Raw genomic sequence first — 72,089 nt, 5'->3', positions numbered from 1 at the left:
CTTGCCTAGTGGCAGAGAAAGGATCTAGGTAAGGGGTAACTCAATCCCCTGTCTGCGGACCAAGCCAAACCACCAGGAAAGTAACTTAGAAATACAGATTCCTCAGCATCCACTTTAAGTGTCCCGGGGCGCCTGGGTAGCTCAGTCGTTAAGTGTCCCATAACACTCTGCAGGTGACTCAGGTGTGGCCAGGTTTGAGAACCGGTGGTCCAGATGACCTTTCAAGGATCGGCCCTAACTCTCTGAGATGTAACAGATTAGGGCAAGAGAGGAAGTTGGCGCAGAAGAACTGGGCACGGGCCGTGGATTTGGGTGATAGCGTACGATCATCAGTGGTTCTCCGTAAGGGTTGCTGTACTAACAACATGTTGTTAAGTGTGTGGTTACCCCCTTAATCTGACACCGGTCCGGAAAGAAGGGGATTATCATCCCTGGCTTACAAAGGAGGAGGCGGCGTCTCAGAGAAGTGAAGCGACTGGCCCAAAGCCACGCCGCCGCTGAGCAGCAGGGATGGGTCTCTCCTTAGAGCACCCCCGGGAGACTTTGCCAGGTTGTAAGCTGGGGCCTCACAGCATGCTTACAGTGCACGCGTTTCTCAGCCCTCAGTGCAGCTGGACGACCTGACGCTAAAATGCAGTGGGACTATATATAAGGTGGGGCACGGGGGATAGCGTGCAGTCCAGCTAAGCACACCGATGGCTCAGGGAGGTAGGGGCTGGGGGGGGTCTGCTCGTGTGGCCGTGGGACAGCAGCGTGCGCAGGCCCGGGTGTGGGGGTGACGGCACCTCTGGTACCCGGTGCGGACTTGACCAGCCACCAGAGTCCACCCTGATATGACACTGATGTCCGTAGGTCCTCCAGCCCTCGAGGCTGAAACCTCTTCCCTGACTCAGCTCTCATGCCCAGAGCCTTCAGGAAAGCCGGTCTTCCGTGTGTCCATCTCAGCCCAGGTGTTTTTGAGAATCCCCAAGGAATGTGTCCATGTTGCCCAGGTCAAGCCTATTTGTCATGTGTCACATTGCTCCACTCTCTCTCAGTCCCCTCTGTCTCCCCCATAGCTCCTACTGCCACACAACATAATCAAGGCCAACCTATAATATCAAGATTTTCTGAAAGCTTAAAGATAGCAGAAGGGAATTACAACATAGAGACAAAAAGCTTAAAGCCCGGAGACGGGGAGTCCGAGCTATCTTTGTTCTTAACCTCTAGCCTGCCCCCTGTTTCAGGGGCCAGCCTACTTTCCCCCAATTAAGTGCTCTGTGAACCTTAGCTAGAACCTAGGTCGTCCGTTCCTTGCAGGGTCCAAGAAGAGATAGAAACATCTCAGGCTGGTCTCCACGTCAACACAGCTCTGCATACAGAGAAGACAACCCATCACCTTATTTTACAAGCCACCTAGCTCCTCTTTGTCTCAAGTATCTCCATTCCAAGTAGACTTTACCTGAACATGACCGAGTGCCCATTTACGTGGTTCCTCCAAAATAAAGCACCATTTCTCTCAAGGATGAATCATAAAGTTGCAATGAGCACATCTCCTTTTCTAGCTATCACGTTTCCAGAATTGCGGGGCACCATCTAGGTTCCAACAACACCCTTATCCCACTTCCACTGCGCAGAGCAGAAGGGGGCCAGGCTCATTCCTTCTGCCCGGCGTACTCCTTCTGGCAGTGGGTAGGATTGCTTTAAATGTTTGTGGGTTGGTAATTTTTGGACTCATTTGCAAGGCAAATGCAGACTATCTAAAATTAAGGTTCAGTGATGTGGGGCCCTAGCGGAGGATTTCTTTTGTTTGTTTTGTTCTAAAACCACAGTCTTGCTCTACAAGATCATTATCACAGCCCTAGCAAGAGGGCTGATTGCTTTTATTCTAAGTCCTTGCTACTCCTCTTCATAAGCCTGGATTGAACCCGTCCTAATAGAAGGGTCTGTCAAGGTAGGGTTGTTGGCTGGTGGCAGCTGAATGCCAGCCTGGACTGGGAAGTTGGCCTGGCCTGGGGGCTGGTCTCTGTGTGAGTGTTATTGGTCACAGTCCCCAGTGGGGAGGCTTTGGGCTAATTCCTCTTCGTGAAGTGTGGCGGTCTAGAGCGTTTGGTCAACTTCAAAGCCCCACGCAACTTCCTCAGCGCTTTAGTTCAGACTCAACCCAAGTCTGATCCAAACGTGGGAAGTGGGGGCAAGAAGGGGGAGTGCAGTGTTCAACTTAGTCTACTCTTGGCAAACCAGATCTTCCCGAGTCTTGGGGGGGAAAGAGCAGCTTAGACAGATGTAAACAGCCTCTGAGGCCCTTTGGACATCAAATAACACTAGCAAAACAACATTTAGATGAGTTAAGTGTAAATCAATCAGAAACATATGGACTACATTTCCCTGAAAATACACAGGGGTTTACAAATTACAGGCACAGGGGTTTGGCAAAAAGCAATTCAGGTTTTTCCAAACCTAAAATGTTTGGAGAAGATTTAAAGAAAGTAGACTGACCCAAAATGCCTTCAACTTTGCCCATCCCTGACACTGATAATATCCCACACCACCACAAGCATTTAAGTGCATGGGTTTTAAGAGCTTTATATGTTGAATAAAGTTAACTACTCACAACAAGCTGAGATTCCTTTCCAGATGAACGCTCAGAGAAAGCTCAAGCTGCCAAGTGTCTGCACTTACAGAAGGGAGAAAACATCTACCTTTTGAGTGGGGCCAAGGAGATATACCTACATGTTTAAACTTGCAACAGAATGAAATAGTCTCAGCTCTGAAGCCTATAATTGCATATGCACCGAGCCCAGGCTGCGCTTTTCCCGGGCCCACGCTTTCTGTCTCTGCGCGACCGGCGCTATGGTTCCCGGTGTGGGGACAATTTGTGGCTACATTCCCGAGAGTCTCTGTGCACAGTGACTCCCCCACATGTGGCAGCGGACCATGACCATTTCTGTCTCAGAGGGAGGTTGTCCCGCTGGAAATAGGGCACCCGACACCCACATGTTTAGGTGTTGAGGCTCCAGAGTGAAGACAAAGGATGTGGCAGAGCTTTTCCTGGGAGGAGGTCAAGGCCCTGCGCTGGCTCAGAGAAAGTGAAAGCAGAAGGGAAAGAGAAGACCCTGGGGAGGGGGGGCGGTCCCTGCTAAGGCCCTACTCTGCATGGAATTGAAGAAGAAAGGTCCCCTGTGCCCTTCCTTCTGCGCTGCAAGAGCCAGCTGGCAGGGACATGCAGGCACCAGTGGGCCCAGGTGGAGAGGCCTGGCACAGCCCCCCAGTTTCCTTAGTCCAGGAGCGGGTGTGGGGCGGCAGCAGAATTGCCCGCAGGCCCTCTTCGGAGGGGGCATGGAGGTCATTAGGGTGCATGACCAAGGGTGGAACAGGCTGGGACAGCCCTGGGAGACTGGACACGGACAGAAGCCCTGGGTCAGGGGCCGCCTCTCTCCACTCCCCACCACCCCGCTCTCCACGCAGCGGGGGACACGCAGCACGTGGACAACCCCCTTTCAAAGTTTCCTCATGGAATCTCAGACCTCTGAGGGCCTGATTAGGGAGGTGGGGTCCACAGATGACCTCTTCCCACCCTCCACCACCCAGAGAAGGCCCAGAAGACCCCCAGAGAACATTCCACAGTGAAGCAGGCCTCACTGAGAAGCAGAGCCTCTCTTGTTCTGTCACTCCTTTGGGGCTGGAACCCTCCTCCTGCCTCCAAAGGCCCTCAGGGCTAAGACCGGGCTGGGGCACAGGGCTGAGGGAGAAAGGAGGCCAGGCGGGGGGCCTCCAGTAGGGAAGACAGTGCCTGGTGTTTCCCCGAACAGGACAGAAGACTGGTTTCCACGCAGAGAAAACACAAATAATAGCAATACAAATCACAGAGTACATAAACCTTTTTCTCCTCACTTAAAAAATTCCTACTCCTATAGTGGGAACCTCTGAGGTGGGGTTTTGATAAATCTGCGTGTTGGTGGTTGACAGTAGGGACAAACTGGCCACTGAACAAGAAAAATGGCTTCCTCTGTCCCTAAGGTTAGAAGCGGGAATGTGTCTTGGGGGCAGAGGCTTTCTTCCTTCTGGGGGTTCCCTTTGGTGACTGAGTCATGCAGAAGTCATTTAAGTGCCTCCTTTCATCCCGACCCTGCTGAAGCTCTCCGGATGCAGTTAATGGAGTCTGTACTAGGGGCTTAGGAGCAGAAGGTCTTCAGGATTTGGAGACAGCCACCCCATAGGAAACTACGTGAGAGAGACAACTTTATAGTAAGTAGGAGGGGAAAAAACCTTTGAACTTGAAAAATAAAACACAAAATTATTAAATGAAGCTTTTAAAAATCTTATATCTAACACAACTTAGGTTATAATTACAAATATGCATTAAGTCTTACTGAACAAAAAATGAATTATTTTTTAAGAAAAAATTCAAAATATTTGTACAATAGCACTAAATCCTTTGCCCCATATTTTACTTTTATAGCCAATCACATGAAGAGACATTTTTACGAAAGCATGCAGGAGCTTTATGAATTTCCCCAAAGGCTTCTCCTGGTTGTTTGATACACACACTTTTCTCTTTGAAGTGGCCCTGGGGTCACTGTCTCTGTCAATGTTTGGTTTTCTCGTGGCTACCTGCCATGCCTCCACCATGCCCCTATTTTTGACAGTTTGCTAGGATTTGAGCAATTCTCCAACTCCATTCTCCTTAACACCATGAAATCTTCCATCTCTTATAAGATTTGAAACTTGACTTTGAAATGGATTTGCGTCGCTGGCACCATCCTGTCTGATGTCTATACCATCCCCCAGTCCTCGGGAGTTGGATCGGGAAGGGACTTCATTGGGTAGCTGGGCGGGAGAGGGGAGAGGGTTCGTGTTCACAAGCAAATATTTTTGTGTTGTCACGATTTCCATTTCCCCATGCAACCTTGTAGCTATGGGGACTCCGGCGATGAATACTTGAAGAACCTCTGTGATTCTGTTTGTGAAAATAGGGGGGAGAAGGAGTACGTGTCCACAGGAAAGCCTGTTTTTTTCTGGGTTTGTTTTAATTCTTCCTTTTTCTCACTCCTTCCCCTTGTGGCCTTCGTGAGGAGGCCATCCAGCAACTCTAGCCTTTAGTCTAGGCCTTAAATTGGCGGTTCAGCATAATTCCTGGAGGTTTGCATGAGGACTCCAGCAGGTCACCAGAGCGGGAGGCTGAACAGTGATGGAAGGGCAACGTTCTCATTAGAACGGGTGTTCATTTGCTTGGGTGTCCACAAAGCCAGAACTAACACTGGTCGATAGTAACAACGTAACTGCTATCTTTATTGGGGTTTGGAGAAGTTCGTTTGCTGCAAATCACAGAGCTGATGAAGGGCAGAGATTCACACTTATATTTCTCTCACCATAGAGGATTTTGGAAATCAGAACTTGGACTTTATCGGGAGACTCCACTCAGGCTAACTGTTGGGGTGAACTAATCTCACCCCTCTTTAATGAGCTCTACTGCTGGGAAAAGCTGAGTTGAACAGACAGCTGAACTTCCAACCAAACAAGCCTTCCTGCTCTTTCTCGTCTGAGTTGACCCTCCCCTCCACACCCAGTGGTCTGGGAGTAGAGCCTGCCCAAGTGCACTAGCCACGGGGGAGGCCTGCATAGAGGGGACAGAAGGGCGCAAAATCCCCTGGGGCTCACTTGAGGCACATCTCAAAGGCAGAACGGTGTTCCAGTGCCCCTCCAAACGAAATCATGTTCCATGTCAGGCCAACTGGCCCCATCCACCTGCTAGGGAGATAAACGGAGAGGTAAAAACGGCTAGTGTGCTAGAACCAGGGTTCTGCCAGGGAGAGGAAGGTGCTCAGGGCAGTGGGGCCTGGAGGCACAGGAACTTTAGGAAAGGGAACAGCCTGGAATTGTTCAGATAGATGTGTGCCATTGGCTTTGAGGGGCTGGCCTGCAAGTGGGCAGTTAACCCAAAGAGAGGACGCATTGTCCTAGAGGAAATTCCAGGTCTTTCCCTGGCTTAGGTGGCACAGAGGAGGGTTCAAAGGCCAGCCCACAGGGTTCCCATCCCGCCTGCCTGTGGCCTCCTGCTCAGAATGGGGCACCACACATATGGGGCTGGTAGCAGTTGAACGTGAGGTCGCATCTGCATCCACGGGAGCACCGGAGATCTTCCCGGGACCTCCGCAGCATGAACTATCCAGCCAAGCTGCAAGCCCACCACCCCCTCTTATTAGCTGGGCTCAGCAGCACAACGCACTGCCAACTTAGTGACCAGAACAGCAGAGATTTTATTCGCTTACGCTTCGTGATGTCAGAAGTCCAAAACGGGTCTCACTAGGCTTAAAATTAAGGTGTTGTCAGAGCTGGGTTCCTTTCTGGAATCTGTTTTCTCACCTTTTTCATCTTCTAGAGGTTGCTCATATTCCTTGGCTCTGGGCCCCCTTCTGTCTTCACCGCCAGCAATGACCAGTTGAGTCCTTTCGCTTCACATGCCCTGTCACTGTTTTTTTCTTCCCCTTCCAACTTCTAAGGGCCGGGAGAGGACACGGGGGTCCACCTGGATACTCCGGGATGTCCTCCCTGTCGCAAGGCCAGCTGACCAGCATACTTGATTCCATCCACATCCTTAGTTCTCCCTTGCTACGTAACGTAACACATTCCCAGCTTCTGGGGATTAGGAAGGGGACATCTCTGGGAGGTCATTGTTCTGACCAGCACACTGCCCTGAACCCGACCGAGCATCGGCTGGTGCGCCGCGCACACACACGACAGACCTAAGTTCTCCCAAAGAGAAAATCTGAACAAGGAGCTGTCTCGTATCTCGTGGCTTCTGCATCTGTTATCTACGGTCCCTCTTCTACGTGAGGCTGGTTTTTACTTTTTCAGACATCAGAGATTCACTGCTTGCTGATTTTTAATCTCATATTAAGTTGGAAATGCTTTAACCCAATTAGGAACAGCGTGCTGCATGTGGATGTGATCTCCAGCCAGTTACTTATTTCCCTCGGGCTTCCGCTGAGCAGAGCGCTTTCATGCCTGCACACTCCCCGAGGCGTGCTCCAGAGGGTCCGGCCTCCACGGCCACATCTGCGCCTCAGCAGAGCTGCTTCCTAGCAGTGCAAGTGTTAACTGCATGATTAAAGATCAGGAGAAGAGAGAAATATTTTATATTTTTAAAACCCCACAGTTATCAATCTTTATTATAAAAAACATATGCGCCTCCCCTCCTGTAGTAGACGTGTTCCTGACCGGGTGTATGTAAATCAAATTCTTTATAAATTGAGTCATATTTTAAATGCACTAGGGGAGCTGGCTTATTTAAAGGCATCCTGCTGTGAATCTTTTTGTCAAGCCAAGAGGCTGTTTGTGATGCTAATTTTCACCCCTTAATTTGTCTGTTTTGTAGGTGCAGATTTTCATAAAATCCCCCAAATTCACAAACCAAAACAAGGCACACCTGTATCCTATATTTCAAGGGTATCTTTTCCGTAAGAGCTCAAAGAGCTGTCAGGTGGATTATCTCATTTATCTTCTCAACATTCTTCCAGAGGAGTTTGGGGCAGTCATTATTATCCTCAAAGGAGGTGTAACTGTCTCCCCAACAGCCACTGCTTGCAGGGGGGCCCATGAAAGGAGAAGGCAGGCTCCGCTGAGAGCTATTGATTTTCCAATTAAGGATGGGCTCTGTCCTGGAAGGAGTGCTTGGGAAGGTTTTCTTTAGACCCCAGAATGTTCTTTTTTGCTACTCTTTGTCACTACCGTCCAGAGAGAGAAACCGAAGAAGAGAAATTAAGGGCTTGCAAGTGTTTTAAATGTTCACCGAATGCCCAGTGTGTACGAGGTGTGGTGTTGGAGTTGGGGGGAGGGCAGGTGTCCAGATGCCAGCGTGGCCCTGACCTAGAGCTGGCCACCTACAATGCAACATTAGGAAACACGGACACCTTGAGCTCACCCCCAGTTTTCTTCTCCCAAGGATTTTAGAGACATGAACTCATTTGATCTTCACAACACTGTCAGGTAAGGTAGGCTTTGGTTTTACTTTTTGTAGCACAGAGAAACTTAGAGATTCGCGATTTTCCAAAAGTCACATGGCAGATAAGTGACAGAGCCAGCACTGAAACCCAAGTCTGTTTCACTCCAAAAGTATGCTCTTCACATGTCCCTGTTACTGAGCACAGACACGCGATGGGCTTTGTGGGTGCAGTGGCGGAAACAATAGATTCTCCCTCTCAGAATCAAAGAAACCATCCCAGAAAATGCTATTTGAACCAGGCCTTGAATGGTTAAGAAGGATTTCCGCAGAGAACTGAGAAAAGAAAAATGGACCAAGGCATGAAAGTGTACATGAGCGGTCTGGTGCGCCCAGGCTATGAGAGGGGGCTACAGAGGTAAACAAGCTTGAAAGGGGAATAAGGGACGTATCATAGAAGGTCTTGAACGCTTTATTAAAGGAGCCGAAACTCCTTCCCACAGTAGTGGGAAGCTGCGGAGACTTTTTCGAGGGAGGAAGCAAATTCACTCTGGGAAACAATTTTGTCACCAGTGTGAAGAAAGAGTTAGAGCCAGAAGATCAAATCTTGATAAAGTTAGATAGTTAATCCTTTTTTCCTCTTATCTAACAAAACAGCTGGATCTTTGAATAAAGAAAGAAGGGCAAGGCAGGTACTGGCCAAAGCCACCACGGGCTTACCTCCCCTCCCTGTGCACCCGGTGGGGCAGACGCAGAGGAGTAGGCCACGGCCTCTACTTCTCTTCCCCCTGGGAGATCTTCACGGGTGCGAAGGACAGGGGTGTGTGGCCAAAATCTGACTCTTGCCCTTGAGGCTGACTCTCTCCTTCAAGGCATCTGTCCTAAGGCACGAAACAAGAAGTGGGGCCTGGTGAGCGCCTCGAGGGGCACAAGAGGCATATATAAGAGTCACAGTAAACTTTCTTCTTCTAAAATGCAAGTTTATTGGATTCATCTAAATGGAGTTCCAAGGTCTTTGAGCTGCAAAACCAAGAAAAAGGAGATGGTGGAAGCTGTGGGGGTGTGGGGCAGCATGTAGCCTCAGGTCTTCTTTGTGGATCCAAACCACCCACCATAGTTTACGAATCTCTAATATCCACCTTTCAGAGCGACCGTGCCGGGCCGTGAAGGAGGAGGAGAATTGGAATATGGTGGATACTTCCCCTCAGTTTCTGGTTTTTGTCCTGCAGCGTAAGTCTTGCATTTATTAAAGAAATCGGGGCTCCTGGAAGAAAGGAAATTTAAGTATAGAAGTGATTATGATCGTATTGCTATTAGCAGTGGTGGGTTTGGCATGAGGCCTGGGCCACCCGGATACCAAAGGCCTAAGTGACTAAATGGGAGGCTCAGTCTGACTCAGATGGGTCTGATCTGTCAGCCAGGATGGTGCTGGGGAACCTCCTGCAGACAGAGGGAATGGTGGGCCTGGGGGGCAGGGAGTTACACAGGGGGCAGGGAAAGAGGCAATAACAGCGGGGGTACCCAGATTCAAGGGGCTCTGGAGAGTTCAGAGCAGGTGCCACCCATGAAATGAAATCTCTGGGGCCGGGAGGCCCTCCTCCTCACTTGCTTCTGTGCCACCCCTCCTTGCTTAAGGATCCTGGACTTCACAAGGCAGAGAGATTATGCCTTTGACGTCAGCCTTTGTACACACTGCAAAATTTCAGCTCTGCCCTCCCGCCCTGGGAAGGTTAGACTGACGAGCATTGGTATCGCCAAACCCTGCTTTGCAGAAAGTCCCTGGGTGTGTAGACGGAGGGAGTGTGTGATCAGAAAGCGGCAGAGGGGAGTGAAGGGATGACTGGGAGGGGGTAGGGCCACTAGGGGACAACCAGGCTTTACTGGGTCCCCAAGTTGGATCTGGGCCAAGTCTGCTCCACGCAGCACCCAGGAGGAGGCTTAGCACCTTCCACCAACCCCAGGTTTGGCAGCCTGGACAATCTCCTGCCATGGTGGCTGTCGTGCAAAGGCAAGGTTTGCATCCGGAGACCCTGCTAGAACGAGAGAGCCCTGGCAGAATTTACCAGCTGCCCCAGCTGCCCCAGAGAATCAAGGACTCAGCCTCAGCCTACACTCCCTCCCAGGCACATTGACCGCAGACCCAAGGCCCTGAATCTGGAAATCTGATTACTCTTCAGACGGTAACGACAACAAACTGACATTTATTGACCTGGGAATGACACACGAAGAAAAAAAGACTAGGAGCAGGGAGTTCCAAACGCCAAGTGGCCTAAGCTGGCCCTTCCCAGCTCCCAGCTGCAGGCCGTCCTGTTGGAGGCCTTTGCTGAGTCCCAAGCAGAGCGCTAGCCCCCAGGGGCTAGTGCCACAGCTCCAAGGTCCCACGTCCCCTGCTGCCAAGCCCTGTGGGGCCATGTGGCAACACTGAGCAGCCGCCTGCCGCAGCTGTCCCAGTCTGTCACACAATGGGTAACAGCCGGAAATTTGCAGTCAGACGTGGATTTGAATCCTGTCTCCACCCCTTCCTAGCTGCCTGATTGTGGGGAAGTATCTGGACCTCTGTGAGCCTCATTTTCCTCATCTGTAAAAGAAGGCTAATAGTAATTCCTCAGAGCGTTAAGCGAGTGAGATGCCGACAAAGCACCTCGTACAGCACGAGCTCGTCGGAAGGGGCTCTCTGTATGGGCAACCGTTCTCCTCTTCCAAAAAGACAGGCTCAGCCTCTCCTCTGCTGATCTCTAGAGCCCGTGGGAGAAAGGCCTTGCCATGCAGGGAGGTTGGTGGGGGGTCAGTTCTGGTTTCCCTGGAGATCCTTTGAGCTAGGGACTAAGCCTCAGCTTGGGCTCTTGCTTCAAGGAGAAGTAAAACGCAGGTGAAATTCACGAGAAGCAGGCGGGCACTTTCGTTTATGCCACGCAGCTGATAGGGTCCACATGCGCCCACAGGCCATGGCTCTCTGCTGGGAAAACACTGCCGGTGAGGCTTGCACCAGGGATTTCCCGGTCCCGGACGGCCTCTACCCACACCTCCACAGATACTGCCAGGCAGGGAGCAAAGAGTCCTCTTGCCATTAAATCCATCACCGCCAAGGGCGCCTGGGTGGCTCAGATGGTTAAGCGTCTGCCTTCGGCTCGGGTCATGATCCCAGGGTCCTGGGATCGAGTCCCACATCGGGCTCCCGGCTCAGCGGGGAGCCTGCTTCTCCCTCTGACCCTCTCCCCTCTCATGCTGTTTCTCTCTCGCTCGCTCTCTAAAAAATAAATAAAATCTTTAAAAAAAAAAAAAATCCATCACCGCCAAGTATCAGGAGTGAACAAGAAGGTTGGGCCCGGAAAGCTCTGGGTGAAACGCGTTTCTTCTGGGTAGCCATTTGGGACCCCTGCTAGCCTGCTGGCCTTGGGGATTCTGGTGGTGATTTGAGGCCTACCCCCACGCCCCCAGCTCCATGTTCATCTCACCCGGAAAGCAGGAACTCTTTAGATGGGGCAGAATTTGTGCCTCATCTACACAGTTTCTTATTGACCTTTTCTCCTCTCCCCCAAGGGGTAGTTCAGAAAGGAATTTACCAAAGTGGAAAACCTAAGAGAGATGATAGTAAGGAGCCCACATGGAACACACAAGGCAGTGCAGCCAGGTGGACCCTGGGTTCGAATCCTAGCTCATGGCTTCTTTGTCACAAGAGGCCTTTGTCATCTCCTCCCTAGACTGGTGCTCTAGCCTCGTGGCTCGTGAACTTGTCTGTGTCAGAACCTCGTGGAGGGCTCGTTAACACACAGCTCGCTGGCTCTCCTCAGAAGGTCTGGGGCCCAAGAAAATTGCCTTTCAACAAGTTCCCAGCTGCTGCTGTTACTATTGATCCAGAGACAGGATTGCACTTTGAGAACCACCACAACACTGCACTTTACGATTAAGTTAATCTGTAAAGAACCCTTTGCTCACAGGGAGACGGGAACACAGCTTCACCATTTGGTGGACTGGGAATCCTGAGGGCTGGATTACTAGCTGTTCAATTTCCTCAACTGTAAATGAGGCTAAGGCCAGCCACCTTTCAGGCGACAGTATGAGGAGATAAATGTGACAGTGCCTTGTAAAGTCTCACACCCTATGTGATTGTAAAGGACACAATATGGGGATTATTCCGAGGGTTAAAGTTTACAGTGCAGAGGGAGGTCTGTTGTGCAGCGCCTAGCACATAGCATGGCTCATTAAATATGAAATAAATGAAAAAAACAGTATCTAAAAATAGCCACTGATTCCATGGCAGAGATTTTGGTCTCTGTCATACATTAAAACAAACAAACAAAAAATGGTAATAAAGTTACAACACATGAAATTCATATTTCAATCGTGGGTGGCAGGGACCTCCTTCTTGGCTTCTGATCCAATTCATTATTCAAATCCTTTTACCATTGAGCACTCCACTGCTTAATGTGGAACCAACTATGGATCTTGATAAGAAGAAAAGCCTGGGCTCTGTTTCCACTTTGCTCTTGGCAGTCCTCAGGCCTCCAGGATAACTTTCTTACAAAATGAATAGTGTTGGCTCCCAGAGAGACCAATCTAATCTCATCTTGTCCTCTCAGAAGATCCGTATCAAACATTACAGACTCTCTGACTGCAGGATGGAGTATCTACTTCCATCTGGATTTGGATCAGTGTTTAAATGATCAAGAAGAGAGCCATTAGCGTGGTAGAAATAGAGAAGCAAAATATAACTGGCCCACTTTTTTTAAACATTGCTCTTGTCGAAGGTTTTATTTGAAAAGCCCCCATATGAGACAAAGACAGAGGGAAACGGCACAAGTGAGAAAGAGCAAGAAGAGAGTTTAAAAGCCCATCGCCTCCTCTAAAAACACCTATGAATGAATCAACATCCTGAATTTTTACTGTTTATGGGCATGACAGTCTGATCAGATAACCATGCTGTGCCAAGAGACCTAATTACAAATCCACTGGAGAATTTAAATTACTTTTAAAGTGGGGGGAAAAAAGTCTCTGGTTACTCTTGGGTGGAATAAAATGTCCCTTATTTCCAGTCAGCCATTTTCAGAAAGGTGCTGCCCACCTCGAATGGCATTACTGGTGAGCTGTTCCTCAGAAAAGGGGTAACTTCAGACAATCAGTTTTGAGAGAAGCTTAAACACATCAGTTTCCAACACACAACACTCTGAAAAATCTCTACAAGGTTTTTACCTCTCAACCCGGCTGTGTTATTAAGGGGGCCCCCAGAATCAGTAAAAGGGATGCAAATTAAATGTTCCTGCCACAAACACTTTATAAATAAATCTCTAGGGAGACTACGTGAAACACCCCGATTTCGGTCAAAATGGTTCACGTTTGGGAGAGAAAAACCAAAGTTCAGAAGCTAGATCACTTAGGGACTGGAGGTCTACCCTTTGCCAGATTTTAACACTCAATTAGATGTAGGCTAAAGCTTTAGTTTGCTACTTTAAGAAGGCACAATCTTGAAAAAAAAAAAAATCAGATTAGGAAAACCTATTCCGCAGCTGACTACCTGAAGAAATTAGGTGTTCAAATGTCAGCGTTCCTTTGGTGTCAGGTTTCTACTAAGAGATTGATTTACACTGGAAGAAGGAAGAAAGAGGGAGGGGGAGAGAGAAAGAACCAAACTGTGATTCTAGAATCCCAGGATAATCACCGTTGGATCTGCCGGACTCCCAGCCTCAGAGGATTGCGGAGTCCCATGCACTGCACGGCCGGGAGGAATTTCTTAGGTTCCTACAGTCATTGTTACAGTCCCAAATACTCGTTGTATGCTGCCTGTTTGCTGGGAGGGCGGGGAGTGTTTGGCAATAAAACCTGAACACAGGGTCAGTTCCTGCACCTGGAGCTCACCGTGTTCCTTTCCCAGCATCACGGATAGGTGGGCAGCTCTAGTAAGTCGGTTGCCCCATGCTTGACTGCAACTCTAAGATGAAAATTGACCCAACTATGCTTTTTCTCTTTCCCTTTAAACTCTCAGTACTAATGATGAGAAACATTTCCAAGCATGACTAATTTTGAGGCTTTGGCTTGAGGACAATCACAGATTAGGCAGAGGCTAAAGTGGACTGACGTGTTGCACCAGACGCCGCAGGGCAGTAGCAAAGTTTTGGGGAGGTTCTTTGCCACACCCTCACCCAGGTCAGGGTGAGCACAAACAGGCACAGGAATCACATATTTGATGGCAAGACAGTGGATTCTGTCTCTGTGATCCTAGTGTTTTGGGCAAACACTAGCCTGCATATAAACTTTCACTTGGAAAGTAGCCATCATTGCATAATTGGGGCAAAGGCAAGAGATGTAACATTTGTACGGATGCAGTGTTTTGCAAACCCAAATATTGCTTCCCACTCTCTTTACTACTGGTCACTTCCCATCTGTCACCAAACGTTGGGGTTTGTGACCCTGAGATGAAACCGCTTTCCGTGACAACTGCAGAAACCTCCTGAGAGGTTTTCGTGTCCCCCACCTTGTAGTCCGGGAGCCCATTCTCTACACTATGCTGCATGAAGCTTTTAAAAACTCAAACGTGACAATCCTCTCCTTACAACCCCCATCACCCACGGGTTAAAATGTACACTGCTTAGCTTTAGGATTCAATACTAAAAAAATCTCCTTGGGGGAAACAGCAGAAAAACAGGAAGGACAGAGCCCTTAGCTTCCTCAGCTCTAATGAAGGGATAAATCCTTGAATGCTTAGAGTAAACCAAATTTGTGGGTTGTGCCCACATGTATATTGGTTCTACGTGGGTTTCAAACAACCAGTTTATAATGAATTCTGAGAACACAACCCAATTATAAGATTGGGACGAGGTGTATTGCTTTATCTGTGTTTCTTACCGTTTTACTGACTTTGGAATTGAAATATTTTAAAAATTACATCTGAATGTTAGCAATGCCTCTCACAGTAAAAGCTTATCATTTTAACCTGTGAACCCAATTAGGCGTCTAGAGAAGTGGGAGGACAGATTCATTTGTCATAAAATTAAGTCTATCATATGGATGAATATGGAGGTTTACATTTTCAAGCAAACTAATGGGTCTAGGCGTTAGTACTTGATTACCTGGGCTAGGTTGCTGCTTCTGCTATTTCAAGGTTAAAACTTAGAGATGAGCTGTTAGGTATATTAAATTAAAAGGTCTGAGATGGGGGGTTAAGAATCTTTAACAATAACAAAATAGGTGGTTAACCAGGAAGGTAAAAAAGAGATTTTTGCTCAATGCTCTGTATTTCTTCTTGGCCTCCTTTCTTCTCAACAAAGAGAGGCCATGCATCTTTTGTCCATCTTTCCTATTCCTCATGCCCAGCACATGTTAATGAAGGAGCGCATATACACCTCCACACAGTATATCCGAATAAATGAATCCTCATCTTTTTCATCTCCACCATCGAAGATAACATGAGCACTTCCTCAGTGCTTACTATGTAACAGGAACTAAGTAGGTACTAAGTAAGTACTAACAGGAACTAAGTAAATACTAAGTAAGTTCACATGCATATTATCTCAATCCTCTCACCGTCCATTTTACAGATGAGGAAACTCAGCCTCAGAGACGACGTTCTGTCCAAGATCAGATAGCTAGTAAGCGGTGGCGCTCCAGAGCCCATTCTCTAACGCCTGTAAAACTGCCCTTTTTTCATGGCCGATCATAGAACTCTCTTTTTTTGTAACTGCGTCTTTCCAAAGTGACTTTCCGTCGTCCAGCTCTGAGAATCTGCAGAAGCAACGTGTGCATGGTGATTTGGTGCAGAGCTGTGGGGTAGAGGAGGGAGGTGCTGAGTCTTACCGGAATACGAGAGATCAAGTGAAGTCTGAGACCTCTTTTCAAGGTGAATAGTAAGGATATCAAGTTTAAAAAAAAAAAAAAAGCGTATGGTAATCGCACCAAGCTGGTCATGTGGTTTTGAATAAACACAGGGCCAAAAGGTGGGAAGAAAGGAATAACTCTTTGGGGTTATCTTCTTGTGAATTCCCATAGTCATCGTTTTCAAACCAAAAAATCATCTATTCAAAGGGATTTCATTCTCTCTCATAAAATGACACAGATAAAAGGCAGCAACAACAAACTCAACATTTTTCTTGTTGTTTCTCCTCACAGGTCTTAAGTGGTAACTATCGAGAAGTCCATTATATCTTATATCTATGCCCTTGGAATATTTTTAAAGTTTGTGTTTATTTTCATGCTACAAGAAATATAGCAAACCACAAAGAGAATAGCCTTTATAAGACTTCTCCTTGTTTGCTCATGCCTGGAGTGGAAAGGGGGAAAACCTGCATACTGAAGTCCATTTTGGTGGTGGTCTGCTTGCACAGTGGTATACCTGTGCCCTATGCTAACAGCTGAGACAGGGTGTAAGGAAGACAAGGCAAGCCGGGGGGGGTTTTCGCCTTCGGAGAAAACCAAGGGACAGTGATCTGGGATGTGCATCTTGGTACTTGTTACTATCGACAGAAGGTTCCGGAAGCTTAACTGCCACTTTAAAAAACAGCTAGCAACAGGGTGCCTGGCTCAGCTGGCAGAGCATGCAACTCCTGACGTTGGGGTCATGAGTTCGAGCCCCACGGTGGGCGTAGAGATTACTTAAAAAAAAAAATAAAGCTCACTGGCTTATTTTATTTAAAAAAATAGGAATGATGAAGAGTACAGTGAGAATGTGAAGGTTCAGGCAACAATCATTGCGTATTGTTTGTTTTTCAGATGTCCTAAAGCCCTGGAAATCTAACATGATCACCTGATTCATAACTCTAAGACAAATGCTCTTTTCCTACAGAGTATAGTTTTGGTTTTTTTTTTCCCTGTTGAAAGAGGGCCAATCATTTTAGTCCAGGTAGCCTGAGCTTTACACATGTACTTCTTGGTAGCACATACCGTTCAAATAGAGTATGTGGACAAAGCCACTTCTGGAATATGCAAGTCCCGTCTCCTTTAGCACAATTAGCACCTCCCACCTCCCACTTTTCTCATAGGAAATCTGTAGACGGAGACAAAGGCAGGTATCAGAACCAACAATTATCTATGTTATAGGCACACAAGGAGGCATTACAATAATAACTTGTCGGTAAAAAGTAAAATTCAGTGGCATTTGAAAATATTTATAAAAAGATCTTCTATAAAGGGACATGACTAGTGCTCTGCAGGGTCAGAAGGGCAAGCCAGCTTCCTAACAATATTCTAACAGAGCGCATAAAAGCTATTAGTTATTAGTCTGCCCCAGGTCGGCACTTTATATCCATGATGTCCAACCTTCACAACACTGTTCTCTCCATTTACTAAAGTCACACTGCTAACTGCAGGCCCTTCTGACTCTCAAATCCATGCTGTGTGGGTACAGACCAAATCTCCTGTTAAGAAAGTTCATCACTGAACTGGTATGTTATTCACCACAATACTATAGAATATAAAAAGAACCAATTATTTGCTCAGAACAGTGAGTCAGTGGCTGGGAAGTGGCGATGTACACAACTGAGAGTTTCTCCGTTAAGGGTGAAAAAAACAATTATTAGAAATGTGTATTCTGGGGACGCCTGGGTGGCTCAGTCGTTAAGCATCTGCCTTCGGCTCAGGTCATGATCCCGGGGTCCTGGGATGGAGCCCTGCGTCGGGCTCCCTGCTCCGCGGGAAGCCTGCTTCTCCCTCTCCCACTGCTTGTGTTCCCTCTCTCGCTGTGTCTCTCTCTGTCAAATAAATAAATAAAATCTTAAAAAAAAAAAATGTGTTTTTTTTTAAGATTTTATTTATTTGAGAGCGAGAATGAGAGAGAGAGAGAGCATGAGAGGGGGAGGGTCAGAGGGAGAAGCAGACTCCCCGCCGAGCAGGGAGCCCGATGCGGGACTCAATCCCGGGACTCCAGGATCATGACCTGAGCCGAAGGCAGTCGCTTAACCAACTGAGCCACCCAGGCGCCCAATGTGTATTCTGTAAAAACATCATGGGCATGTCCGCGCTGCGTAATAAATGTTAATCAGGTTAACCACCCACCCCTCCCAACTTCCTTTACTCTTCTAATTAAGTGTATACCCTAAGTATACCTTGTAAATTTTCTATCTGAAATTTCAACACTAATGATGAAGTATGAAGCAAAAAGTGGCAGGGGCATGTCAGTCGGTCTGCATGTCATAAATAAGCCAGAAAATCATTACAGATCAATGATGATGCATAGGTTTCTGGTGGCAGTGATAGCTGAGACATTCAACACCGAGTCCACTTGGAAAACGTCCATCAGTGTCAAGGCTACGGAAGAAAATATTAAAACAGGACACCAAACCATTTTTCCCCTTCCCACTGAGTGTTTATTTTATAGCTTTTGCATTAGGTAATCAACTGAAACACTTCAACAACAGAAAGCTGGCAGAATGTTAAGGAAAAGAGTGATTATCTCTCCAACAGATGTGACAAATGGTTTCAAGTTGGAAACAGTATTGCATAAATGAATCAACTGAATGGGGGAGGAGGGAGAAGAGAGGGAGAGCCGAGACAGAGGAAGGAGTGAGCATCTTCCAACATGGATTGTGATGGGGCAAAGGCACTGTTTAGCTGTCTGTAGTATTCAGAAAATAAAAGTCAAAATAGACAACCCATGTTTTCTCAAAATTACATTCAACACTGCTTTAGAGATGCTCACATACCTGACTCTCAATAGAAAGCTGGGGAAGCTGTCTAAAAAATCAGATAGACAGCACCAGTGGGTCTAACTCATAGGCTCACCAGTAATGTGTTTTAAAGAGATCATCACCATCAGGGTCCCTCTATCAATAGTACTGCAAAGGTCACAAAGCTGCATGAACTTAAATTACAGGATAAATCTGACTAACTGATCGCCCATTTCAATCTCTAAAATTCCCACTGCAGGAAATCAGAAAGTAAGCTCCACTCCAGAGGAGCTGAATTGGCAGTGCATTTGAAACAGGGATGCTTTTCCCTCAAAAGGCTGCCTGAGCAGCAGTTTAGTTGGCACGGTACAGCAATTCTGCAGAGGGTAAATGGATGCAAAAATTTCACAGCAATTGCCCTGCTTCCTCTCAAAGTAAATAGCACTAATTTATGAAGAGGCAACTTTTCAAATCATAAAGTAGAAGCACCTGGGCCTCTTACAGACAAACTTCATAAAAGTTTACAGTACCGTACAGCATGGTACTTCTCATAATAAAGGCTTCTAGAACCTTAGGTGTGTTTGAGAATGATCAATGGGAAAACCCAGATAGATGGCTTACACAGATGTTCTCTCTGTGGAATTTGAATGTAAATTAAAATACCAGCTATGCACTTGGGAACCAGCCTTTAGTTAAATTCTCTAGTGCTTTTAAGAATTTTTATTTTATTTTATTAGAAAAAGAGAATCATTGTCTACAAACTATTTTCTTTCTAACTATGCAAATACAATGAGCAAATCATCTGCAATATCAAAATACTGTTTGTAAATCACTGATGGCACTAACAATTTTAGGAATTTCCAATAGGACATAATATTAAGAGCAACAGATTTCAAATTATAGGCATTAACTGAATTTTAAGAATAGGAAATAAAATTTAAAGTTTAAAAGTCAGTTAAGTTTAAGTTCTCTGATTTTCAATCATTTAAACCCAATCATCAAGAATTCAGAAGCACCCAATATGTTCAAAGTTGCACAAATGGGTATGGATGATAGAAAAGTAATCCCCATGCAATATTTTAAGTGTTGCTATCAGATATATTTAAGCGGTACTTTACAGATTAAAGCTCCGTAAAATCAAAATATATCCTCCCCATTACATTTTAAAACAGTCACAATAATTTATCGACAGTTGCCATTTCACAGCAATTAGAAAACAGGAGTTGACACAAGTTGAACAAAAAAAGTATTTTCCTCTTTTAGGAAATAAACATATGCATATATATATACACACACACACACACATACACACATAACATCATCTTTTAAAACTCAAAGTGGTTAATTTGCTTTTGTATTATAAAAAAAAATTCCCTATGGTCAAAATACTGAAAAAGCGCAAAGGCTGGAAAAAGAAAACCACATTTGCCACTTTAAAAAAATACATTATTGTCTCAGTGGTTCTATTTTTTTGATTATAAAGTTAGGTATTACGAGGACTCTGCACTCGTCAGACTCCCAGGACTGTACTGGACCAGACGGAATTCAATCTAACCCTTTCTCCGTCTCCAGGAAGGATACTCCCTAACCCATCCTACAAGATGATAGAATACATGCCTCTCTTATGAACTGTTAAACTGGGAAAGAAAACATGCCCACCTGGAAGCAATCTAAGTCATAAAAGTTCATCAATCTGTGGGAGAGACCACCTGATTAAGAAAGCTATTTGGATATAAGTTAGGAGCTTTTGGAAGTATATAAACTCTTTTAGGTCACTAGAATACAGATTTAAAAAATGGTTTCTCCATAAATAACCATCTATTATGGGGGTTGGTAAACTACAACCCATGGTCCCTATCTGGCATGTCACTTGTCTTGGTAATAAAGTATTATTGGAACACAGCCATGCTCACTCATGTCTGTGTTGTCTATAGCGGCTTTTGTGTTCAAATGACAGGGCTGAGTAGTTTTGCCGGAGACTGTAGAGACTGCAAAGCCTAAAAGAGTTACCCTCTGGACCTTTGTAGGAGAAGTTTACTGAACCCATGACACAGGGCACTACGTGCTACTCCAGTTCCCTAAGAGTTAATGCACCTCAAGATTTTAGCGTGTCCTCCAAGAATAACCTGCATACTGGGGGGTTCCTTAACAGATTAAATGTCAAACACCCCACCCTTGAAGTGGTGCTTTCCTTTTGGGCAAGGGAATAATTTGTATAGATTTTCAATAAATATCCGTAAAAGTTAATAAATACACACACAAAAAGGAAGCCAAATAAGGAAAGTATACCTATCAATGTTCTCTTAATGTCTTCTTGTTAAGGGGGGGGAGGAGTACTAAAATGATTCTCTGCCAACTTCCTTCAGCTTTTCTTTAAATTTGTTTGTTTTTTGATAAGTCATGCCCCCTCCTCACCCCCATACAATTAAGAACCTTTAAAGCAGCCTGCCTAAAATGTTTCTTTACCTAGTTTGGTGAGACTTTGTTCAGGAACAGTATTTATTTAAACTAAACATAGTAAAGATTATTCTTTTAGAAAATGTTCCTAAAATTCTTTATCTCTGTTACTCTAAGAGGGGTAAGATGGTTCAGGGAAATTAAACTCTGCAAAATATACCTTAACAACCAGAGGTACAAAATAGCTACCATTTCTGAACGGTAACGTAAAATAAAAACAGACAAATCTCCCAAATTTGAAGAGCACATTTTCCCCTGCCCTGAGTCAGCTAATGAAGTCTTTTTCAAACATGGAACCTCCTGAACTCAAGCAGCTGTTCATGAATCTTTAAGAGTTCACAGGTGTTTCATATTTCCATAGTTGTTCAAACAGGGAAGATAAAACAGAGAAGATACTTATCGAACACAAATTTATATCAAGATTAACCATTTTTTCAAACCAGGTTAGAAGTAGACTTTTCCCTTCTTTGTTAAAAAATGAACGGTACGGAACTGTACGTGATAGATGTTTCCATCACCCCTTATGGTTCTACAGCGCGTTAAGTTTCCAAAGTGCTTTCACGTGCCGTCTCATTTATTCCTCACAACACCCCTGTGAGGTAGGTACAGCAGGTATTAGTCTCCTCATTTCAAGATGAGGAAACTGAGGCAAAGAGAGGTTAAGTGACTTGCCCAAGATCACACGGCTGATAAGTGGCAGAGCCAGGACCAGAAATCAAATTTTCTGACTCCTTGGCCAGTACTCTTTCCACTCTAATTACTGCCCCCAATTATGAATAATGTTCTGTGTATCAAAATTGAAAGGTTACTGAAGTTCATTTCAGTGATGTTTAACAGTAAAGTTAATTGAGAACTACAAGAACAGTAGGTCTGATGATTTTACTTGAGTAATAAAACTGGTGCAAAACCACTTTTACGTAATTACTTACAACCTTTTGGTCCAAATACATAAAATATGCAATATTTACAGCAATTTCCTTTCTTTTTTTGTAAATGCAATGCTTTAAAACACATTATAAAGCACCTTAGTAAAAATAGTCTACAAGTAAAAGTACAGAAGTAGGAAAATCCTACCCATACCACAGCTCACTAATGGAGTTAAAATATGGAATCACCAATATGTCAGTATACCGCTCTACAAATAACCCATGGAGGAACAAATACTAAACTTACTTTTTTGATATTAATGTGTGGAAGCCTTAATTAAAACTCCTGACAATGTCAACATTCTTTGAAGTATCTCCCCAATCTTAGATACTGGGGAGACGGGAATGAGAAATACTGCTTTGACTCTTTTAAAATTGGTTTTTAACACTAATGATCAGTTTTTCTTTTTTAAAGAATATTAAAACGACCTACATAAATGTGGGCAATTCCAACTACAGCAGAAACATTCTTAGCAAATAGGATCAAACATTCCAATGAATTTCATGAGACATGATTCACAAAAACAAAACACACACTGCCAAACAGTTAATAACACTATTCAGTAGAGGTGTATAACCCAAACCTCCAGGTGAGGGCGGAAGTAGCAAATGGATTCATCTTCACTCATGGTTAGCTGGAAAAAAAATGCTTTATCAAAAAGACAGTATCAGAACTTGTGTTTAAAATTGTATTTAGCCTCCAATTAGACCTGCTATGTGTTTATTTTAGGTGATGTGTAGGCTTTTTCCAAGCAGGAGATTATAACTCCCACCAAAATTTAACCAGGAAAAAAGAAAAAAAAAGGAAGAAGAAAAAAAGGCCAAAACTGAAACCTCTTAGGCCACTGAAACTTACCAGCCAGCATCTACCTCCTCGGTGTTACTGTTCCCTAACTTGGCTCAATACACACGGTCTTACACACCAATCAGCAACCTGACTTGTGGGGCCGAGAACGAAGGTGAAGACAGGGTCAAAGTTTTAGTTCAAGAACCTAAGAGTCACACCTTGTACTCAGTTCGATTTAGGGTAAATCTTTTCATAGAAAAAGTTTTGTGCAAGGATGTAGAGGTCTCCGTCTTTTTCCCGTACAGCATGGGCTCTGATGAACTGGAACTGCTCCAGAGCAAATTCATAGAACTCATTCTCCATTTTCCAAATGTCAGACTGCTGCAGTTTTGCAATGGTTTGTTTAGTTGGGAGTTTCTTCTCCGTGGTTTTCCTAAGATGAGATTTCTTTCCTACTTACGAAGGAAAAAAGGAAAAGGTGAGTAATTCTGAGAACACACAAAAGAGCGATACTTCTTTACGTGGAGAAATGGATTAAGTTAATGTGGCACTTTGAAGGACAGTAACAGTGTTTTGCATTAATATCATTCAGGCGAAACTAGTGCCCTAATCATACTAGAACTGTGATTTATTCTTTTATAATGTAAATCCTGAACCTGTTAAAGACTGAATGAGATGTCAAATAAGAAAAGTAAGGATCACCACTCAGTAAAGTGTAGGCTATCGCCTTACATGCTGTTCTAATCTCAAACGCTTGGTGCTCTAACTAGTTTATTTTTTAAATATGATAAAATATCTATTTTCAAACTTAATACTAATTTACCATAACCTACATTCTCTACGTGTGAGAAGCTAGGGTATATGCATACTCTAGAAGAGTCACTATATTGTATTGTATATTGTAATCAGCACGTGCTGATTATCACGGCCAGGACTCAGTCTCACCGTCCCACCCCTTCTCCAAACAGCATTGGGCAGGTCTCAGGTGCAATACGGTCATAATGTTTGGTGTCTGGCATTAGTTAATATTACACATTTCTAACGAAGGCTGGTTCTGCAGATCGTATCTTTCCACTATTCCTACAATGCCTTCTAATTATCATCTAATGCATGTTTATTTGCTCAAAAAATACTCAACGAACACCAGCTGTGTGCCAGGCTCTGTTTTGTACTGAAAATGCTAAGAAGAAACAGGCAATATACCTGCCTTTCTGGAGTTGTATCTTGTGCTTTACTCAAGAAACGTCAAATCACACATATTTTTCAAGTTGCAAACAAACAAAGCTAAGGACAGCTTTAAAAAGAAACCCGTCCTTTATATACCTGTTCGGTAGAGTTCTGTAGCGCCCCTGAAGAACCGGGGCAAAGCCGCTTCCAGCAACATGATAAAATCTTCAAGCTCTTCAGTAACTCCCACCAGAAAGTATTCATTAATTAGGTTATACTTGGCTTGATCCATAGCCCACCTGCTTCCCACATTCCTAAAACCAAAGAAAAGGAATTAAAAACCTGGCTGCGAAATCTGCTAAGTATTTTTGATGCCTCTGACACTATATATTATGGAGAAAATAAACACATGTCCATCCAAAGCCTTAATGCCCTTTTATTAATGTCTTCGGTGGGGGGGGGGGGAGTAAATTACTTGATTTCGAAGGTCCCTCCCAGTTCAACGAATCTATGAAATATACTAAAGCAGTTCAATTAAAATCTCCTCACTAAAGTCCAAAAGAGCAATACCCTTTTATTGCTCTAAGGCGGGCGTTGGCAAACTTTTTCTGTAAAGTGCCAGGGAGCAAGTATCTTTGGCTTTGCAGGCCATATGTTCTTGGTTACAAATACTTAACTTTGATCTTGAAGCATGAAAACAGTCATGGACAATAATAAATGGAGATGGCTGTATTCCAATAAAACTTTATTTATAAAAACAGGTGATGGGCCAAATTTGGCCTCCAGGTTGTAATTTGCCAATCCCCATTCTAAGGATATGATTAAAAATTGAGAAGATGTTCTTCCTTTGTTTCCAGTTCTTCTTATGCTGTTATTATGCTTTGGTATAATCTAGTGAGTAGGACCCTTAAGGTTCACAGTGATCCTGGGGCGCCTGGGTGGCTCAGTCGTTAAACATCTGCCTTCAGCTCAGGTCATGATCCCAGGGTCCTGGGATCAGGTCCCACATCGGGCTCCCTGCTCAGCGGGAAGTCTGCTTCTCCCTCTCCCACTCCCCCTGCTTATGTTGCCTCTCTCGCGGTCTCTCTGTCAAAAAATAAAATCTTTAAAAAAAGAAAAAAAGGTTCACAGTGATCCAAATAACATGTCTCACATAATGAGAAAAAGAATGAAGGCATTCCTTGCACTTCTCATCATGGTTTTAAGGAAGACACTAACTCTGAATGAGTTCCTGTTTCTACTTTACCTATTAAAGCAATTAGAACAAATAAATATGTATAAAAATGTACCATTTTTAAAATTTTTTATTATGTTAATCACCATTCATTACATCATTAGTTTTTGAAAATGTACCATTTTTTTAAAAAACTGAAAACTCCGCACATTCTGAGGAAATAAACTCTTTATTAAAGATAAAATATCTATTTTCCACCCCACATTTATTAGCAGACTAAACTGCAACCATAACCTTGACTTCTCTCAAAGTAAAAAAATCAGTTAACAGTAAAACCAGGTGAATAATTTACCTACTAAGCCTTTTCTTGATCTAAACTGAATGGCTAAAACAATAAGCTTAGGAGAAAATGAGGTTTATGAAATGATCCCTGGCCTCTAATTAAGAGCTTTGCTGGAATATAGCAAAACATGTTAACACCAAAACCAAAAAACTACGGGGCGCCTGGGTGGCTCACTTGGTTAAGCATCTGCCTTCAGCTCAGGTCATGATCTCAGGGTCCTGGGATCGAGTCCCGCATCGCTAACCCTGCTCAGCGGGAAGCCTGCCTCTCCCTCTATCTCTGCCCCCTTCCCTGCTTGTACTCTCGCTCGCACTCTCTCAAATAATAAAATAAAATAAAAAACCAAAAAACGAAAAAAAAAACCCAAATTAAAAACCAGCATCTGAGAAAACATTGCAAGGATATGATGTATGAAGAATCTCTTCAATGCACTTAAAGGTAACTATAAAACTAGGTATTACTTAATTACATGTTATTTTTAGCCTGGTCTTTCACTAATTTCCCTATAGCTAGCCCTTGACTACTATGTTCACACTTGTGAAAAACAGATTATAGAGATAATAAAGAAGATTGTCAACTTGAGCTAACTTTTTGTCCCTACCAGCATTCGGAGCTGTGGCCACAGAAGAATGGGATTTGAAGCCAGAGCTTCTCCGGAGCACAGTCTGAGCCGCCCTCGGCTACACATTCATCAAAGGTCTGGAACAGACACAAAGCAGCACATATGAGTCATAAACGCAGGTCTCACCTACCAAACACCTTAACAGAGAAGTTATTAAATACATGGGCCGCAGCGGGTGGGATGAGCTAGTGAATTAAAGAGATAGGTGGGTTACGAAAACACACTTGAGATATTAGGGAAAGTTAAAGGATTTTTTCCCCATCTTTGTTTAATGCTGATGTGTATAGGTTTTTTTGTTTGTTTTGTTTTCTTAACTGATGAAATATACCCTCCCCCACTCAGATAATAATTTGTCCTTGAAAGTAAGTACTGGTTTATGTTGAATTTGTGTATTTGTACTTTCTAGCCCCCTTACAAAGGAAATAAAAACAAGGCTAAAGATACTTTATGCGAAATAATCATTTGAAAAGAGTATAAAGGAGGACTACACTTAAAAGTCTTCTCTCCTTTTCGCAATAAAACAAACAAAAATTCATTGTACAAAGCAGATACTGATGACCTGTGTGCCCTCCTGTCCAGGGCATTGGACTGAATTAATTAAAAGGGAAAGAGACTCACAGGTTACAAATCTAAAATTAATCAGCTTCACTTCCTCGAATACTTACTGTCTGTCACAGGCATTTTAACAGTAGGCACTACCTGTTTGAAATGATACTGAGATCCCAGAGAACAAACTTGGGAGCTCTGGTTGTCGTGGTGAGACATCTACAAATGCTACCTGTTATTTCTGAGAAGAGAAAGTGTGAAAGAATAGAAAGAGCACGAGAGCTGAGTCAAGGCTCTTAGGTTTCTGGAACCAGGTTTGACCTTATTGTAAGTAAGTCTTTAAGGACTCCAAACCTCAGTTTCTAACCTATACAATTAGATAAACTCAAAGGGCCCCTTTAACCAAAAATCTACGAGAACAGAGCCAAAAAATCCTTACACCTGGTGTTGGGTGGAGCTAGAGTGGAATGATTCTCTTTATTCTGGCAACATTCAAAAGACAACAGCAGACCACACACAGCCCAGAATTTACCCATTCCTTTTATAGATGATCTTCTCCATGATATAGCAAAAAGTCTATGACTTGGGTTTGAATCCTGAACCCAGAAAACTTAAGTTTTGTGTTTGTTTCCTTACCTAAAAAAGGAGGACATGATCTTACTTTGAGGAAGAAATAAAATCATGGATGTAAGAGAATCCACCACAGTGACTGCCCATTGTAGGCATCTGATAAAGGGAATGTGTCTACGTCTGTGCCTGTCTCTCTCTCACCCCACCTCCCCAAGTCAAATACAATGTTTTGTTGGTTCTTGTTCTCCTTGACCTTCACAGCATTTGACCACCTCTCCTTTCTGAAAATCTCTTGGGTCCCTCTGCCCCTAATAGATCCTTGTCTATTTCTTTGCCTTTCTGAATGTACTATCATTATCTTCTTTGAAGGCATGTTTTGGTCCTTCCACCAGGTATGGAAATTCATCTCCATGATCTTCTCTTTGCCCACTGCCTTCCTTAGCTTATACACACTTTCTACTTCCTTGGCTTCGTTTATAATTTCTAGGCAAAAGACTTCTAAATCTGTACCTCCAGATCCATCACTTCTCATCTTCTAATACCTAGTGTGCGTGTTCATTTGAATTTCCAATATTACCTCATGCTCAATACTTCTGGCAAAAGGATTACGTTGCCCATGTAATTCAGACTGAAGATCTCAGAACATTTACGAATCTTTCTTCTCCCTCACCTAACATCGTTGAGGTAATGTCTTTCCAATCCATCTTTTCTTTTGTCAATCTTGCTTCTATCAGGGTCCCACATGCCGTGTCTCCATTGTTACAATCACTTTCTAATGGGCTGGCTCCCTTCCCTCCTTCCTTCAATTCCTTCAACCTGCTCTGTACAGTTACCAGATTAGTCTAAGGAGTCACTTCTAACATCCTCTACTCAGAAACCTTCAATGGTTTCCAATGTCTCAACAACAACAAAAAAATCCAAACTTTTATCCTGGCTTTAAAAAATGCTTCATATTCTGACCTCGAAATGCTAGTCTAGCCTTATCTCTATGTGTAACTTCCATGTTTACCAGATTAGCCTGTTTTGTAATTTCTCAAGCATGTGATATGGACCTTAAATCTATATACCTTTGCTGATTTCTCTAAAAGTGCCTTCCTTCTACCAATCTTGTTTACACGAAGACTATCTTTCCAATGATTCTGGCCCAAAGTTACTCTTACTTTCTTTGGGCTCGTATAAATTAATTGTATACTGCCTGGTAATAGCCAGCTTTTAGGATCCAGGTATGTATATCTATATATACATCTTTATCTGAAGAACTTGCTTCATATACTTTTTTTTTTAATGTGTATTATGTTCTCTCTCAACTACAATGAAAACTTTTTTTTTTTTTTAAAGATTTTATTTATTTATTTGAGAGAGAGAGTGAGAAAGAGAGAGCACAAGAGGGGGGGGAGCGGGAGAGGGAGAAGCAGACCCCCTGCCGAGCAGGGAGCCCGATGCGGGACTCGATCCCGGGACTCCAGGATCATGATCTGAGCCGAAGGCAGTCGCTTAACCAACTGAGCCACCCAGGCACCCCTACAATGAAAACTTCTTTGAGGGATCATGCAGTATGCATTTGTGTCCTCCAAAGCACACAATCTATTGCCATTCAAACTGTCTGCACAATTGGTAGTGGAAATAACTGGAAAGACTGCATTTCAGGGATTTACATAAATTTTAAAGGCACAGTTCTAGTGAAGATGAAGATAGGGGCAGGAACATTTTTTCATGAAGCATTTTCACAGTCCTTAGAGTTCTCTCAAATTCTCTTAGGATCTCTCTGTAGCTAGCTAGATTTACATACATAAAGTATACACACACACACACGTAAAGTGAAAACACCTCAGTTTACTCTTAAGACTCAATAAACCCCATGTCAGTGGCCATAACATTATTTCTGAATTTTATGAGATGGTCTGACTTAGATGTGCTGGCCTAAGTCACTTTCTAAAAAGTAGTTTTATTATCATTTATGGCAACTTGTAGCTCATAAAAATAAAACAACCAATGTATGTATCTAACTCTACCATGTTCCAATTTCCAAGAAATCTTTGGCTCAATGATCTGGGTGATGATATATTAGAAGGTTTCTGATTCCATGCCTATCCAATTTAAAAAAGATCCTAGATCATAGTAGTGCTTCTGAAGCTCAGAAGAAGTGCTCTGCTTCTTTACCCCTCTACCTGATTAGAGTCCTGATAGAAAATAAATTATTAAGGTGATTGTGGGTGAACACACAATCTCTGCTACCATTTTGTGTGTGTAAGATTCAAAGACACTGAAAAGATTCTGCTTAAATATAAGAAACTAGGATATTAAAATGCTGCAATATTAAAAATTTCCATAGAGTTACTCAACTTCGGGGAATTTAAATATCCACTACTAGAATAAAAACTGATTAATGAATAAGCATGCATTAAATTAGTCTCTAGTTAGCCAACTCCTAATTCCTGTGCTCTTGAAGTATTTTGGCATTTCAAATAAAACAATGTGTAGATAATCTTCAAGTCTTTTTCTGGCCAGTAGTTTTAAATCTGCTAGCCCACTCTGGCAGTCTCCAAAATTCACTCTTCCATTCTTCCAGAGTCATAGAGTTTTAGCCTCTCTTGCAGTTAGGTATAGCCATGTGACCAAGTTCTTGTCAGCAGACTAAAGGCAGAAGTGATATGAGCAGGTTCTGGGTCACTTGGTTAAAAGGAAATTGCTTGCCCTCCACTTCCTTCCTTTCCAACAGGCTGGAAGGCAGAAGTAGTGGTGACCCAAATTCAACAAGCACATAAGGACAACCTCCTAAAGAACAGCAGAATAACAATATGGAAGGAAACCAGGTCCCTGAATGTGTGGAGCAAAGTTGCTCTAAGAGTCTAGACCCCTCACTTTTAGGCTTTTAAGTATGATAAAATTAAATAATCTTACTAAGGGGCACCTGGTGTGGCTCAGCAGGTTAAGCCTCTGACTTCAGTTCAGGTCATGATCTCAGGGTTCTGGGATGGAGCCCCATGTAGAGCTCTGTGTCCCTCACGTTCCACACTCAGTGGAGAGTCTACTTCTCCCTCTCCCTCTCCTTCTGCCCCTTTCTCCCTGGTCATGCTCTCTCTCTCTCTCTCAAATAAATAAAATCTTAAAAAAATAAAATAATCTTATTTAAATTATTTGGGCTTCTAGGGGCGCCTGGGTGGCTCAGATGGTTAAGCATCTGCCTTCGGCTCAGGTCATGATCCCAGGGTCCTGGGATCGAGCCCCACATCGGGCTCCCCACTCAGCGGGAAGCCTGCTTCTCCCTCTCCCACTCCCCCTGCTTGTGTTCCCTCTCTCGCTGTGTCTCTGTCAAATAAATAAAAAATCTTAAAAAAAAATTATGAACAGTTTTTTCACTTAAAAACCATCTATATTTAGAAAGAACAATTCATTGTGAGCAAGATACAGATGTTTTTAAAAAGCATGAAATATTAAAATGTTCTTCAGATTATTTAGATTATTAGTTTAGATATTTAACTCCTAAAACTGAAGTTTAAAAAAAGTAATCAAAATGTGATGCTTCATAGTGATGGCAATTATATTTACATTCAAATCCTTTTCTGCAAAGGATCTTGCTTCACACTTTATACAGAAAACTGAAGCTAAGAGTAAGCTCCCAGGATTTCCTGCTTAGACAAAAGCTTATCTGCATCTCTAGCCCCCTGCTGCCCTCATCTTTAAAGAGGTATTTCCTTCTATCTTTGAATACCATCCTCACCCCCTTCTGAGACCCTGCTCCATCAATTTTTCTCTAGTCTCTTGTATCAGCCATCACCCCTGCTCTCTTTAGATATATAATATGCCCAAGTGTCTATCATCTTAAAGAAACATTGCCTGATGTTTTTTGTTCGTTCTAAAGCCAAACCTCTATCTCAAGAGTGGTCTTTCCTCTGAGTCTTAACTTCATTTCTCAGTTACTCCTCGACCCTTTGGATTCTACTTACATTACTTTTTCAAACAACCCTAATGACCTCCCCAGTGACAAATCTAAGGGACAGTTTTAAATCCTCAATTCCCGCTAACTCCTTTGCAGCTGAAATTATTTTCCATCTATTTAGACTCATCGGGTTTGTCTTCTGATTCTCTGACCTCAGGCTCCTTGCCATGCTCCTCTTTCTCTGTCTACACCTTAAATGCTAGCACGCCCCAGAGCTACATACTGGCTCCCCTTCTTTTTCTTCTTCCTTTTTCATTTGGTCCTCTTTTTATATTCTAGGTCTTCCAAGTGCAATTTCATTCAATCCCTTGTTTCAACTCCCACCTAATGTTGATGACTCCCAAATCTGTAATTTAGTTCAGACCTATTTCTTGAGATACAAATATAATTTCTAGTGGATACCTCCACTTACTTATACATGATTAAAAAATAATATCCAATCTGAACTCAACATCTTTCTTCAACTCCATGATAACAATTCTTCTGTTTTCTCTCTTTTGATGAAAGGAAACACCTACAGTCCCATCAGAAACCTGGGAAGAAGACAAGTCAAGGCTGACTCTGGGTTGTGCACTTTTTACTGAGAATACTGGTCTATATGAAGCTTTCAAATAAATATGAGCTGTAAAGAATTATACTGTTTTCCTGTGATGCTTTTTTACATATAAAATACTACCTATGCAAACAATAATTTTTTCACATGCCTTTGTGAGACAGAATTGTAAAATTCACCAGTGTCAGGGGATTGTGAATTGCTAAGAAATATGGAGGCAGTATTTTTTAAGTTAATGACAGAATCAGGTAGCACTAAGTATGAATTTCTTCTAACCTCATTACTCCCTTGTATAAACTAATACATATTTTTAGGTAGAATACTTTAAATTCACTATAATACTTAGAGCTGTCAATAAGTCTAGTTAATTTAGAGTAAGAAATAAAAAGAATACAAATTGGGGTAGGCATTATAATCCCTGGGACCAATGAGTACTTCTTAACAAACATAAACTGATTCTCTTTTAGATTGTTATTTAGAGCATGTAACTATTTACTCTTTCTAGATATATGACCCCTCCCCCTTGGTGTTCCACTAACAAAACAATAGTTAATAAAAAATTTTTCATAATCTATAGGGCAATTCAAAGCCAAAATACTTATTTATAATTTTAGAAAATGCGAGTGATGAGAATTATAGGCGCAGTTAATATTACTTAGAAGTCGTAAGAAGCCCTACACTGAAAGGAGGACTGAGAGACAAGCTATGGTTATTCAAACTTGGGTATTTGGTTGATATTTTCTCAAAATGAACAAAGTGTACCTGCCTCTTGGCAGAAAACAGTGACAGTGTTAGTAGCCCAGTGGTTCCCAAAGGGAGCTGTTCTGATCCAGCAGGTGACATTTGGCAATGTCTACAGACATTTTTGGTTCTCACAATTGGGGGGTGTGGGGGGTGCTACTAGTTAGGGGTCAGAGATACTGGTTAACATCTTATGTGTATAGAAAGCCCCTCATGACAAGGAGTTCTCTGGCCCAAAACAAGAATAGTGTTGAGGCTGAGAAATCCTGTGGCAGCCGGTGACAAAAGTTAAGCTTTCAAGGAAAAAATAAAATTTTGGAAAACCCAATCTGCCACCTTAAGTTTGACAGTTTCCCAATACTTAAAAGACTTCTCTGATGAGATCAGTGGTGATATTGATGAATGTGAATTTCTGATACTGTATAATAAAATATGTCAACATTTGGATGGTCCACATAACTTAGTGTATGAATATGTTTCCAATGACCAATGCATGAGGTTATACAATTATGCTCAGTTAAAAAATCCATTCAAAGTGTAAAATATATCATCAATGGATTTTAATATAGCAGAGCATAAAAAGTTCACTGCTATTGTTTCAGATTCCATACTTCAACAACTTTAAGAAACTACTACTTGCAATATTAAATTGCAATATTAAAATATAAAAAGCAATATTAAAGAAGAACATCCACAATCTTCTCAAAGGCTCTTAAAATCCTCCCTTTTCCAATTACATATCTGTGTAAACCTGATTTTCTTTATACACCTCAACCAAAAGAACATATTCAACAGATGGATTCAATAGCAGATATGAAAATCCAACTCTCTATATTAAGCCAGATATTTAAAACAATTGCAAAAATGTAAAACACATCTCTTTATACTTTTTGGTTATCTGCATTAAAAAATGGTTATTTGCATTAAAATATATTATTTATGTTATCATATGATGGGTTTCCTGTTATTTTTAAATTAATATTTTTAAAATTTCCCTGTAAATTGGTATATTTATTGATATTGATAAATATCACACAAACAAAAGCTCTTTGGGGGTCGGTCCTCAATAACTTAAGAGTAAATGGAGTTCTAAGACTATAAAGTTTGAGAATCACTGATTTCTCTATATAGTTCTTTAATGCTGACCTCTGTATTATTTAATATCCCTATTTTCTAGGTTCTGGGCAAAGATTATACTAAATAAACCTCCAGTTACAAATATAAAGAACAGAGTATTTGAAATCTCCCAATCTTTTGTTCCTTACAAGATCAATTGAAAGCTATCATAGGTATACATATGCCTGAAATGTGTTTGAAATTACTGTTTGACAGTGTAAGGAGGAAGCAGTTTAGATTATGAGTTACTGCAGTTTAAAACACAATAGTTGCCATGAGTGCTGAACTGAATATTATCTAATAGGCTTCCAAGTATCACCTGATGTGTAAACAATATACATTTAAAGGAAAGGAGGAAGAAGTGTTGGAGTGAATTTAGAAATAACTATCAACAAATTCTGAAGTACTAGGTCACAAAAGTGTTATTAGATTTTATAAAATGTCATAGAATCACCATTTATTTAATATATAATTTCAATGGAAATGAAGCCAATGCAAGGTATTTCCAACCTTTGCCAGGTATTTCCTACGTCATCATAGCCACATTTTAATCACCCTTATCTTCAAATACCCTGCCATTTAAAAAAATGTTATATGCCATGCAGTTATCAACTCTATAGATATGAGTTTATTAATGAATGAAAGCCCTTCCTAGTTAAAGGTATGAAGTTATTTGCAATAAAACAATATTACTTAACTAATTAGGTCCCAGAATGTTGCCAACACTTGTGTCATGAGAAACAAGCCAAATTATTAAAAATGTGTATGTTTCAATATGTTTCAAGACCAAAGGGTCCATTTTGCCTATCATAAAGCAAAATAATTGTTCACTTTAATAAAGCATTTGTAGATGACCCTGTCTTCATGAGAATTAAGGTAATACAAAAGTATTTTTCTGATGTTACTAATACTATATCTAAATAAACGGGCGTAGTAATATGTATTTTATAATGACATAAAAAGACAAAACCAAAAACAAACCAAGTGCTATCATTATTCGGGTGAAGAATGGTTAAGTCTCCAGGCTTGGAGAGCATATCTACTTAAATCTTTCAAATATGAAAGGAAAATAATGTTAAAATATCTGCCTGAAATTTTCTGTGGGTACTGAAAATGTAATTTGGGAACATCTCTCATATACAAATGTTGGGTAGCATGTTGCATTCCCTCCCTCCTTTTTAAAGGGAATAGAGGGCTTAAGACGGTGAGCTCTGGAATTAGAGTACTTGTGTATAAATTCCAGCTCTACCACTTACTGGTAGTATAACACTGGACAAGGTACTTAACCTTTTGTGCCTCAGTTTCCTTATCTGTAAAATAGAGACAAGGACAGCAGCTACCCTACAGAATCATTGCACAGGCTACCTGGAAAAATAAATACATATATATATATAACTTAAAACAGTACTTGATACACAATAAGCACTCAATAGATGTGAACTATTAGTGTTATATTAAGTATTATTATTACCTAATTCCCCAAACTACATAGGGCAGCAACCACTAAACCATGGTATCCAGGGCTGACAGTGACAGATGGTGTATGTAGGAACCGATGTGACTGCAAATCTTTTCCTTATCCACATTAATATTCTTTTGGTCAACATGGGACGTGGATATTAACATTTACTGAGTAAAAACAGTGTAAATGAAAGGGCTAAAATTAAAAAAAAAAAGGAAGGAAGGAAGGAAGAAAGGAAGAAAGGAAGGGAAGGAAGGAAGGGAGAGAGGAAAGGAGGAAGAAGTGCTGGAGTGAATTTAGAAATAACTATCAACAAATTCTGAAGTACTAGGTCACAAAAGAGTTTTATTATTAGATTTTATAAAATGTTGTAGAATCACCATAATATCCTAAGTATATATATATATATATATATTTTAGAAGATTAATACTAAGAGATCAGTGGACACTTGAAAAAAAAAAAAAGGTCTGGTCAGTTATCTGTGTTTGGATCAGTACCTTCGGCCTAAAGCTTTGAGACTAAGGAAAGAAACAGCAATTTCTAGAAAAGAGAAAAAAGTAAATAAAACAACAAAAAAATCACCTCCTCGTGTGACAGAGAAGGCACATGTAACTTAAGTGAGAAATTGTCAGATGTTTATTATTATATCAGGTATCTAGCATCATGATTACACAACACTTTAGGCTCAAAAGGTGCAGAATTCACTCATTCAACTCATTTGCTAAGCACTTAACAGATGAATTAGGCAACTGTGCTAAACACTAGGGAAACAAGGAAGAATGAAATATAGCCCCTGCTTCAAGAAGTTCACAACCTTTTGGAGAAGACATATATGGAAACAAATAACTCAATTACTACAAATAAATGCTTAAAAAAAGGGGTTTGGATGGAGCGCTCTGGGAGCTTTAAAAGCGACATGACTAACTGCCTATGGGGCACTAGAAAAGACTTCATCGAAGAGCTAACATTTGAGCTAGACCTACAAAGTGGACAGTTTTCCAGAGTGAAGGAGAGACATTCTAAATATGGGGAACAACACACGTGCCAGAAGTGTGAGGCAATAGTTAAGTTTGGAGAAAGGAACACTTCACGTGGCTGAAGCACTGGGCACCTGAGGGAAAATAAGGCAGGAGAAGTTAAGTCTCAGCTTGCGCGTCAGACTGTGTCTCTTGTGCCTTGGGCAAACTTGTGAGCAATGGGGTCCCAGTAAAGGTGTCCCACCAGAAAAGTGACAAATCAGTTTGGTATCTCAGAAAAATAACACTGGTGCTACTCTAGAGGATGCACTTAAATAGAAGACAACCCAAATTTGAACCTGCCGGTAAGTAAGAACTATTACTATTCTCATCTTGTCTGAAAAAAAAAAAAAAACAGCTGCTTTAGCAAAAAAGTGTTCCTAAACCAATGATCACAATTCAATATAAATTGCCACCATGGAGACTAAAAGAACCAAAGTACTTACACAAAACCTCATATGAATGAGTAATTACAATGGTCTCACAGAAAATCGTTAGGACTATAGTAAGAGAAACATTCAGCCCTGGAACTAAAGTAAAATATCTTTTTTAAATGACAAAAAATTATGCGTACATCAAAATATCAACTATAAGTTTTACTTTTGTTTCTTTATATTTTTGGGTTCTTTTCAAAATTTCCACAGTAAGTAGTACATTTAGAATTAGCAAAAAAATTTTAAAAGCACACTGTTCATTGCAGTTGATAAACAATTATCTTTATAAACATCTTAAAACTAAAATATTACCTTTTTGTCTCCTTGTTTTCGTCTTCTTAACCCTGGTCTATAATCATCTCCAAATCTCAGAAAGTAATAGTAAGATACTAGCCTCTCGATAGGATCCCTTATGACATTAATGTAAATTGGTTTCTTCTTCACACCAAATCTGAAGCAGAAGGAAACATAAAAGGTGAAATCTATATTTTTGTTCTGTTTTGGGGTGTCCTGAAATTATAAGTTTGAGGTATAGATTCTATATGGAAAGAAGAACATGAGTTTATTTAAATAACATAGAATATGTGGAGATTAGGAAATAGTTTATGATTATTTATGTTACAATACAGTAAAAAGGAAATAAGAATTTAAAAATCACTGCGGAAGATAAAGAAGAGAAGGGAAATTTGAATGAAAGACAATTTTATATTTTACTGGCAAGAATTACATGAAGCATTTTAATTTCATGTAGCAATGATTTCTCACTTCTGGCCCATCAAACCAGACACACGTTATCAATAGATACAGTGTTAAATCCACACAAGCGTGACCACTGGAGTCTACCCTCTGCTAGTGCTGATTTTAAAGACAACAGTGAAAGACATTTAGTTTCCAGCACTGTTTCCTTGGGGAATGAGAAAGAGGTGAAGGATTAGAGGAGACAGAGAAGGCTTTTACTTTAGCAACATCTGCAGCCCCTAGAATCATCCAGCTGGCTCCTGTTCTAATATCCTCACTTGTCCCAGTCTTGAAACTTTTGTGTTACTTTCATCTCTACTTTCCTTTATTCTGCATTTAGTCCAGTTACCAAGTCCTCTTGATTTTTCTGCTGTTGGCTTCCCCACAGATCTGACCTGTCCTCATCACCCCTTTCCTCTCCACCACCACCCTCTCCCGGGGCCTCTTGCTTGCATTGCTGCAATAACCTCGTTGGTTTCCCTGCATCAGTGTCTCTCCTTCTCAATCTGTCTTCCAGACCAATTCTCAACTGATATCACTAAAACACCATTTATTAAATCATTCTTCTTAGGAATCTGGAATAACTCTACTGTTTATGTTGACATCAAACCCACACTCCTTTGCCTGGTTGCTGATGCCTGCTGGCCTCTCAGGTACCACCTTATTGACCTAACTTTATTTTTAACTGTCCTCAAAGAAGAAACCATCTGTTACAGTTAGGCTCACCTCTTCTACCTCCCCCAGCGTATCACACTTATTCCTATTTCTCCTTACGTGCCTCTGCTCATTCTGTCTTCCTTCACTAGAATGCCATTCTCATTTTTCTATTCTTTCTATTACATTAATGCGTTTTAAAAAAACTTTTTTGTGCACCCGATACATGCCAGCACTATTCTAATACTAGGAGTACAGTGGTGAGAAAAAAAAAGACAGAATTTCTTGTCCTGGTGGAGCCAACATTCTATTTGGGGGAATATAAACCACTAAGTAAATATGTGAGATGGTAAAAAGTACTAAGGAAAAAAATGATGCAGTGAAAGGGAATAGGAACTGCCAGAAGTGGGGAGAGTACAATTCAAAATAGGGGTTTCCAGGCAGGCCTCTGGAGGAAAATGTTCCAGGAAGATGAAACTCCAGGAATATGAAGTCCCTGTCCCCTTGGCCCCCCAGCCTCTAAGTGCCAGGCATTTTCAGGGAACAGCAAGGAGATCAGCCTGGCTGCAGCAGAATCAGAAAGTGAGTAAAGAGAAGGAAGTGGGGTGGAGGAAGTGCAGATCATGTGGGCCCTACAGAGCTTTATAAGCATCAGGAGGGAAGCCTGAGTCATCAGAGAAGTGTCACGATATGGGTTTAATGTACAAAAGGGTGACTATAGTTACCAACACTGTACTGTAAACTTGAAGTTGCTACGGAGAGTAGATTTTAAATGTTCTCACCATAAGGATAGCAACAACAAGATGGTAACTGTGTGAGGTGAAGGATGTGTTAACAAACCTTATTGTGGAAACACTTTACAATACATGTGTGTCAAATCATCACACTGTACACCTTAAACTTACACCATGTATATGTCAGTGTATCTCAAGCAGGAAAGAAAAAACCCCACCACCGGCTGCTGTTTGGGAATACAATGCAGAGGGGCAATAAAGAAATCCTGTAAAGCCTAGGAAGCACAACGTGCTGTCTGCTTTCATTAACACCTGCACCCAGGGGCTACTGCTCTCAGGAGATTCCACTCACTGCTTGTCCTATTAGTGTTTCTCTTGTAAGTCTTCTCTCCCCAGGACCATTATAAGCCACTTGAGAACAGGCACAGTACCGAACACTTCTTTTATATATTTCACAGGGCCTAGGAGATATACATCCTTGCCTACTGATTAGTACTAATTTGAAAGATTAAAAAAAAATATTAGCAATCTCTCCTAAAATAGGAATCACAATGAGAAATGATAGACCTAAGCTTAGGTTGTGTGACTCTGATAAGAGACAGTGAAAGTTGCTTATTCTTTTAACCACTCTTGATATGTTTATTCATCTGTCCACAGAAACTTTCCATTTTAGCTCACAGCTTATAACTTAAATTTCCCTTCTTATTCAAATCTGTTTCCAAAGGCATTAAAAAGCATATACCTAAACTAACCAATTCCACATTTCCCCGTTACTTCTGCCCACTGCAATCAATGTCTTACACATCAGCAGGCATTCTATAACTGCTTTCTACTTAGTTCTTAAGCAAGTGAGTAGTGAAAAGAGACTATACAAGAGAAAAAGCAAGGTGCCTGGATAACTCGATTCTTTCAGCCTCTGAATTACTGAAAATTAACTAACCAGGAAATTCCTAATTTACAAATAGGTTGTATTCTATAAGAACCACTTTCTGTGTGAGAAGGGATCAGCTGTCTTGACTTCTAGTTCTTTTCTCACCATTAAGTGACTCAAGGTCACTAAAATTCTGCGTACATACAGAAATACTGCAAACTACAGAGAACCCTTCTGTCAAACATTATCATAATATTAAAGTTGTGAGTTGGTTAATCAGAATTGGTATGCATTTTTTTTTCACTCAATTCATAAAACCAATAATGCAGTAAACAATTTTTTCACAGGTTTTTAAAAGAGGAAACAGTATCATTGCCAAATACATGGCACTGTCACATTAGGCATTACAGTAGAAGCTCCATGAGGGCAGGGACTGCTTCCCTCTTAGTCATGGCTTTATCACTAGTGTTCAGCACAGTGCCAGACACACAGGTGTTGAATATTATAGAATTAGGTGGAACAGACTGCTGGAAAGTAACCACTTAGGAAGCCTTTCTGTGGGACAGTGTACTCAGTAACGAGAAGAATGGGGGGGGGGCGCGGGCATCAGAAATACACAGTTGAGGGGTGCCTGGGTGGCTCAGTTGGTACAGTTGGACTCTTGGTTTCAGCTCAGGTTGTGATCTCAGGGTCGTGAGATCAAGCCCCGAGTAAGGCTCCATGCTCAGTGTGGAGTCTGCTTCAGATTCTCTGTCTCCCTCTCCCTCTGTCCTTCCCACTCGTGCTGTCTTTCTCTCTCAAATCAATCTTTAAAAAGAAAAGGAAAGAAAAAGAAAGGAAAGGAAAGGAAGAGAAGAGAAGAGAAGAGAAAAAAACACAGGGTGCCTGGGTGGCTCAGACGGTTAAGCGTCTGCCTTCGGCTCAGGTCATGATCCCAGGGTCCTGGGATTGAGTCCCACATCGGGCTCCCTGCTCAGCGGGGAGCCTGCCTCTCTCTCTCTCTCTCTGTCTCTTATGAATAAATAAATAAAATCTTTAAAAAAAAAATAAAGTCTATTAAAAAAAAAAAGAAATAAAGAAAGAAAAAAACACAGCTGCTACCTTAACTGAGAGAGCGGAGTCTTGTAATAGGAAGCTACGAGGAGGGGAACGCACAGGATGAGGGGCAATGACTCCAATCTTAAAACTGTGGGATTCCCTGGGAACCCCCTTACCATCTCCATTATTAGCCAGTGACCACCCTAAGTCATTCTCTCGGGAATTACCTCCTTCCCCATCATCTCCCACCACTGCTTCCTCTTTTTTCCTTCCCCCAAGTCCCTGACATGTGGGACAGACAGCAATTCTTACCAAGTGGCACTAAAAAGGGGATATGGCACTTTACAAAGTTCTTTTTGCTGTCTGGAAAATGACTTTCTGGGCATGGCTTTGGGTGGCATTTATATGTATGAAGTATGATTTTAATGAGCTAACATGTATGAACTCATTCTGAAGATGGATAAGACTATTATTTATATGTTAGTTATGGTTACATAGACATGGAGGCAAGAGATTCTAACAGAAAACAGGCATGATAAAAATAGCACCTGGGCCATTCAGCTCAGCCGGTTAGGAAACAAGCATCCTTTTAGGTTTGTAGGTTTAATTCTTTAGCCAACCAGGTAGTTTTGTACAGGGGGAAATGTGTTCTACGGTCATGAACTCCACCTTTAAACCTAGCCGGGCATCTGAGCTATTCCTCAGAAGGGCTCAGATGAAAAAAAGAGAATCCATCTTCATCCCAAAAATACAAACTATTATTGACCTATTAGAACATGATCAAGAGGTTAAATAGCAGTGGTGGGAGATGATGGGGAAGGAGGTAATTCCCGAGAGAATGACTTAGGGTGGTCACTGGCTAATAATGGAGATGGTAAGGGGGTTCCCAGGGAATCCCACAGTTTTAAGATTGGAGTCATTGCCCCATCATACTTAGTAGGAATCTGCGATGTTCTATAAAGATCAAAAGGCAAAAAATATAATCTGAGCAGCAGATTGGTAAGAAGACATTTTAGAAACCTTATTCTTGCCCCATCAACATATGTGGTAAGACAAAGAAAGGAACATGAACTGGGCACATGTCTTTACAACTACACTCTATATAGTTTGGATAAATGAATAAATGTCGAGAATGGTTAAAAGAACAAGTGCATACTCAGAACATCTGAAAGTAACCTTGTCGTCTAGTTGGACAAAGCCTACATGGAACATGATGAAGCTGCAAGAGGGCTGACTAGCCTTTGGGAAGCATGATGCTTTGTGATTTCTGCTTCATACTAGATTTAACCTCTTTAGGGAAGCAGCAGTCTCACTGGGGACACTGATATCTTATATATATTTATTCTGGACTCTCTTAGCCCTAAAGTTTCATAGAAACTTTCAAATCCCTCCCCATGTGGCAGGTTCCCACGAAAAAAGTTTTGCAGTGTCTTATAGAGTTACTATATAATCCAGCAATCCCGCTTCTATTTGCCCAAGAGAAATGAAGAGGTATGTCCACATAAAATCTATGTGCAAATGTTTTAGCAGCTTTAATCATAATCACCAAAAGCTGGAAACAATCCAAGTATCCACAAACTGGTGGATGGATGAAGACTATGGTGTATCCACACAATGAAATACTAGTCATCCAAGAACTAACTACTGATCGATACATACATTGAATGAATGTCAAAAGCCTTATACTAAGAGAAAGAAGTCAAATTCAAAAGACTTGGTGACCGATTAAATGTACGTGGTAAAGACAGGGGTCCAAGATGACTCTAGTTTCTGGCTTTGATGTCTTTTTTTTTTTTTAAGAATTTATTTATTTATTTGACAGAGAGAGAGAGAAAGAGGGAGCACAAGCAGGGGGAGCAGCACAGGGAGAGGGAGAAGCAGGCTCCCCGCTGAGCAGGGAGCCCGATGCAGGCTGGATCGCAGGACCCCAGGATCATGACCTGAGCCAAAGGCAGACGCTTAACTGACTGAGCCACCCAGGCGCCCTGTGGCTTCGATGTCGTGATAAAGAAAAATGGGCAAACTTCCCCAAAGGGAATAATGGAGGCAAAGACAGAGTCTTGAGCAATGCCTTATTAAGAGTTGGGAATAAGGGGCGCCTGGGTGGCTCAGTTGGTTAAGCGACTGCCTTCGGCTCAGGTCATGATCCTGGAGTCCCGGGATCGAGTCCCGCATTGGGCTCCTTGCTCAGCAGGGAGTCTGCTTCTCCCAGTGACCCTCCCCCCTCTCATGCTCTCTCTCTATCTCATTCTCTCTCAAATAAATAAATAAAATCTTTAAAAAAAAGAGTTGGGAATAAGAAGGGCCAGCATGGATTCAGACAGAGAGAAGAAAAACACCAGTAAGACAACGTGGTAACTGAGAGAAGACAGAATTATAAAAGAACATAACACTGCTTTGTGTGAGACATGGAACCTACTGCTTCACATACATTATCATATTTAATCCTCACAACCACCAGGAAGTAGTTACTTTAATTATCTTCACTTCACAAATGAGGAAAACGCAGATCTGAAGTGATGTGGCTGAAATGGCAGAGCCAGTAAGGAACGGGGAGGATTTAACTGCAGACCCGTCTGGTTTTTGGAGACTGCTCCTAAGCAGTCTAGAGGATCAGTGCTGTAGAAAGAGCTGGTGTTACAAGGTCAATAAAAAGGCAACTCTTGCATATCGCCTGTAATGATTACAATAACTTAAGAAATGTTTCTATAATGTTGTGACATACTTGCTGAAAGCGAGAGAAAATGGTGCAAACTTCAACTGGTTCAGCAGAGAAGTACAAGATAAAAGGGACAATCTCACATAAATCTATAGACTAACAAACTACATTAGGCCTAAAATATTGTCGCTTTATTACTCTCTAGGATATTTCAGACCTAGTGAAGCATTCAGTTATGTGTTTCTTGTCCTGACACATCTGCTCTTTACTGATTCACCTCAATTGTTCTGAGAAAGACAAGAGGTGATATGGAGAACCCAGAATGACAGCGACAAAGACCCATACTCATTTCTGGGGACAACCACAAAGATATACACCTGACATGCACCTGAATAAGACTGCTGTATCAAAAATAATTTCCAAATATCTAAGACAGATGCTGACATGTCACCCATAGATAGCTAGATCACAGAAAATCTCAGCAGACTCTGATCGAAACCAGCATTCACACAGTATTCTTTCAGCTCAATATTATTCACTATAAAGGGAAATGTCACTGAAATAAATGAAAGAGGTGTTCTAATGCTTTTATTTTGTAAAATTTGAAGAAAATCAAAGTGGAGGTAATAGATGCTGCTGGTAAAGAAGGAGTATGAATTTAAAAGGGAGGATGATCTGTAATATTTTCACTGTTTATAATGAAACATAATGAACTGATAACTACAGAAAAAAATGGGGTTTCAGTGAACTCACTGAGGACAAGAACTACAACTTATTTATTCAACTTTATATTGCCTGCACTCTAGGACATTTTGAAAATGTCCAACCTATACAATTTCTTTTAGTGAAAAGTTTTAAATTTATGACATTAATGATATCTGTATTATTTTAAAAATTGTGCTGTCCACCAACTGAAATGAAAACAAAAATTGAACACTAAAGAGAGAAATGGAAAAAGGAACTAGGAAATGTGCTAAAACAAACAAACAAACAAACAAAAACGAGAATGAGACTAAGATAAAAAGGACCAAGACAGGACAGGAATACAAACTTGGAACAAGAAGATGTTTTTGTTATTATGCTAAAGTTCTGAATAAAACCAGGAAAATAAAGCTTGGCTTTATTTGCCTTGAACATGGCTTGAACACATATATATAGGCTTACAAATAAAATGTGTGCTTCTTAGTGATCAGTCTAAACCAGAAATCACTTTTTTTTAATTTTCTTTATCTTGCTTCCTGGGTTTCCTGGGATATACTGAGTTTATATGCTGTTTAGGGACTCTTTTAAGGCAACTGAAAATTTCTTGTCCTGACACATCTGCTCTTTACTGATTCACCTCAATTGTTCTGAGAAAGACAAGAGGTGATTCACCTCAATTGTTCTGAGAAAGATAAGAGGTGATTGTCTTAAGTGATTAAACATTTCTTTCACCAAATCCGACTGTTTTCTCCTGAAGGCAAGTATTTTAATGGATTCCACAAAGTACTGTGGCAGTCAAGAACATGTTTTGAAGAATAAAAGTATTCTAAAAATTGGTGAGGTGATTTTTGTTTCCTCTTCCTTACTCCTTCACGGTCAGTATGCCTGTCAAACTAAAATTTATTTTAAAAGATACTAGTCACATCTACAATAGTTCTTGACTATATACCTCAAAATACATTCTCTCTAGGTGATTTCTTTCAGGCGTTTGTTTTAAATCTTGTAAAAGTCTACTGAAAATTTTCACAATACTTTTCACTTCCAGTAACATGAGACCCATTATGGAAATATTCAAACCTTAAATGTTCATGTTAGTATTTAATAAATGAAATTAATCTTTTCAAGAAACCTTATACTTTTCCAACTGCAAGAACCCCAGCAAACACCAGAGCTTCAAGTACAAGACTTTTGCCAAAAGCAAAAGCACTCAATATATTATTTTAATAATGGAAACCTCAAGTATTAGAAACCAAGCTGTGTGTGGAAAAAATAAATCATTTAGGTGAAAGGGTAACAAACATTCAACTGAAGGATAATGCAGCCCTGAGGGAAAATATGCGTATGAATGGAGTTTATGAAATTGGTTCAGTGCCTCTGTAAGGAAAAAATAATTAGTTTATTTTAAAGCTGCCTATAAAATGTTTTCAATATTGCAGTATGAATTATTTACAGAAAAATGTACATCAAACTTTAAAGCTGCCATTTTACTGAAACATCTTGAGTACTGTGGAACTAGAAATAAACATATATTGTTTCATGTATGTAATATCTGGGAGATTCCCCTTTAATTACAAGCTCTTCAAAAAGTTAAGGGTTAGTATCTAAATCAGTAATAATTCATTCAATTCTTTTTCATTTCAAATTTAGGAGGTTAAAATGACTGGGATATCAATTTAATTTTCAAATTTGACACAGAATGCTCTCTAGAGTTGACAAATACATGAGAGTATATTACTTTGAAGTCATGACTGCTAACGAAATGACTGAGGGAACATGTCTGAGCGTAAATCATTTTAAAAATACATTTTAAATATGTCTTTGAAGTTAGTACAGGTTATTGGGGAAAAGATTTGGATTTGAGGTTTTACCATAATGCTACTCTATGTGCTACAAAAAACATTCAAATGGATTCACAAAATAACCTATGTTTAGAATATCCCTTTTGCCCAGTTGTCTGAATAGTACTTCAGTGTGGCACAGACTCTAGGGGGAGCCACACAGTGCGTGGATACCATGCGTAGGCCTGTAGTTCTATGAACTTTTCTTGAGAGAATTATGATAGAATCCACGCCCCCCAAAATATGGAAAATCAGAGTTATTTATCTCCAGTTTCAGGCAAATCACTATTTTTTAAAAAGTCTCTTTTGAACATACCACAACTTTAAAGCGAAAACAAGGTAGTCCAAAAGAAAGTGTACATTTCACTGTCTCTTGGCTGAAAAGCAGAGGCATGGGTAACCAATAACTAGGTGATGGGGTTCTTTGCTTTCTCAGTCCTCAGTCAGTGATATGGTAAGTCAGAATCTGACTGGCCTCTAGGTTAAAACATGGCACTCTCCTAAAATAGTGTCACTTGCTTATACAAGATGCATAAACAGAATAAGGATAAATAACTACCTGCATTTAGTCTGCTTTGAATTTCTAAAATTTCTAAAATCAATGTGACAGTAATCAACTTATGAACACTAGAGGGCAGTAAAACATTAGAAGGTGTATTTAAATTACATCTCTAAAAGTGGCAAAGGCAAGCCAGTACATTTTTTTTTTGAATCAAAATCATAACAATTTAATAAATGTGTTTCTTTTTAGGTTGCTAAAGTACAAGGCATTCTTTAGTGTGTCATTTTGATACAACTTACTTTGCAAAATCCAAATAAGAAACATGTCCATGATAAAACCCTGGTTTCATCTCTTTCCAGGAGGTTATATTCTTTACAAAGCGTACCTAAAACAGGAGAACACACTCATTACTGAAGCTCAATATAAAGGAAAATGAAATCTGATGATAGTAAAATACTTTCCATTTAGACATTTAAAACAAATCACACAAGTTTGACAATTACAGAGCTTGAAACACAGGTTTCAACTAAGAGGAGCACAGTGTGATCTGTAATTACCAATTCATCACAGAGAGAGCCATTATCACCACACTCAGAAAAGAGTGAGAGAGAACCCTGAAAGAAAAACCCACACAGTGCAATCATTTACAATGCTGCACAGTGAGTAATTCACATGAGTGAGGCGAGGGTGGGTACCAACACACGCCCAAGTCTGTTTTTTACTCCCAGAGACATGTTATTCATAAAAACTCATACTTATTAGCGGCTCAACAAATAAAACAAAAAGTAATCCTTAAACCAAAATAATTAAAGAAAAGATGATTATCAGAGGGCTTTAAAGAACAGAGCAGATATTGTTAAGTTCATTGATAAAAAAAGATTAATAAAATTAGAGAGGTCTGTTCTTTAAGGAAGGTTCCAAATAGAATGAAAGTATCAAAATCAAAATCAGTATCAAAAGACAAATGAAAAAGAAACAGAAAATTAAAATTAGATAACCCAAAAACTGAATCCTTAAAAAAAGTTCACATGTTGAATATGGAAAGTCCTTATAAACTGCCACTTACTGGTAAATTATTTCATATAAGCCTTTGGTTCTGTGAAAATCAATTCCATTATTTCAGCCAAAAATGATGGGGAAATAGAAGGAAAAGAGAATAGGAATGGGAGGTGGTGGTTTAAGGGTACTTAAGGCATATTTAGCAACTCAGCTCTATTTTCCAGAAGCCCAGATTTAATGTGGATGTGATGGTGTGGGAGAAAAATGAGAGGAGATGGCAGATTGAAATCTGGGAAAATGGTGTTCTAGAAGCCACATGTTAGAGAGGATCGATAGTACCAACTTAGAGTACACTGCGTTAAAAGACTCAGGTGAAAATAAGAGTTAGCTATAAACATAAACTTCAAGGATCCTTCTTTCTTCCACCTTTCCTCAAGACAGTCAGGATTAAACTGAACCCTCCTAAGGACACACTTCATGCAACATGTGTCCTTCACCATCAGGTGTAGAGCCCAGGAAGCTGGATAATGTCTGGACTGCTACAGGGCTTCTCAAACTCAATCACCTGGGACTCAGGTCAAAATGCAGATTTGATTCGGTAGGTCTGGAGTGGGGCCCAAGATTCTGCACTTCTAACAAGTCTCCATAGGATGGCAGATCAGTGGACCACACTGAGAAGCAAGGCTTCAGCATAGGTAAGCCCAGGAGCTACTGCTTGGTTTTATTTACATGAAGCTTGTTATTGTAGTGCTTTGCAAAGGAGTCCCTGAGGTCTATAAAAGCTCTTAGCAAAGATATACTCTCATATTCACTGCTTTCATGATAAGGAAAAAAAAAAAGTGTACTGAAGTAGATTTTTAAAGATTGCCTTGTAAGCCACAATATATAAAACCGAAGTGAGGACAGGAGCAGAATGAACCCTGCCTACTCCGTCTCCTTCTACCCACACACAGTGATGCCTAAAGCATACTGGAACTAAAGCATTCCAAGAAACACAGTTTAAAAACAAATGAAATGAAAAAAAGGGTTGTTTCCAGTTGGGACTCAGGGAAGAGTTGAGTGATGGTGGAGAACAGAACAAGGCATGAAATCTTCCACTGCTGTCACCAACCTCAAGCTCTCTTGTTTACAGAATCAGCATTTTAGAGGTGGAAGGGATTTAGGATATCCTGTACTCTTATTTTATAGATTAAAAGGAAGCTCAAGAACCACATACCTTGGATTTTAGTCCACTCATCCTTCTATACCACAAGCTAATTTCCTTAATTTATTATTGTTCAATTGAAGCAAAGTGGAAAAAAACCCAGAAGGATGTGAAAAGAAAGGTGAGTAGCATTTGTATCATGAGTTTGATCAACAAACTGGGGCACTGAGAATTTTAGGTTTTATCCACTGCAGAGGAAACCCCTCAGATCTAGTCATTCGAAACTCATCACAAGATCTAAAAGCTCTGTAGATACAGCTCTCAAAACTGTTTATTTTCCTCATCACATTCATTATAACCGCCACGTCCAATCCACCCTGTTCACTACCCTTGTATTGGACAACCATTTTTGCAACAATGACCGCTGACTTATTCTTGCGTTTTTACTATTTTGGGTAACCTTGGGGGTTGCTGAACACTGCTAGTCAAAACTGAGAGACCTGGTTTAAATGTCTATATAGGACTTCGCATTTTATTTTCTAAATTCATTACAAGGTAAACTCACATGGGCTATTATTGCTTTTAAATTCTCTACCCTATTACTGTTAAAGTCTCTCAAAACACACAGAATCTTTGTCTAATCTCCAACTACGAGAATACTGAAGGCACATATGCATATATGTGCATTTGTTTTTTTCTTTCATCTCATCAACATTTAAGGCAATGTGTTAAAGTCTCATTAATAAAGCTGTGGCTGATTTACAATTTGCAATAATCAAAAGATGCTGAGCTGAGACTGACCTTCCCTTTACAAAAAAGAAAAAAGTGCTAAGCAAACAAATGATGTCAATAGGTTCAAGTAGTGGTTCAGACTAATTTGGAGAATAGGCGGAGGGAGCATTTAGAAGTGTCATTTACAGGGGCGCCTGGGTGGCTCAGATGGTTAAGTGTCTGCCTTCGGCTCAGGTCATGATCTCAGGGTCTTGGGATCGAGCCCCGCATTGGGCTCCCTACTCAGCTGGAAGCCTGCTCCTCTCTCTCCCTCTACTACTCCTCCCTGCTTGTACTCTCTCACTCTCTCTGTCGAATAAATAAATAAAATCTTTAAAAAAAAAAAAGTGTTATTTACATACTGCTGAAATTCTATAACCATCCTTTGACCCCCTTTGAAGAGCAACCTTTTTAAAAGGTTTCCTTTTCGGGGTTCCTGGGTTGCTTAGCTGGGTTGTTAAGCAGCTGACTCTTGATTTCAGCTCAGATCACAATCTCAGGGTCATGAGATGAGCCCAGGGTCTGGCGCCATGCTCAGCGGGCAGTCTGTTTCCCCTCCCCCCTCATGCCCCACCCCCCTAAAAAAAAACAAACAAATAAAAAGTTTCCTTTTCAAAGTCTGAATTTAGCCATTTCTCCTTTTAGCCATGTTAGCTGATTCCCTCAGAGTGCCCCCTGCAGAGTTTTCCCTGCCTCTCCTCCCTCCATCCCCATTCTCGCCCTTTCATCAGTCAGCCCTACTCTAATTCCTGCTCTACGATTTTCTGCCCTCTCACCTCTCCTGCACCACTCGCCTAGTCTTTCGGTTTATCTTCGGGTTTTCCATTGCAGTGGGGCATCCTGCTCAAGACCTCGAGATAAGGCTCTGGAATAGAGAGGAGTGAATGGAAGTGGAGATTAGGTGAGCAAACTTGCACGCCATTCACTGTATGGACTCTCACCAACTACATTTGGCACTAGTGAAAGGGAAAGTGGTAGGTGAAAGAAGCAAAGCATAATAGTGGCAAATGGATTTAAGGAGACAGAAGACACTGAACACAGTGGCTCGGGGAGAAGAAATAAAGTCACTGTAGTGAACTTATTCAAAGAGTATTTCCATACTCTGATTGAAATAGGCTATCAAGAAGGACTTTTCAGAAGTAGTTGTTAGATATACTACATGAAAAGAGATGTTTTTATAGCTAGCCTGGAGCAGATCCGAAACTGTGATTTCTGTCAGATTTTATAACTCAAGCAGAGTCAGGCTAGCAAGTCATCAAAGGAGACCTTTAGGGAAAATACAAGCGATGTAGGGATTGGTGCTGTGATTTATCTGTTAGTAGACTCAGACCTGAACCAGTGCGACAGAAAAAAGCTAAGAAAGCACCATAACAGTGTACCTAGACGTACATTTCTAATAAGATTCGTCTCAACATTAATTATCTGAAAGAACTTGCTTTCACTATCTATAAGTAGGAATGTCATCCTGACAATCCTGGCCAAATTCCAGCTTTGTAATTACTATCTAGTGAATGAATACTACTATTAACTTGGGTAATTACTATATACCAAACTCCTACTCATGCCTATACTTAAAATAAACATCCACTGTACAGCTCTGGGTAGTTTTATGAGACTAGAGAGGAAGTTTTCTACACAAAAAGGAAAAGTGAATAATAATTGGATAAAATACAAGAAAGGTTCAGCAGCAACAGAACATATTTCACCCAAGTCCAGAACTGTATTGTTCAGTCCTTTTTGCAGAAGGGTGGGTGTGTCCCAAATCACTTGAGGTAAGGGGAGAACATATTACCATCAATCAGAGGGGCTCATTCTGCCACTAATTATCATCACTGGCATTGTGCTCAATTAAGAACTACTTTCAGAACCTAATTCCATTCATTTGTTCTCTCATTCATTCATTCATTCAACAAAAAATTTATGGAGCATATGTACTATGTCTCAGACACCATTCTAAACACAAGGAATACAGTGGTGAATAATATGATGAACAAGGTTCCTGCCTTTTAGGAGCTTATACAGAGGAAAAGACCAATAGGAAACAAATAAATCAGTAACAGGAAAGATACAGAAAGAATGATGGTGCACAGTAACTTGGAAGAAGTATTTAATATATAGGATAGACAAGTAAGGTTTTCCTGAGAGGATGTTAAAAGGATAACATGAAGTCAATAGTGAGAAACCAGGAGAAGTGTATTCCAAGACATAATGTTAAGTGCAGAGGCCTTGAAATGGGAAAGGCTTGGTACATTCAATGAACCAAAAGGCCAATGTGGCTAGTAAACAAGAGGATGGAGTAATGGACAAGGGCTAGATTTAAAAGGGCCTGGTGGCCAAGGTAAGGAATATGGATTTTGATGGGGAGGTTGGAATATGAATTTAAAGACAAGTACTTCATCATCCTAGGAAGACTATAATATGCATCTTCTCATAACCCATTGAGAACTAGGTTCTAGATCTTTGCTACTCAAACTGTGGTTCAAGGACCAGAAGAATCAGTTTTGGCATCAGGTTCCATCTTAGTCCTTCTGAATCAGAATCTGTACTTTAACTGATGATTGATACACACATTACAAGTTAGGAAGCACTCATCTAAAGTGATGCTCTGAAATATCAGTATCTGCAACTAACATCAAATCATGGGCTCTAATGCAAAAGACCAGAAGGTGCCCTAACAGTGAATTAAAAGAAAAAAATTACTATGTTGTCCTACAGAGAATGCAAATTCTGGAATATTTCCAGTGCTTAGAAAGGGGTTAAATATGATCACAAACCTAAACAGATGAAGAGCAGAAAAGAATTAAGAAAGATCCTAAAAGACCCTGCCACTTAACAACTATCTGACAGTTACTTTAAAGACAAGATGTTCTCTACAACAGACATTTTCATGATAGCAGAGTAAACTTCATTTTCTAACTACAGGAGCTAACTAATCACCTGTCTCCTGACAATCCCTGCCTATTCACTGAGTAAAGCACACCCCGCAGACATACCTCCCATGACTGAGTCTGTCTCCCTCTCATTGCTTACTCTTCCCATGCCTCATACTCTCAAATGCTTATCTTTTCATTTCCTTGTTCTAACTTTTCCTCTTATTTTATTCCAATTTCTGAATTGTGAAAGATCTCTGAACTGCAGAAAAGTTGAAAGAATAATATGGTGAACATCTGTATACCCATTCACTAAGATTCACTAACTTCACATTTTGCCATTTTTTGCTTCTCTCTTTGTTCTCTCCATATGCACACACACGCTTTTTTCTGAACCATTTGAAAACAAGTAGCAGACATTTTTGATCAAGGATCCAATTACAAATCGCACATTACATTTGGTTTTCATATCTCTTAGTCTCCTCACCTCACCTTGTTTGGTTGTCATGATGTTGATACTTTACAGGAGTTCAGGACAATTATTCTGGAGAATGCTCTAACAAGATGGATTTGCCTGTTTGTTCAAGATTAGGTCTGGATTAAACATTCTGGTGAGAAACATTTTGGATTAAATAATTTGGTAAGAATACCATAAAATGATGTTTTCTTTAAATAATCTTCATAGTTCCTACATCTATGTTTTATGTTCCAAGTAAATTACAAATAAGCTTCTTGAAAGATGTGGCCTTGCTTTTTATTTCTTTAAGAATGTAGCACCAGGGGGCGCCTGGGTGGCTCAGTTGGTTAAGCGACTGCCTTCGGCTCAGGTCGTGATCCTGGAGTCCCAGGATCGAGTCCCACATCAGGCTCCCTGCTCAGCAGGGAGTCTGCTTCTCTCTCTGACCCTCCCCCCTCTCCTGCTCTCTCTCACTCATTCTCTCTCCAATAAATAAATAAAATCTTAAAAAAAAAAAGAATGTAGCACCAGGGACGCCTGGGTGGCTCCACTGGTTAAGCATCTGCCTTCGGCTCAGGTCATGATCCCAGGGTCCTGGGATCGAGTCCCGCATCGGGCTCCCTGCTCAGCAGGAAGTCTGCTTCTCCCTCTGACCCCCTCTCGTGCTCTCTCTAATAAATAAAACATTTAAAAAAAAAAAAAAAAGAATGTAGCACCGTCTCTGTATATATTACATACTCAATAAATAAATGAAAACGTGAGAGCAGAGTTCACAACTATTCCTAAGGATGGCAGAATATGCAGAGATAGCTATTATCCACTCAACAGTTTCATACCTGACTCAAAATATTTGGACTTTGCCTCTAAAATCTGAGAATAATTAAGCATGTGAACAGTTTAGCACAGTGCCTAGTACAGTATGTACAAAATACATCCAGGAAAGAGCTGGAGCTAGAGACTATTTCTCTACTCTGTCCCACACAAACATGTTTAAGTGCTGCTCATTATGTAATCCAACTGCTTTTAAGATAGCGTTTATGCTTCTCTTCTAATGGGTTTTTTTTTTCCCTATATATAACTAACAAGCTATTGAAAGAAAAACAGAAGTTTTATCTCATCCAAATGCAACTGGGAAAATGTATCACTACATGATGCTTGTAAATGTCATATGTGGAGAGCTTCCAGAGACTCTTATTTCATGAAAAAAAAATGGCCAATATCACTGTCAGACATCTTATAGCTGCCACACAACTTTGTAATGCTGGACACAAAATAAGCAAGGTAACTTTATATTTTCTAAAAAAAATACTACTGAATAAATCTAAAATTACTATGTGAATATTAAGAGATGTTCCTTTTAAACCAAGATGTATTCTGAAAAGCAATCAAGCAAAGAAATTTAACATCTACCACACACTATATAAAAATGGATTATTTAGGATACTTGCCCCTTGAGATATACAATATTACATAATGAATAGTTTTTATGACCCACTTAGCTAAATAAGCTCATGTTTCTTCTCATTTACAGAAGAGTTATTTAGTTTGGCTGCTGGATGTAGATTTTTGGTTTTATGAAAAAGAGTAATTGAGGATACTGCAGAGAGCCAAGACTTATATGGGCAGATGATATACCATATACTATTAGCCTTTACAAACAGCTAAGAAAGCAAACCTTAACCTTACGTATCAGTGTTACTCTCTTGCTTCAGGATAAGGATTATAAGTTTGCTTAAGAGTAGGATAAGAGTCAGTTCTGTAATAAACAAGTTCAGCTGTTTTCAAACAGATAAATACATTCTTAACTGTATGACTATCACAAAACCTAGGCCACCTTAACATGATATTTAATTCTACATAGTATTTTCAAATATTATCTTTTCTCCTCATAGGCCCCAATTCCCATTCCCTTCAATATTTATAGAGAATTCTATTTATTTATAATTATAGTGAGAACTCCAGGTGTGGAGAAAATGTGTGCTACTATTGCTAAAGAGATATATGATTTTATTTCATGAGATAATTTCCTCTACTTTTCTTAAGACTATTTCATATCTATCCATTTGTTTATCTAAAGTTTCTTGACAATTTAAAGGCAAGGTTATGTTAAAAATATAAGCCACAATTCCCGTTCTCCAGGAGTTTGTAGCTAATATTATACAAATTACTAGTAAAGATAAGATGAAGTTTAGGAGGCTAGTCACAAAACTGAGCGATACAGAACACAGGTATTCATTAAATAAAGATTTCTTTATCATAAAATGAGACAACAGAATGATTTTTGTTGCAAGGTATCTTGCTAAAAATATTTCATATTTTTAAAAGGATACCATACTAAAGAGCATCATTTTCTCTTCAAAAATTCAAGCTTTTAATAAGTTCATTAATTTTACAAATATTTAAATACATATAATATGCAAGGAAATATACCAAATACTGTGAAAAATGCAAAATTATAGAGAAGTTTGTTGGGGGGGGGGGCACCTGGATGACTCAGTCAATTAAGCATCTGCTTCGGCTCAGGTCATGATCCCAGGATCCTGGGATCAAGTCCCACGCTGGCTCTCTGCTCAGCAGGGAGCCTGCTTCTCCCTCTCCCTCTGCGCCCCCCGCCCCCAACTCATGCATGCTCTCTCTCTCTCTCTCTCAAATAAATAAAATCTTAAAAAAAAAGTTTGTTTGGTCCTGTTCCCCAAGAGACTTACAATTCATTGGGGTCAGTACACATACCCCTTAAAATGCTTTTTCCTCTTGAGATACAAAATATGAATGAGGAAGTGTCAGAAAACATTTACTTATCCCCTACGTGTTTACCTGGTCTTGTAGTGACATCACTGGATTATTTTTGGTAGTGTTGATGTGAAGAACATGGTATTTATTCTTTGCACACAGGTCATAGGCAATATTGGTAAAGGAGGTGCTTGCAGTTTTGGGGACTCTGTTATAAATGATCACCATGTCCTCTTCCTCATCCAGCGCTGCCTCTTGCCGAGGACCATCCATTGTATGTCGCTGCTCAATTTCTCGAACTTCATGTCTTGCAATAGCCCTTTCTGCAAAGAAAAACAGTTATGAGTTCATTTTAAAGACAATGAAAATAATTTCCAATTCCTCGAACATAATTTTCCTATTCAAGAAATGAGTAAGAGCACTTGAAATGTTTTGAAGACCGAACATTCAGAATTACTCTTTGAAATATAATACACATGCATATACAGAACAACATAATAAACAGTCATCAAGTTTAGAATACCACAGACCGGAGACCGATGTAGTTCAAAAGTCACGCTATGTTTTTTTTTTTTTTTAGATTTTTAAAAAAATATTTTATTTTATTATTTATTTGACAGAGAGAGAGAGAGCAAGCACGGGCAGGGGGAGCGACAGGCAGAGGGAGAGGGAGAAGCAGACTCCCCAAGGACCAGAGAGCCTGACGCAGGGCTCAATCCCAGGACCCTGGGATCATGACCTGAGCCAAAGGCAGACACTTAACCAACTGAGCCACCCAAGGCGTCCCACACTACATTCTAATAGAATTTCTACAGCCTGAATTAACTCTCAAACACACAAAGACAGATTGCATGGAATACTAAACTTCACGGTAAAAAGTACATTTAGAAAATAAGTCATTTAGAATTTAAGCAAAGATTCTGAAATTTATACTTAGGATTTAATTACTCCCTCGTTTATCAAAAGGTAGCAGGGCAATGGTTATTTATAAATGCTGGAGTGATTTTAAGTAACAAGAGTAGAAACTATACCATTACAAATCCTTTTTCTTTTTGGTGTTGCAAGTCTTGGCTGTGTTTTGTTTTGTTTTTTAAGATTTTATTTATCTGTCAGAGAGAGAGAGAGAGCGCGCATACAAGCAGGGGGAGTTGCAGGAAGAGGGAGAAGCAGGCTCCCCGCTGAGCAAGGAGCCCTATGTGGGACTCAATCTAAGGACCACAGGGTCATGACCTGAGCTGAAGGCAGACGCTTAACTGGCTGAGCCACCCAGGTGTCCCAGTCCTGGCTATGTTTACTCCTTAAATTCTATGGTTCATCTAACTCAAATCACTACCATGCAGTTTGAAAAGCAGTTAGCATTTTGCATCCTATTACTATTATTCTCTATTTAATATAAGCTTTAGCTTTGAATGTTTTTTAGAATAAGGAAGCAAGAGAGGGGGAAGAGAGAAATGAGGGGATAAAAACCTCTAACACGATTACAATTACCTTGCACAGAGACACATACCGTGCACCCTCCTACCACCAGATCTTTGTGCAGCTCTCTCACACTCTTCCATTTCTCCTGTACCCTAATGCTGCCTGGTGAATTCCTCAACCTCCACATGAAATGTCATCACTGCTCAAAGGGGAAGTATTATCTGATCTCCCTAACTAGGTAGAATCACACACACAATGCATGCATATGTCCCACATACCACATGTCTCATAATAGCAATTTTTTAATATTGTATGTGTTATTAGTATCTGTCTACCATAAACCATGACTTAATACAATGACATGAAAAAGCAATGAGGTATAATTACAGTAACAAGCGCAGGCTTTAAATATTGTCAAACCATGAATCTTATATTTTGGTTCAGAAGATATACCACATTATAGAAAATACACTCTGAGCTGAGGGTTCACATTCACAAGACTTGAATAAAAGTTCCAGGCCTGTGGGCTTTCCAAAACAGGAGGAGTAGTGCATATATTTATCTATATGTATATGCATATATGTTTCCTTTTTTTTTTTTCTTCCCCTTGGGAGAGTTGGACGAGAATGTGCAGAGAAGGAAATGAGCTTAATGTTGAACACACTGTTGGATTGCCTGGGATATCCAGGAGATGTTATGTAGATAATTGGGCACATAGGTCAAGAGTTGAGAATAAACATTCAAGTAGAAGATATCTGGGAAAACCATGGAAATGAATGCAACTGCCTAGATAATCTAGAATATGTAGCATGGGAAAGAGACTCTGGGACAGAATCTCAGGAAATACCAAAATTTAAGTAGCAAGTAGAGATAATCTATAGAAGGAGGCTAAGAAGAAAGAGAAAGGAAGCAGGGCAGACTTAAGAATCACATGCTACATGATAGAAAGCATAATACTTTTCAAATTGACAGTGCTTTCCAAATGGACCTATAAATCAAGGTAATATATGAGGTTACAAGCATCTACATAAGATCTGGAAGCTATCTCAGGTTGAGAACCTACATACATTATTATATTCAATAATTTTTAAGGACTCTTATCTCCCAAACAACCTCAAACTGTCATCAGATCCAAAACTATTACAATATTGTTAGGTACATACACCATCCTCTTTCAACAGAGGGAAATAAAACAGTTCCGCTGTCATTCAAGGGCTGACAGAAGCGTGAGAGGTCTCCTCTAGCAGCCCAGACGTGCAACAAATTGCCTTTAAAAGATTCACCTACGAGCAACAATGCTGATTTGACTTTAACTGGTTTTTCTGAAATCAAGTACTTGGAAAAGAAGACTTCATGTGTTATTTCATATACGGGTACCCCTTTTACCTATAGAATACTTAATGACTAAAGAAAATCTGCAACATTAATAGTATTTATAATTATCTACTTAATAAAATTTTATATGCCCAACAAATTGGGAAAATCAGCTACTAAATTAAAAAAAATTTTTTTTTTTAAAGATTGTATTTACTTATTTGACAGAGAGAGAACAAACAAGCAGGGGGAGCAGCAGGGAGAGGAAGAGGGAGAGGCAGACTCTTCGCTGAGCAGGATGCCCCATGTGGGGCTCGATCCCAGGACTCTGGGATCATGATCTGAGTCGAAGGCAGACATTTAACCAACTGAGCCACCCAGGCGCCCCTTAAAAATATTTTTAAAAAGAAGTGATCATTTAGTCTGTGGATTCTTAAAATTTTTTTGTAGTGATAAAACTCTAGCCAGACCATGTCACATGTTGTAAAAATTAATCACAGTTCTTGGTTCATCATGGTATTAAATTATATTCAGTATATATTAACACAATTTAAAAAGACTTCTATGCAACAGTGCAAATATGGGAGTCAATACTTTCCTCATTCAATAACATATTTATATGCATTTTCTATTTTTCAAGTGTTTTTACTTTGCTTTAACAAACAGGATAATTATTAACATAGTGTTATGCCTAAAACTACATAAAAAGATAAAAACAGTGGAATGTCAAGAGCATTTTTGTTAGGAATATTTGTTTATTACATCAAATCTCGGGGCGCCTGGGTGGCTCAGTCAGTTAAGTGTCCGACTCTTGATTTCGGTTCAGGTCATGATCTCAGGGTCCTGAGGTGGAGCCCCGAGTTGGGCTCCATGCTCAGCGGGGAGTCTGCTTGAGATTCTCTCTCTCCCTCCCCGTTCATGCTTTCTCTTTCTCTAAAATAAATAAATAAATCTTTTTAAAAAAATCAAGTCTCGCTTAGTTGAATAATAGTAATAACTGCTGAGGGTAAAATACTATCTCTTTCCACCTGTGACAAATGTGAAATCAGTAAGGGTGTTTGCAATATAGCCATATTCTTTACTTACTAGGTATTTGACAGTTCCAATTCTTTTTTATCAAAGATGCTCTACATCTAGTTAGTACAGCTTCTTCCGAGATCTCTTAAATCAATGGGGAAGCTTTATTAGTTACAGCACATTTGTAGTGCACTTAGAGAATGTAGGCAGTAACTTAAAATACTTACGATGCTTTCTGAAGTAATGCTTTTCTTCATGTTTGAGTAATGAATTATAAAGAATCTGCTACGCAAGGTATTTCAGAACCACCACAAAATGGGTAGCCTACAAACAACATGGGGTGCGATCCGAGAGTCATGAAATTACAGACAAGCCAGGCACCAGTGGCACTAACGTGCACAACACTGAAGACAGACACTGAACTCCACGGCGATTCTAGTTCTTCTAGGCTCCTGCACAGGGTGGCATATATCTCAGCTCAGTGAAACCTTTCCTTGTGGCAAATTATCAACAAACTCAAGTCTTTTAAAAGACCATTCATAACAGCAGTAATTACCTATTTCTGCATTGGCAGGGCATTAAAGGCCTTATTTAGGGCCAGAATGTAATGATCAAGCTAAATATAAAACACTGCACTAAATACACCAAACCAGATCCTACACAGCGTTAAAGTCACAAAAATGTATCAGACTACAGAAAAACAAAAGAAAACAGAAGTGAAGATTTTTTTTTTAAATCACAACACATCTTTTAATGACAATTTTTTTTAACATTAAGATTATTGTTTTGGGGAACACCTTTTCTCCTTGAACATGTTATTAAATGTTCAATGTACTAAATAATTTAACTTATACATTTATAGAGAAATAAGAGAAATAAGTTTTGTGTTTTATACAAATTAAAGGACCCATGCATATATAACTCTCTCCCCCTGCCACAGCTCAATTTTAAAATGGTCTCAGCAGAAAATAAATACTTCACAAATGTCCAAAATGTGTAGCATATCTCTGTATTGTGGATAACAGATTAGGACTTAAGGGAGAAAAGAAATAACAGAAGGAAAGAGCAATACATTGCCTTGTTTTCAAATACTGAAACTTCTGCATGTTAAAGTAAAAAATATATAGTTAGAATACATGGGGTGCCTGGGTGGCTCAGTCATTAAGCGTCTGCCTTTGGCTCAGGGGATCGAACCCCGCATCAGGCTCCCTGCTCGGTGGGAAGCCTGCTTCTCCCTCTCCCACTCCCCCTGCTTGTGTTCCTGCTCTCGCTGTGTATCTCTCTGTCAAATAAATAAATAAAATCTTTAAAAAAAAAAAATACAAGTAAATATGTAATAAATAAAAGGAATACTGAGAAAAAAATTACCAGATTTTAATATTTACAATTATAAGAAAAACACAGAAATGGGCAAGACACTATTAATACTTCAGGAGATAATAAGCTAAGATGGTTCATAAGAGATTTAAACCATATATGCATGACAGGGCAGAGCAAAAGTATTAGTGGCATCATGACTTTTTGGGTCATAAGAGTATGATAAAAACTATGGACCCTTTCTCCAGAAAGACTGACTTGGGCATTTCAAGGAGGGGGGGGCTCTGTGACCCCAGATTAACTACTTAAAAAAAAAAAAAAAAGCTCCAAGGACAACAAACCTAACAGTAAATTGCCTTAAGGCAGAGTATATATAGATAATTATAAAAATAGGTTACTCATTAGTAAGGACTGTAGGCAAAGAGAAATCACTGAGGAAAGCAGCAGTGTCCACCTGAGAAATGTCTATGGGTAAGGATGCCCTGGCACAAAACTTGACCTGTCTGGGCAATGCAAGTATGCCTGTTGCACACCTAGATAAACTGGGCTCTAACAGCTTGCTGCCATCAAATATCCGAATTAAAGTGGATCTTCAGCATTCTCTAGGGATTAACCCTGAACTGTGTAAATCCCCAACCCTGTTATGAAGTATAATTTATTCCCCAAAATATGTATACACTATGTAAAGTAGGAAGGGACAAAGTTGCACCAAAAGAAAATTATGAAGCTATTTAACTGATTCTTTCTTCAGCACCACTTGCTGTGAATGTACTATCTAACCAAACCACCATGGGGCGCCTGGGTGGCTCAGTTGTTAAGCGTCTGCTTTCGGCTCAGGTCGTGATCCCAGTGTCCTGGGATCGAGTCCCGCATGGGCTCCTTACTCGGCGGGAAGCCTGCTTCTCCCTCTCCTACTCCCCGCTGCTTGTGTTTCCCTCTCTCGCTGTGCCTCTATCTGTCAAATAAATAAAATCATTAAACAAACAAACAAAAAACACCACCACCTGATCCTCACGGACATAGTACTTGGCAATCACTATAAATTAAATATGGCTGTCTCGTTGTATACATCATTTTCTTAAGAATATTTTCAGCCTGTATCAGTCTTCTGGAACTCAACCACCATGGGGACTGACAAAATAAATTTCTACATGAAAGGCTGAAGGCTGGACACTGAACACTGGCCAGTGCTTTCTTGTGTGGTTTCCAGGCAGTCAACAAAGGGTGCCTGAGCTATCATTAAAAGTTATGTCTAAGTGGATCATCCTGTAAAAAAAAAAAAAAAAAAGAGCTGATAGCACCTTTCACTTCAAGGGAGATGGAGTAGACCAATGTTTTGCTATTCTTTCCACTATGGACAACGAAAAACCCTGGATGTTATAAGACAAGCACAAGACTAGGAGGTAGGAGAGAAGGCAGCCGGCCAACTAGTTAGGGTTCTTGGGACTCAGGAATGACAAAGTGGCAAGTTCCCGTCACATACCCCAGCTCTGGAGCAGTAGTGGCTGGCAGCCCAGAAATGGGCACACACAGGAAGAACCCAAACAGTAGCCTATTCTCTAGCCAAAGGACCAAGGGAGTGACAGCAAAGCAAGACTGAAAACTCTTAGACAAGGACAGCTCTAGTCAAACCCTACAGAAAAAACTGGTCTCCTCTCCACCCTCACAGGACAAGTAGGCAGCCCAGACTTCTACCCTCACAAGGTTGTAATGAGGTACTCAATGTCCCTGATAGGGTGGTGTCGAAGAAGACCAAGCAGGGAGCCAGGACTTTCATCCCAGGCAGCAGGTATCAAGCCACCTCTACAGTGTCAGGGAGACCATGCAAACACACCTACTTCCACAGGGCAGTGATGTGGAGCCCCTACCTCTCCCCTTCTTGGCAGGGTTAGAGGAGACAGGTGGAGAGTCAGGACTTGCACCGTCCTCCAGTATGCTAAAGCCACTCCGACCTCTGCCCAGCGGTAAGAACGAGCCCACCAGCCATTGACAGCAGCTGATAGAGGACCTGGACTTCCAGTTCCACTTGGAAGTAAAAAAGGAGCACCCCTCCCCTTGCCAGAGCAGCGTCAGAAAAAGTCAACTGAAACAGATTTATATACTATCCAGAGTCACATCAGAATACAAAAATGTCCAAGTTTCAATCAAATACTACTCAACATATCAAGAACCAGGAAGATCTCAAACCCAATGAACAGAGACAATCAAGAAACAACAACATTCAGAAGACAGAGATGTTAGAATTATTAAAGATTTAAAGTGGTCATGATAAAAATGCTTTCATGAACAATTATGAACAAGCTTGAAACAAATGAATAAACAGAAAGCCTCAGCAAATAGGCCCAGTAATAAAAAAGAATATATAAAAAGGACTTAAATGGAAATTTCAGAACTCAAAATTAAAATAATCAAAATAAAAAACTGAATAGGCTCAACAGCAGAATGGTAGGTAAGAAAGGAGAAAAGTTTCATAAACTGGAAGACAGAACAAAAGAAATTACCCAATAGCAGTAACAGTGAGAAAATATGTTGCAAACAACAATAACAGAGCCTGAGGGAACTGTGGGATATAACAAAAGATCTATGTATTTGAGAGAGAGAGAGCACACAAGCGGGGGTAAGGGGCAGATGGAGAGAGAGAATCCCAAGCAGACTCCATGCTGAGCATGGAGCCCAACGCAGGTCACGATCTTACAACCCTGAGATTACGACCTGAGCAGAAACCAAGAGTTGGATACTTAACCAACTGAGCCACCCAGGCACCCCTCTGTCACAGAGTCTTGAAATGAGAGGAGAAAGAAGGCAGGGCTATAACAGTACTGAAAGAATTCACAGCTGAAAACATGACATTCTGACAAGAGACCTAAACATAAAGGTTCAAAATACTGGGCAAACTCCAAACAAGATAAACCAAAGATATCCCATAATAGGACACATCATAATTAAACTTCTGAAAAATAAAGACAAAGAAAAAAAATCTTGTAAGTAGCCAGAGCACATGAAGCCTTAACTATAGGAGAAAACTGGAATAGTAGAATAACAGCATGAAGTGGCACAATGTTTCTCAAGTGCTGAAACAAAAAGATCCTATACCCAGAGAAAATAATCTTCAGGAATGAAAAAGATAAATGAGATAGTTTCATCTGAAAGAAAACTAAGCGAATTTACCACCAGTAGATCTACCTTAAAGGTTAGCTAAAGAAAGTTATCTAAACATTGTGTGATGTGGTTCTAAATATATACAGAGGAAGTATTTAAGACAATTATATTGTAAATGACAGATAGTACAGGGATGTAAAAGGCGGTAAGGTATCTATACTTCACTTGAATTGGTAAAATTATGACACCAGTAGACTGTGACAAGTGATATTTATATAAATATAAAAATAAAGCAACCATGAAAAAAGCTATATGAAGACTTTAAACTCAAAAACACTTAGATAAATCACAATTCTAAAAAAAATATAAAACCTACAGGAATGCAGAAAGAAGAAAACAGAAACAACAAAACCAGAGAGAACAAACAAAAAATAAAAGTATCATGGGAAATTTTAAAAAGACATTGAAGTGAATTAAAAGAAAATTTGTGGGATACAGCTAATGCAGGACTGAGAGGGAAATTTACAACACTACATGCATACATCAAAAAAGAATAGTCTCCAACCAATCATTTAAGCTCCTACCTCAAAAACCAGAAAAAGAGCAAGATAAACTCAAAGCAAGAAGGAATGGAATAATAAAGAACAAAAACCAATGAAACTGAAAACAGAACAATATGGGGGGGAATGAATAAAACAAATAACTGGTTCTCTGAAAAAAAAAACAATTAAATTGATAAAATTTTAGCAAGACTGATAAAAATAAAGATAAATTATTAATATTAGGAGCAAATAAGACATCACTAGAGATTCTGCAGACATCAAAAGGATAGAAGAATACTACAGCTTTACACGCATAAATTTGGCAGCCTGATAAAATGGACAACTTCCTTGAAAAACAAACTGAGAACTCGTTCAATATGAAATTTATAATTTGAACTGCTTTAAAACCATTAAGGAAATTGAATTCGTAGTTTTGAAACTTCTGAAAATGAAATACCCAGGGATCTGGCAAAAGTGAACTTCTGTTCATGATAAAAACTCTCAGAAAAATAGGAATACAGAAAAAGTTCCTCTACAAAAATCCTACACCTACCATTATAGTTAATAGTGAAAAACTGAAATTGAATGCTTTCCTTCTAAGATCAGGAACAAGGCTACTGCAGTTTCACTACTCTTATTTAACATGGTGTTGGAAGTTCTAGCTAGTACATTAAAGCAACCCTGTTTGAAGATGATATAATTTTCTACAAAGAAAATCACAAGGAATCTACAAAAACAAAACAAAAGAATCCTAGAATAAGTCAGTTCAGCAAAGTTCCAGGATATAAAATAAAAATACAAAATCCAGGGGTACCTGGGTGACTCAGGTTAAATGTCCAACTCTTCATTTCGGCTCAGGTCATGATCTCAGGGTCATGAGATCGAGCCCTGCGTCAGACTCCATGCTGGGTGTGGAGCCTGCTTAAGATTCTCTCTCTCCCTTTCCCTCTGCTCCCCCCTCCCCCTCAAAAAAAGTAAATTAAAAAAATACAAAGTACAACTGTATTTCTATACTAAAAATAAACACATAGACACAAAAATGAAAATTACAGTATTATCTATAATCACACACAAAAAATACCCAGTTGTAAATCTAACAAAACATATACAGGACTATGTGCAGAAAAAAAGGTTGAAAACCTCCAAAACTTGTTATAAGACATGAATCTACACATTCAAGCTCAATGAACTACAAGAAGGATAAACTCAAAGAAATCCACAGTGACAAATTAAATCAAACTGTTAAAAGCCAAGGCCAAAGTGAGAATCTTGAAAGCAGCAAGAAAAAAGCCACTTATTACATACAAAGGATCTGCAGTTAAGATTAACAGTTTATGTTGGTCCACTTGATCATGTCCCTTAGGGTTCCTAGGCTCTGTTCCGTTTCCTCACTAGTTTTTCTTTTCATTCCTCTGACTATAATTTTAAATATTCTTTCTGTTCACTGATGGAAATTGAAAATAGGAATAGATATGCTTGAGTCCCCATTTTCTATCAAATTATTCATTTCAAGTGATGGAGATGCATAAAGAATGAAGTCTTAAAGTTGGTTTACCTATGATTTTTAACTATAATATTTTATATTTAAAAAATAAGTACCTAAAAAAAAGTACATCTATAATATTATCATTCTGTATTTAACTGTGCGGTTCAACTCTATACTAATATAGAAACAGACTAAATCTCAGACGACCAGGGGTGCCTGGGTGGCTCAGTTGTTAAGCATCTGCCTTAGGCTCAGGTCACGATCCCAGGACCCTGGGATCGAGCCCCGCATCGGGGTCCCTGCTCAGCGGGAAGCCTGCTTCTCCCTCTCCACTCCCCCTGCTTGTGTTCCCTCTCTCGCTGTGTCTCTGTCAAATAAATAAAATCTTTAAAAAAAAAAACAAACCAATCAATCAATCTCAGACAACCAGTTAAATGTGGAGCACATGGAAACGGTATCCTGACATCAGTATTTAACATCAGTATTTAACAAATGGGGATCACTTCTTTGACACTCAGTTTCCTCATCTAGATGGTAATAATAATGGTGCCTCTTGAAAACATGAGAATGCATATAAAAACTTACCACAGAGCATGCATATAACAGATGATGCATATAAATTTAAAATACATAGTGAGAACTCCATGTTAGCTACTACCAATATTATTATTTTATATAGGTGATTAGTGTATTTCTTAGATTGATAATAAAAGAAGGTTATAACTTAGGAGAATTTCACATTTTTTAATTTGTGTAATAACTGTAAAAAACTACAATCCAGCTTAGCAAGTATATTAAGTAAAATATAACTCATATGTCTTTAACTTAGTAACCTAACAACAAAAAGAATTATATTGGTGGTCACTGGATTGATGTGATATTTAACAGCTACTTTCTTATTCTTACCTAATCATCTCAAGAGCATTAATCAATATATTTTTAGTGGTAATTCATCAGTGAGATGAAGTTTGGAAAGAAAATTTGATTTTTATAATGTATTTTCATTAATGTTAAGGATTAATGCACAAGAATAATGTATATGTAAAACCTGTATTGCAAGGCCTAGGAGAAGTCACTGCATGTAAAGGCACTCCGTAAGTATTTGTTAAATTAAAAATAAATGAGTGCTAGGGCGCCTGGGTGGCTCAGTCAGTTGCGCGTCTGCCTTCGGATCAGGTCGTGATCTCCAGGTCCTGGGATCGAGCCCCACGTCGGGCTCCCTGCTCAGCGGGGAGTTTGCTTCTCCCTCTTCCTCTGCCTCTCCCCACTGCTCCTGCTCTATCTCTCTGTCTCAAATGAACAAAAAAAAATTCTAAAAAAATGAGTACTTTATACACTGTTGAGTGTCTTATAAATGCTTTTGTTTTTAATATTAATGAGCCCATTTAATAAGATCTTGAGAGTACTTTATTTTTGGTAATTTTTAAAAGTGAAGTTCTCACAAAATTAATCATCTTAAAGTAAACAATTCAGCGGCATTTAGCACATTCACAATGTGGGCAACTGCCATTTCTATCTAGCTCCGAACACGTCTTCACCCTGAAGGAAATCCGACACCCAGCAAGCAAGTGCTCCACGCTGCCTTCTCCCCTGACCCCTGGCAACTACCAGTCCGTGTTGTCCCCATGGGTTTACCTCTTCCGGATATTTCACTACACAGTACTGCAATACCACAGCAACAAGTATTCATTCATATCCAAAAAATGAGCTGACGGTGAAAACTTCAGAGGAATGTTTATATGTAAACTTTGTATCTAAACTCTCATTTTAACTTTTAACCTCCTAAGTGCTCTTTTTTCCTTCTCGTCAGTTTAAAATTTCCTTTCTCTTATACGTTCAAGGGGAAATGTAAACTTACTCATATGGACACATACTGATTGTGAAGAAAATACTCACATGGGCAAAGCATCTGAATAGATATTTCTCCAAAGATGATACATAAATGACCAACAAACATAAGAAAAAAATGCTCAACATCATTAGTTGTTAGGGAAATACAAATCAAAACCAGTCACACCTACCAGGATGGCTATAATTAAACCAAACCAGACCAACCAACCAAACAATAAGGATGTGGAGGAATTGGCACCTTCAGGCACTGCTAGTGGGAATAGAAAATGCTGTGACGATGGAAAAGGGCTTGGAGGCACAATACTGAATGGTGCACGTAGGCCTTAAAGGTGGTTCTTGATAAGCTTAGAACATGGGAGAAGGGGTAAGGGCAAGGTAAAACCTGACACAAACGAGTGCACAGAGGCCAGATCACAGTGTCTTAATCACCATTCTGGGAATATGAACTTTGAAGTCAGCAGTTCTCAAACTTACTGATCTCGGAACCTCTTTTATATAAGCCCAAAAATTGCGGACTTCAAAGAGTTTTTGTTCATGTGGATTATATCTATCATCATCCTAGTAAAAATAAAAACTGTAAAACTTTAAAAATATTAATTCATTTAAAAATAATAAAACATGTTAAAATTAATGGCATATTTTTGTATTTTTCCAAAAAAAAAAAACTTTTAGTAAAGAGTTTTTACATATCTTTTTAAATGTTTGGCTTAATGAAAGAAAACTAGATTCTCATACCTGCTTCTCCATTCAAAATGAAAACATATATTCTTTGGATTGGAGCCTATGAAGAAAATCAGACTCATGCACATACGCAGTTGAAAAAGGAATATTTTAATAGCTTTTGCAAACAATTGGGAATATTCTTGACACTACACTAAAACTCAACAAGTGTCAGTTTCTTAAAGGCTAATTACAATGGGATATAAAGCCATATTAATAAACTTTTCATACGCTGTTATATTGATCTACCTTATACTGTCATTTGAAAAATACTGGTTCATGGTGTTATACAGATCCTCCAAATGTTAACACATTTAATGATACAATCCCACCCCCCATGCAAAAAAATCACAAGCATTATATCACTGCCATTCTCACGAGAAAAGTCCTTAAGTACTGGGAAGCTGTCATGTTTGTGGTGGCAGCCACAAGTTTGTCAAATTTTATAATAGCAATAAATACTGTCAGCTGGTTTTCCTTGAAGTGACAAGTTCACTTTGTTTCTGAGAAAATGTCTACCCCACTCTGAATAAACACAATTTATCTGTTGATTTTTCTTTCAAGTAAAAACAGTAACTTATGGAAAAGTGGCTTGTTGAGCTTATAACTCAACCAACACAAGTACTTTCCCTCAAGACGACCATTGTACTTTTGGTATGCAGAAGTGCTTGGTGTACTTTCCATTTTGTCACAGAATATTAAAAAGACATATGTTAAATAGTCAAGATTTAATAAAGGCAATGGTTTTGACTGCTTTATAAAGGACATTCTTACTGAAAATGGCTTCATTTTGTAACTATGAATCAGTGTGGTAAAGAATACAAAGATAACTAGTACAATCTGATGTCACAATTCCTTTGTACGAGTTACAAATGAAAACTAGTGAAAAAAGGCAACTAACAACTCAGAATTATTATGGAAATAGTTGTGGAGTACTTTGTGAACACCCTGAAAAGGTCTTGAGAACCCCTGATATCCACGGACCATACCTTGAGAACAACTTCTTTGTAACAATGTAGACACATTCTTGAAGAGTTTTAAGTAACAGTCCATTTAAGACCTCCACAATGCAAGGTTCCATGGGGCATCACTTTATAGACTGATACCCCTGGAACTGACTCTTAATCTTCTGAAGACATAATGGAGATAAAGACCTGAAGGAAGGTAGTTGCAGTAAGGATGAAGCTTTCGAACTGGTAGGAGACAGACTAATAAAAGCTTAGGTGAAAAAAAGTAGATGAGAAGCTGGAAGAGGTTAAGGCTTTTCTCTAAGCTTCTGTACTGAGGAGGAGCATGGTGCCATTCACTGAGTTTGAGCATTAGGAACAGGAAGAAGAGCAACTGGGGTAGGAGAAGAAAGAAATTCAAGATATTTGGTAATCTACATTGAAGTTCCAACTGAGAAATCAAATATGTGGTATGTTGAAGAGTCTATTTCATAAGGGCTTTTTGAGCTTATATAATACTACAACCAAGTCCAAGAGGTCTAAAAGACAGAGTAGAGAAAGCACAATAGCAGAAAAGATCTGGACTGCAGAGTGTAATATGGCATCTGTTCTCTCCTAGCCCCATGGAGAGCCATATACCCATGTGTTTGAGCTGTTGGAGAAAGGAAATGCAGGACAATGATAAAGGAGCTGTTTTTAAAGAAGGGCTCTGTAATACACAGGGGTATTATTCTAGTTAGGGAAACATCAAGTACTAGAACACATAAAATTCCAATCATTTACCATAACAAAAGCTTAGTTCTTATTCAAGTACCAGTGTGAGTGTTCCAGACTGGTAGATGGCCTTTTATACAATGATTCAAGGAATCAGCTTCCTTCCTTCTTATAACTTTGACATTCCTCCAGGAACTCAAAGTATTTTGCAGCCAGTTAGCAGATGTGGCAAGATAGGGTGGAGAAAACACTATAACATCTCAACTATCCTGGCAAACATTAGTCATATGGCTACACCTAGCTGCAGGGATGGTGGTAAAAAAAATTTAGCCTTGGGTGGGCAGTTGCTTCTTAGCAATAAAGACATACTATGAGAGGGAAAGCATGAACAGTTGTTATATAGTTAGCCATCTCCCTATACGGGCACACAAATCAGATTCACAAGTGATAAAGTATGACACGGATGGGGGGCAAATATAAGAAATTTCTCTATTTCTACATGGAACTTAGCATCAGTCTCAGCACCATGAGGCTCTAGTACTTTCTGACATTTTCTTTTGGGGAAGCAGCAGAGACGATGTTTGATCGGAGACGGTTGCTCAGTTGACAAAAAGGAGATAGGGCAGATGCTTGGAGGTAGACGGGATTCTACCTTTTTTTTTTTTTTTTAACCACATTTGAGACACCTCTGGAAGATTTCCAGAAGAATCAGAATGACATTTCAATGGAGAATAAGGTCCTACGCAAACATCTGGGGTCAAGACCAAGTGAAGAACAGGCTATTATGTAACTCTGATTCCATAAACATTCACAGGGCTAGTGTGAGGAAAACCTGGATTACCAGTTTTAGACATAGTCCGTTTTAGGTGCCTATGGAATGTCCAGGCAATAATGTGTAGGTTGCTGAAGACATACAACTCAGGAGAAATTTCTGAATTAGAGACAGGACTTCAGGAGTCACAACCAAAGGCAGCAACAGATGTCAAGGGAGTGAATGGGATCATGAAGGAAAGTAGAAAGTTAAAAATAAAGAGCATCAAACAGAATATAAGACCATCAGCCTTCAATCTAAAGATTTCTTTCACTAACACTACCTATATGTGCAATACAACCAAAACCAATCTTAGAATATTAATGCAAGATCATGTGTTTACCTACTAATAAACATTTTAAGTGCTTCTGGCCACACTGTCCACTTTTAAATATCCATATTTAGTGCACTTCAACAAGTAAAGCAGTTGTAAGACCTATACCCTTAGCTTTACATCTTACTGATATGCCTTTGGAATGCTTTTTGAGGGCTTGATGAGTTTTCTAATTCAGAAAGCATATATTTGGGCCTTATTACTACAGAATGCACTTTATTAAAATAAATCTCTAGCATTCTTTTTTAAAGTAAAATAAAGATATGATAATATGAAAGATTTGAAGGTAGAAAGAAAGTTATTCAGGGAAGACAAAAATTGTTCCTAAAGCATAATGTAAACACTAGAGGAAAAATACAATAGGGGGGACTCAATTATATGTAAACTTTGTAATCCAGCTAAAATATTAATTTTAATATTAAAGTGGCAGGAAGAATCAGAAATTTCCTCATATTTTAGCGTAAGTCCAAACTGCCACTAAAATAGATGTGCTTTGATTACTGAAAAAAATACCATACCAAGAAAATTAAAGCATTTTCAAAATCAAGAAAGAAATGCCAATAGTCTACAAAGCTGAATTATTTTCACACTTCAACAACTGCACCTGATGCTCCACTGACTAGTAAGTAAAAAAGGAGAAACTAGGACTCAACTCCAGCTGGGTTTGGAGATCATTAAAACCTAATTCAACAGCTGTTTGAGAATTAGAATTCGTGATGCTGAAAACCTGCCGTTATTTCACTAGAGCCTGATATATATATCATTCTGTAGAGCAATGGTTTTCAATTTGAGCATGTAACAGAATGACTTGCAGGATTTGTAAAATATAGATTCCTGCCTTCCCATATTTTCCAGTTAACTAATTCAGGGCCCGAGGAATTTACATTTCTATCAAGTTCCTAGGTGATGCTGATATGATGGTCCAGGAACTGAGAATTCAAGTTCTATAGAGTATTTTTTGGTTTATTAAGAAGACAGTTATAGAATAGTCTTTTTTCTATGTAAACAGCTCACTGGTATCCCCATTTGGAATTTACAGTAATTTTTGAAACAGTTTAGAGCTGTGAAAAATAACACTATTCACCTTCATGGTATAAACTAGTTGAAAGGGTGTTCCAGTCGAGACAGCCATTCATGGTACTGATTCTTCTGAGCTAGGTGTGTGTCCCATCTCTTTCCCTGCTCCCCACCAACCATTAGGTCTCCAAAGGCTAGGCAATTCCTCCTTCAAGGAAGCTATAATCATCATTATGGGAGGCATACGTGAAATATTTCTTTTTTTTTTATTCTTATGTTAATCCCCATACATTACATCATTAGTTTTAGATGAAGTGTTCCATGATTCATTGTTTGTGCATAACACCCAGTGCTCCATGCAGAATGTGCCCTCCTCAATACCCACCACCAGGCTAACCCATCCTCCCACCCCCCTCCCCTCTAGAA

The 72,089-nt window shown here is 40.1% G+C and overlaps 1 protein-coding gene across 2 annotated transcripts; it reads right to left on the bottom strand.

Annotated features, from left to right (window-relative positions):
- Positions 1-18,188: 18,188 nt before the first annotated feature.
- Positions 18,189-55,650, bottom strand: HS2ST1 (heparan sulfate 2-O-sulfotransferase 1). 2 transcript variants are annotated; one of them, XM_081818729.1, is made up of 6 exons: positions 55,160-55,650; positions 46,404-46,489; positions 36,681-36,819; positions 25,969-26,066; positions 24,007-24,164; positions 18,189-23,138 (listed from the first exon to the last, which is right to left on the bottom strand). In XM_081818729.1, exons 1-6 carry the CDS (start codon positions 55,346-55,348, stop codon positions 22,909-22,911), a joined length of 900 nt encoding a protein of 299 aa, XP_081674855.1. In that variant the 5' UTR covers positions 55,349-55,650; the 3' UTR covers positions 18,189-22,908. The 2 variants fall into 2 exon arrangements, with proteins under 2 accessions (XP_081674855.1, XP_081674856.1); XM_081818730.1 differs by having other exon boundaries at positions 18,189-23,135; positions 55,160-55,645.
- Between the last annotated feature and the right edge of the window lie 16,439 nt (positions 55,651-72,089).

This window comes from Leptonychotes weddellii, chromosome 4 (genome assembly GCF_054177405.1).
Source record: "Leptonychotes weddellii isolate Sample4059 chromosome 4, ASM5417740v2, whole genome shotgun sequence".
Lineage (NCBI taxonomy): Eukaryota > Metazoa > Chordata > Mammalia > Carnivora > Phocidae > Leptonychotes > Leptonychotes weddellii.
This window is presented reverse-complemented; position numbering and strand designations above follow the sequence as displayed.

What these genes read in the sequence shown, in the direction of transcription:
- HS2ST1 (XM_081818729.1), bottom strand. Translation starts at nt 55,348, where the DNA reads ATGGATGGTCCTCGGCAAGAGGCAGCGCTGGATGAGGAAGAGGACATG. An exon ending in GAAAACAAGGAGACAAAAAG is followed by an intron (nt 26,067 to 36,680) that starts GTAATATTTTAG and finishes TGTCTGTTCCAG; the next exon opens with ACCTTTGATGAATGTGTAGC. An exon ending in GGCCACAGCTCCGAATGCTG is followed by an intron (nt 24,165 to 25,968) that starts GTAGGGACAAAA and finishes CTTTGGTTTTAG; the next exon opens with GAATGTGGGAAGCAGGTGGG.